The sequence below is a fragment of the Neoarius graeffei genome, chromosome 20 (assembly GCF_027579695.1).
Source record: "Neoarius graeffei isolate fNeoGra1 chromosome 20, fNeoGra1.pri, whole genome shotgun sequence".
NCBI lineage: Eukaryota > Metazoa > Chordata > Actinopteri > Siluriformes > Ariidae > Neoarius > Neoarius graeffei.
In genome coordinates, this window is record NC_083588.1 from 8,527,385 (window position 1) to 8,581,205 (window position 53,821).

At 46.5% G+C, this 53,821-nt stretch overlaps 5 gene segments (V, D, J or C); all 5 read right to left on the reverse strand.

Annotated features, from left to right (window-relative positions):
- Window positions 1-225: 225 nt before the first annotated feature.
- On the reverse strand, window positions 226-662 carry LOC132868346 (immunoglobulin heavy variable 4-39-like; the record flags this gene model as incomplete). The annotated part of the segment is given in 2 exon segments: window positions 226-536; window positions 620-662. Coding segments are annotated over 2 exon segments (354 nt in total), but the record flags the coding sequence as incomplete, so codon positions are not given.
- A 6,051-nt stretch (window positions 663-6,713) lies between these two features.
- On the reverse strand, window positions 6,714-7,274 carry LOC132869425 (Ig heavy chain V region 914-like). The segment is given in 2 exon segments: window positions 6,714-7,099; window positions 7,187-7,274. Coding segments are annotated over 2 exon segments (429 nt in total).
- A 22,403-nt stretch (window positions 7,275-29,677) lies between these two features.
- On the reverse strand, window positions 29,678-30,115 carry LOC132868347 (immunoglobulin heavy variable 2-70-like; the record flags this gene model as incomplete). The annotated part of the segment is given in 2 exon segments: window positions 29,678-29,979; window positions 30,070-30,115. Coding segments are annotated over 2 exon segments (348 nt in total), but the record flags the coding sequence as incomplete, so codon positions are not given.
- Window positions 30,116-34,847: 4,732 nt separating this feature from the next.
- LOC132869427 (Ig heavy chain V region 914-like) lies at window positions 34,848-35,344 on the reverse strand. The segment is given in 2 exon segments: window positions 34,848-35,167; window positions 35,277-35,344. Coding segments are annotated over 2 exon segments (366 nt in total).
- A 17,603-nt stretch (window positions 35,345-52,947) lies between these two features.
- The window catches only part of LOC132869428 (immunoglobulin heavy variable 3-30-like), a 4,092-nt gene continuing 3,218 nt past the window's right edge, over window positions 52,948-53,821 (reverse strand). The window contains 1 exon segment of the V gene segment in view: window positions 52,948-53,003. Within this exon segment, the coding sequence occupies window positions 52,948-53,003 (56 nt within the window).

A 53,821-nucleotide genomic window follows, 5' to 3' on the forward strand; every position in this document is an offset into this window, starting at 1 on the left:
ACCGCCACTGGTGTTAGAGCTGTAGCACTGTGGATTCAAATCTACACCACAAACGAATAAAAAAAATTAACATGAAACCCTGGTGTAATTTGTGGGATTATTTTTTTTTTTAGTTCGATGCGGATGGATAAGTTTTGTATCTTGTGGACATTCTGTTATACTGTACACTGTATGAGGTGTTTTTGTACAGGGATGTTGTTGATTTGTCTCACTGTGTGGTTCACGAGCGCAGTAATACACAGCTGTGTCTTCACTTTGCATGTTCTGTCCCTGTAAGGTCACAGTGTTACTGGAAGTGTCTCGAGAAACAACAAACTTGTCTTTCAGTGAATCTTTCTTTTCAATGTTCCCATTATAATAAATGGCGTTGATCCATTCCAAAGGTTTTCCTTCAGGTTGTCGAATCCAAGCTGTTCCATAGTGGCTGCTGCTGTCAGTGATCGAAGCTCCAGACACTCTACAGGTGAGGGTTAAAGTCTCTCCTGGCTTTATCACCACTGAGTCTGGCTGGATGAGCTCAGTAGCACAGAACACATCTATGAAAAGAGAAAAAGAAAAGGTTGACATGTTGAACTGAAAGGATCAGATGAACTCATAAAGCTTCGATCCAAACACTCACAGGGGGCGAGAGCCAGCAGCAGCAGTGGAGCTGAAGCAAACATGTTCGTGTTGAAGGAGGACGAATGAGAACCGCTTCCTCTCGAGATAAGCACGGTGCTAATATTACAAGAGGAGATGGAGATTTGCATAAACATGACAGAGGAGCTGTGTTGAGTGCAGCTCTGCAGATGTTCATCACAGTCAAATCACATGTCTCAATTTAACATCAATTTAATGTGGGAAATAATTAATTTATGATTATTATGAGTAAGATTTTTTTTTGTTTAAAATAATGGTTCATAAATAAATAAATGATGCAATTCTCCCTTCTTATTTTGGTTGTCATGAAAAATAAACTGAATTTTTGCCATAATACATCAAAATAATAATAATAATAATAATAATAATAATGAGAAAAACAAGCTTTTATATCATTATCAGCCCTGTTCAGAATTGCATGAAGACAGAGATCAATCTCATGTGTATGAAGATCCTAGTTTATGATTTTTAATGTTTATGATGGTGTAGCGCGGACAATGCGTGGGTGGAGCACAGAGGACGGCAGGACAACGTTTGGAGGGAGTAACAGCGTGTTTTATTCATAAACTTTTCAGTCTAAACGAACTCGCAGCACACAGACACACTCTCAGCCTCCACTCCCGGGTCGCGCTCCCTCTGCTCTCTCTCAGCCTCTTAAAATAGGGAGCGGTTTACTGGGAAAACACACACAAAACACAGGTTAATTACCGTCAGGTGTAGCGAATCTGCCACTCACCTTCCCCGGCTCCACCCTCCTGTCACAGACCGATGCTTGACCACGCCCCCGCTGCCACATACCCCCACCGCCCGACTCAGGCCGGGCGCCCGTCCGGCCCGCAGCCGACTCCCCCCCCCCCTTGACGGGAGAGGAAGTCCGCCACGACCATCTGCGCCCCCGGCCTGTGGACCACCTTGAAGTTGAAGGGTTGGAGTGCCAGATACCAACGGGTGATCCGCGCGTTGGCATCCTTCATGCGGTGGAGCCACTGGAGGGGCGCGTGGTCCGAACAGAGGGTGAAAGAGCGCCCCAGCAGGTAGTAACGGAGGGCGAGGACCGCCCACTTGATCGCCAGGCACTCCTTCTCAATGGTGCTGTAGCGCCCCTCACGCACTGACAGCTTGCGGCTGATGTATAGGACTGGGCGGTCCTCCCCCTCCACCTGCTGGGACAAAACGGCCCCCAGCCCCCTGTCCGACGCATCCGTCTGCAACAAAAAAGGGAGAGAGAAGTCAGGGGAGTGTAAGAGTGGCCCCCCACACAGTGCAGCCTTTACCTCAGAGAAAGCCCGCTGGCACTGCTCCGTCCACTGGACCGGATCTGGTGCCCCCTTTTTAGTGAGGTCAGTCAGCGGGCTGGTGACGTCCGAATAATTAGGTATAAACCTACGATAGTAGCCAGCCAGCCCCAGGAACTGTCTCACCCCCTTTTTGGTCTTGGGCCTCGGGCAGGCCGCAATCGCTGCAGTCTTATTAATTTGGGGACGCACCTGCCCGTTGCCCAAGTGGAAGCCCAGATACCGTACTTCCACCCGCCCAATCGCACACTTCTTCGGGTTGGCAGTGAGTCCCGCCCGCCTCAGCGACCTAAGGACGGCCCTCAGGTGTTGCAGGTGCCGCTGCCAGTCATTGCTATAAATGATGATGTCGTCTAGGTACGCGGCCGCATAGGTGGCGTGCGGCCGGAGGACTCGGTCCATCAGCCGCTGAAACGTAGCGGGCGCCCCAAACAGCCCAAACGGAAGTGTGACGAACTGGTGTAAGCCGAACGGTGTGGAAAAGGCCGTTTTCTCTCGGGATAATGGAGTCAAGGGGATCTGCCAATATCCCTTCGTCAAATCCAGTGTCGAGTAAAAGCGAGCCGTGCCTAGTCGATCGAGCAGCTCATCAATACGAGGCATTGGGTATGCGTCGAATTTAGACACCGCGTTGACTTTTCTATAGTCCACACAGAACCGGACCGACCCGTCGGCCTTGGGAACCAAGACCACTGGGCTGCTCCAGTCACTGTGGGACTCCTCGACGATGCCCATTTCGAGCATGGCCTGAAGTTCTTCCCGAACCACCTTTTTTTTGTGTTCGGGTAGTCTATAAGGGCGGCTACGCACTACCACCCCCGGGGGCGTCTCTATGTGGTGTTCTATGAGGTTCGTGCGACCGGGCAGGGGCGAGAACACATCCGAAAACTCGGCCTGCAACTGGGCGACCTCCGCGAGTTGGGTCGGGGAGAGGTGGTCTCCACAGGGGACCGGAGAGGTACGTGATGCCAATGACCCTTTGGGGACCTCCGGCCCCAGCTCCGCCTTCTCCGGAACTACCGACACCAACGCCACGGGGACCTCCTCATTCCAGAGTTTCAGCAGATTGAGGTGGTAGATCTGTAGCGCCCCCTCCCTGTCCGTTCGCCTAACCTCGTAGTCGACGTCCCCGACTCGCCGTGTGACCTCAAAGGGTCCTTGCCACTTGGCGATTAATTTGGAGCTCGATGTGGGCAACAGGACGAGTACCTTCTCTCCCGGAGTGAACTCTCTAAGGCGCGTGCCCTTGTTGTACAGGCGGACTTGCCGTTCCTGGGCCTGCCGCAAATTCTCCTGAGTTAGGTGGGTGAGCGTGTGGAGTTTTGCGCGCAGATCCATAACGTACTGAATTTCGTTTTTGCTCTGTGAAGGTCCCTCCTCCCAATTTTCCCGCAGTACATCTAAGATGCCGCGCGGCTTACGCCCGTATAATAATTCAAACGGGGAAAACCCCGTGGAGGCTTGGGGAACCTCTCGCACTGCAAACAACAAGGGTTCGAGCCACTTATCCCAGTTACGTGCGTCCTCACTTACGAATTTTTTAATAATATTCTTGAGGGTGCGATTGAACCGTTCAACTAAACCGTCCGTCTGTGGGTGATAAACGCTGGTGCGGATCGGCTTAATACCTAGTAGCCCATACAGTTCGCTCAGTGTTCGTGACATAAACGAGGTGCCTTGGTCAGTCAGAATCTCTTTCGGGATTCCAACCCGGGAGATGACGTGGAAGAGGGCCTCTGCAATACTGCGTGCTGAGATATTGCGAAGAGGCACCGCTTCCGGGTATCGCGTTGCATAGTCCACCAGGACTAATATAAAGCGGTACCCTCGTGTTGACCGATCTAATGGCCCAACGAGATCCATCCCAATTCTTTCGAACGGGGTCTCGATTAATGGTAGGGGGCGCAAGGGCGCTTTTGGAATGGCCGCTGGATTTACTAACTGGCATTCGCGGCACGCCGTACACCACTTACGGACGTCGCCGCGAATCCCCGGCCAATAGAATCGGGCCATTATCCGGGCGAGTGTCTTATCCTGCCCGAGGTGTCCAGCCATGGGATTAAAGTGGGCCGCCTGGAATACCAATTCCCGGCGGCTCTTTGGAATTAATAACTGGGTGACTCGCTCTTTCGTCTGAGTGTCCTGCGTCACTCGATATAATCTATCCTTCAAAATGGAAAAATAGGGGAAGGACGGGGTGGCGTTCGGCTGGAGCGTTTGACCATCGATTACTCTCACTTGGTCAAACGCGTGTCGCAGAGTCTCGTCTCGCGATTGTTCCAGTGGGAAATCCACGAGGGATTCCCCAATAGAAAGAGGAGGGGCCGGCGGCTCCTCCCCCTGTCGCGGAGGTGACGTAGATGGCTCTGCGACCGCCGCTCCAGCCAAAGCGACACCGGGACCCCCCCCCGTCAACCGGCAGGACCCACTCTTTACTAGGCGTGCCATTAAACCCCGAAATCCCGGCCAATCGGTCCCCAAGATCAAAGAGTGGGTAAGGCGAGGATTAACCGCCGCCTTCACTATGGATTTTTCCCCTCTAAAATATATGTGGACTGACACCAACGGGTAGCTGTGAATATCCCCGTGCACACACAACACCTTCACCCCTTGTGCTCCCCCCAATGCCTCGTCTTGCACCAGGCTTTGGCGGATTGAGGTCTGATTGCAGCCTGAATCCACCAACGCCTGATATGTAGCCCCTTGTACACTTACCGGTATGCGATACGCTCCGGCCCGATCGAGGGCAGCCTCTGGCGCGTCGGGGATCCGCACCACCGCCCCCACCTCCATCGCTGCACATTGTTGCTGCAGGTGGCCCGGTTCCCCGCAGCGCCAGCAAACCGGCCCGGGCCTCCCCTCTGCAACTGTGTTCTGGGGCTCACTCACCTGAGGGGGGGGAGAGACAGACACAGAAGGGAGAAACGGGAGGGCACCACGGGTGCGGCGGGCCGGCTGGGGTGGGGCCGGCCCCCGCCTCCGTGGTGGGGGAATGGGGCGAGGACGGGACACGGGAGGAGGGGGGGAAGACAGAGAGAGAGGGGGGGAAGACAGAGAGAGAGAAGAGGAGACAGAAGACGATGTCATCCGTTGTCCTGCCGCCGGTACAGCCGCCAGATGATCCTCCGCCAGTCCTACGGCCTGATCCAGCGACGCCGGGCGGTGGCACTGGACCCACTCCGCGGTTCCGGCTGGTAAGCGGGCAACGAACTGTTCCAGCGCCACCTGGTCGATGATTCCCTCGGCGTCGCGATCTTCGGCCCTCAGCCACCGCCAGCAGGCGTCCCGGAGCTGCTGGCGAAACGCGAACGGGCTGCCGGCTTCCTCCATCCGCAGCGCGCGGAAGCGCTGGCGCTGCTGCTCCGGCGTGCGCCCCACGCGCTGGAGGACGGCCCGGCGAAGGTCAGCGTAGGCCAGCCGGCGGTCGGCGGGGAGCTGTAATGCGGCCAGCTGCGCCTCTCCAGTCAGGAGGGGGAGGAGGCGCGCCGCGCGCTGCTCCATCGGCCACCCCGAGGCTTCGGCGACCTGCTCGAACAAGGTGATGAAAGCCTCGGGGTCGTCCTGCGGGCCCATCTTGGTCACAGTGAGGGGAGACGGGCCCGCGGCCGGGGCGCTGGTGGATCCCGCCGACGCGAGGAGCCGCCGGAACGCCTCTCGATCTTCCTGTTGAGCCAGCACCAGGGCTTCGAAGCGGCGCTCCTGCTCCGTTCGGAGCGTGACGAGTGCCTGGTGCTGGCTCTGCTGAGCCGTGGCGAGGGCGTGGACCAAGTCCGCGAACGGGGAGGATTCCATGGAGCTGTAGCACTGGTGCTCCACCTTTTCCCGGGTTTCGGCACCACTGTAGCGCGGACAATGCGTGGGTGGAGCACAGAGGACGGCAGGACAACGTTTGGAGGGAGTAACAGCGTGTTTTATTCATAAACTTTTCAGTCTAAACGAACTCGCAGCACACAGACACACTCTCAGCCTCCACTCCCGGGTCGCGCTCCCTCTGCTCTCTCTCAGCCTCTTAAAATAGGGAGCGGTTTACTGGGAAAACACACACAAAACACAGGTTAATTACCGTCAGGTGTAGCGAATCTGCCACTCACCTTCCCCGGCTCCACCCTCCTGTCACAGACCGATGCTTGACCACGCCCCCGCTGCCACAGATGGCAATGTCAAATCTTGAAGTTTCATTTATCGATCCAGAAGAGCAGTACATCACTGAACCTCTCATTCTAATGGTGCTGGTTCTCAACTAATGAGTAACGTTATTTGTTGTCTTGTGGACTCCTGAACCCAAATCATTCTGGTGTTGATCAGAGCATGAATTTAAAGAGCTAAATTTGTGAGATTATTTTGTCTTTGTGCACTGTGTGAAGTGAACATACTTTCCAGGCAACAAGAGGCACAATTCTCAGCTCCATCATATCTGTAGACAAGGAGATTTACCTCCAACTGATCAGAGCAGTTTAGAGAACTGGAATATGATCATCATTAAAGCTGTTAAAGTCAAACTTTCAATGTACAAAAACAGACATTATGTTTAAATCATAAACTGTGATGTTCATATCACCTGGCCTTTGGAGAGTCTGAATGCTGCAGTTACACTTCACCTCCTTCACATTAACTATGGAATGGAATGGAATGGATTGACAGATTATTCATGATGAATTAACTGTATATCCCGCTCAGGACAAGAAATAATTTCATGTTGAGGCCAAAGATGAAACATGAGGTTGATTTCCCTTTTTCTTTGAAATACAGAGGGGTCTGAACCCTCGGAGCTCATTTATATCAGGCGTCCCTGGGGACAAGTGGACTGCAGGGAGATGAAAATGAACAGGGATGTTTTTGTACAGGACTGCAGGGAGTCTGTAGTGCTGTGTGTCTGGTGCAGTAATACACAGTCGTGTCCTCAGTCTGAGAGTTTTGTCCTCTTAAATAAACTGTTCTGCTGGATGTGTCCTGGCTGAAACTGATCTTGCTCTTCACTGTATCTTTGAGATTAGTGCTACCACCACTACACAGATATCCGAGCCATTCCAGAGCTTTCCCAGCAGGTTGTCGTATCCAGTGAATACAATAGCTCGACTCTGAGGTCTTACAAGAGATGGAGAACGACTCTCCAGGTTTCACGAGCACAGAGGCTGACTGAGTGAGCTCCACAGCACCAACACCACCTGAGAATAACAACAATAAAACATCATCAAATCATTTGCCCAACCAGGTATGAAATCTAAACTCATTCAGCCAACATGGAGACTTACAGAATGCAGCTGTGAGCAGCAGCAGCACTGATGAGAGCATCATTGTTCGGGATAAAACTGAAGTGAATGAAACTGTTCAGCTGCTCTCCTCCTCACCACACACACACACACTCACACTCACCAACCTCATATAAGAGACATCAGTGAAGGATTTGCATCAAATGCATCACATGACCTTGAAGACTTGGGTTTTAAAACTAAACACTTGTGTATCTCTGTGACCAACTGATTCAAGTTTCAAAGTGTTTCAAAGTGTTTATTGTCATATGCACAGTCAGGAACATGTCCTCTTGCACAGTGAAATTCTTAGTTTGCCGTCCACCATGAGTGCCAAATTACAACAATATATAGATGGAAGTAATCATAGAAAGTAAAGGCAATATAGTGCAAAATAAAAACAAAAAACAGTATATTACAAAATAAAGGTAATGTATTTACCTTTTTTTCCCCTTATTTACCTCAGAGCCAGTCACTGAGGGTGGGGTGCAAACCAAGTGTGGACAGTTTATGGGTGAGTTTGTGGGGGATGACCCTGTTGAAGGCAGAGCTGTAGTCAACAAAGAGTCTTCTGATGTAGGAGTCTTTGTTTTCCAGGTGGGAGAGAGTATAATGGAGGGCAGCAGCGATGGCATCGGAGCTAGACCTGTTGGGCCTGTAGGCATACTGCAGGGGGTCCGGTATACTGGTTTGAATGTGGGCCAGTACCACTCTCTCAAAGCACTTTGAGATGAATAGAGTGAGTGCAATCAGCCTGAAATCATTCAGGCAGGTGGGTGGGCTCTTCTTGGGAAGAGGGACAGTGGTTGTGGTCTGGAAGCAGGAGGGAACAGTGCTCTGGCTGAGGGAAAGGTTGAAGATAGCAGTGAAAACATCAGCCAGCTCATTGGCACATACTCTGAGGGACCGCCCAGGGATGTTGTCTGGTCCTGCTGCCTTCCTGAGGTTGATCTTCCTCAGAGCTTTGTGTACCTGGCCTGATGAGACTGTTGATGGGAGACTGTTGATGGTGGTGGTGGTGGGGCGTTGGTTGGTGCAGGTGTGTGTGCCTCCTCTCTGTGCTGTAGCTGGAGGTCTCAAAGCGGGTGTAGAAAGTGTTGAGGTCATCTGGCAGGCTTTTTGTGTAGCTGATGGTGCTGGTCCTGAAATCTGTGAAGTGCTGCAGGCCTTGCCACATCCGCCCAGGGTCGGCAGTAGAATAGAAGCTGTCCAGCTTCTCTCTGTACTGCTTCTTGGCCACTGTAATGGCTTTCCTCAGTCCATACTTTGCCGCTTTGTACTCCATTTCATTGCCTGATCTAAATGCAAGAGAGTGAGCATGCAACATGCATCATACCTGACTGTTTATCCAGGGCTTTTGCTTGTGGAACTTCCTGATCTGTATGGTGGGCACGATGTTGCAGACCCTTATATTTCTAGAACACCGGCTCTGACAGTAGTTTCAGCTTCAAGGTTTACAGAACAGTGCTTGTTCTAATATGTTTTCATTTCTAAATAATTTACACAGACACTTATATCATGGATGCTCCACATAAATTGATTTAAAACACGGGGAGGAGATTCATCTGATGGAGAATGTGTGGCTTTTAATGGAACAGAAGCCTCTATATCATGTACTATAATTTTCAATCAAATATTCAAGGATCAGTGAAATAGGCAATCAGGATTAAATGCTGAATTTAAAATGATCATGATTATCAATGCTTGAGGATATTGGGATCATGATTGTGGAAAAATTCTACTACTCTTCAAAGTCATGACAAAATGCTCTCACACTTTCTCACACATGATATACAAACTCTAATTGGTTGAGGTGATTATTGCTGCTGAATGATACTACAGTACAACAAGTTCTTGTTAGTGATGTGATTATAATAGTGTGCAGAATGTGAAGCAATAATGGAGATGTCACACAGGGGTTTAAAATCTATGCTCCAAACTACTGGAAAAATAATTAACATGGAACTTTGTTGTAATTTGTGGGATTATTTATTTTTTAGTTTGACTTAGATCTACAAGACATTTTCAACAGAAGAAGAAGAAGCCTTTATTTGTCACATGCACACTCAAGCACAGTGAAATTCATCCTCTCCATTTAACCCATCTGAAGCACTGAACACATGCACACACACCCAGAGCAGTGGGCAGCCATCCTACAGTGCATGGGGAGCAGTTAGGGGTTAGGCACCTTGCTCAAGGGGAATTCAGCCCAAGGCAACCCCATGAAGACATTCTGTTACACTGGACACTGCATGAGGTGTTTTTGTACAGGGATGTTGTTTATTTGTCTCACTGTGGAGAGCGAGCACAATAATACACAGCTGTGTCTTCAGTCTGCAGATTCTGTCCTCGAATTGTTATTGTCTTAGTCGCAGTGTCTCTGGAGATGCTGAACTTAGTTTTTAGTTTCTCATTGGAATGTGTACTCCCACCACTATAGATGTGTCCAATCCACTCCAGAGTTTTTCCTGCAGGTTGTCGCATCCATGACATACCTTTGCTCGTGACTGACTATGAAACCTTGCTGTGGATGGAGAGACTCTGGCCTGGCTGGACTGTCATGGAAGCAGGCTGAGTCAGTTCCTCACCATGCACATCTGTGGAGGAAAACACATGGTGATATCTCACACAATATACGCTGCACATTTATTGTTATTGTAGTCAATGAATGAATTTGATAAAGCATTCACAGGAAGCAGCTGCCAGCAGTAGCAGTAGAGATGGAGAGAACATGGTGTGTGTTGTTTGTACTGGGGTCTTCTCTGTTCTTCAAAGTTTAACAGAGATCATCACACCACATAAATAGAGCAATATCCAGTCCTGATGCTTGTATTTGCTTATCTGCCGATGATGGGAGGAGAACGGATTTCAAATTTATTAAAATCATGAGGAGGAGATTCATCTTTTGGAAAATGTGTGGCTTTTAAATGGAACAAATCTTTTCAAAGACAGAAAGCTCTTTACCAACTTCGATTATTTATAAATCAATAATAGAGGGAATTATACATATAGAGAAACTCACAACAAGGATTAGATACTACATTTAGGGCGATAATTATTTTCTGTGCTTGAGGACATAAATTCCTGTCCTGCCCACATCTGCATTTATTTTTGTTTTATCATATTTTCTCACAAACACCGTTGGTTCTTTTTCCCACAGTATAAGCACATTATTCATTTAAACCACAGTGATGTGAACAAGGATGAAGCAGAAAAGTGTCACGCAGCATCACATTAGCTCCCAATACACTGCCATATTCATGTTTCTGGTCTTTTGTAGCTCCCACAAGCTTCATGTCTGACCACATGCTCCTGTGACTTTATTAGAGCTGATTCCCCTCCTGATGCACACCTCAAGTAATGAAGCAAAACGACATCAGAAGTAATGATGTTAACAATGTGAAGGTTGTGATAAGTGAAATGAAAAAAACTCTACTTGTAAATCAAAGTGATCTTGTCCTCCTTATGGTAGAGATGATCAATTGATCAGCCCAGGCACAGAGCTGAACTGAGAGGATTAAAATAATTGTGAATTCTCTCATCTCATCTCATTATCTCTAGCCACTTTATCCTGTTCTACAGGGTCGCAGGCAAGCTGGAGCCTATCCCAGCTGACTACGGGCGAAAGGCGGGGAACACCCTGGACATGTCGCCAGGTCATAACAGGGCTTAATAGTGAAGTCAGCTGAGAAATATCAAGGTGTAAAAGGACTGCTTTGGGAGACAGAGAGAATCTAAGTGAAGATGCATACTCTTTTCAGACAAGGTCTGGATCCAATTAATGGTGCTAATTGTACTGTAAACAAATGCAAGATGCTTGATTGCAAATGTTCAAGAGTTTAAGAAATATATTGACAACTTCAGAAAGAAACCAAACATAATTTGTAGACGGGAGACATGGTTGAAAATCAGCAAGTCAGATTGATCACTTTGATATCAAGTATTTAAAAGAAAGAGAAATCGCGAAAAAGAATACAGGTTTTTTTTTTCTTTTCCCCAAAATCTCTTGTTCCACACTCCAGTCCAGTCAGTGGCGGGATTGCACCTTAAAGTTGGTTTGCCAACCACCAAAAAACTAAAAAGAAGAAGACGACGCAGTGGCAGCACCAAGAGAGTGTAAGAGGCTCGTCAACCAAACTTATCGATCCTAGATATAAAAAACTTCCTGTTTTTCATGTGACCTGCCTCATGTGATTACCTGTGTTGTGTGACTGCCTGTGTTGCAAATTACAGAGATCCACACATTTAAAACATTGAAAATGCATTGATGAATAACACACTTGAGGACATGCTGTTCCTGGAAATCAACTTTGAACAGTTTGAACAGTAACTCCCTGTGGCAGTGGGGGCGTGGCCAAACAGCAGTCTGTGAATGGAGGGCAGGGTCGGGGAAGGTAAGTGTCTAAGTCATTCCACCTGCTGTTAATTAGTGTGTGTGTGTGGTTACAGGGAGGGAGCATAAAAGGAGAGAGAGAGCAGAGAAAAGGGGCTCTCTCCCCGACCACAACGCATGTGTGAGTGAGTGAGTGAGTGAGTGAGTGAGTGAGTGAGTGAGTGAGTGAGTGAGTGGGTGAAAACAAGCTGAAAAGCTAAAATAAAGTGTTTGTGTAAACATCAACTCTTGCCCGCCGTGCTTCTGTGCTCCACCCACATCAGGAACTGTTACAGTGGTGCCAAAATCTGGGCGCACAGAAGGGAACCACCCCATGGAGTCCTCCCCATTCGAAGAGCTCATCCTTGGCCTCACTACTGCCCAGCGGAACCAGCATCAAGCGCTGATCACCCACTGAAAGGAACAGGAGCAACGCTTCGATGCTGGCCCAGCAGGGAAGATCGCCAGGCGTTCCAGAACCTGCTCGTGTCAGCAGGGGCATCGGCCACTGCTGCCTGCATCCTCATGAAGATGGGACCGCAGGATGATCCAGAAGCGTTTCTCGCCCTCTTCGAGCAAGCAGCCGAGGCATGGGGGTGGCCGCTGGAGTAGTGCACCTCCTCCCACTCCTGACTGGCGAGGCACAGCTTGCAGTGCAGCAGCTCCCTGCTGATAGCTGACTGGTGCATGCTGACCTGAGGAAAGCCATCCTGCAGCGGCTCGGCCACTCCCCAGAGCAACATCGCCAGCACTCCCGGACATTGGCATTGGAGGAGGTCGGCCGGCCGTTTGCATTCGGCCAGCAACTCCAGGATGCCTACCGGCGGTGGCTGAGGGTGGAAGACCGCAACACAGACGAGATCATCAATCTGGTGGCACTGGAACAGTTTATTTCTTGACTTCCGGAAGGAACGGTGGAATGGGTCCAGTGTCATCGCCCGGTGTCGCTGGAATGAGCCATCCAGCTGGCGACGGACCATCTGGAGGCGGCTCCAACGGCAGGCAGACGAGGCATCTCCCCTCGCTTCTTTTCTCTCTCTCTCTCTCTCTCTCTCTCTCTCTCTCTCACATCCCCTCTCCATCCCGTTCCTCTGCTACGGAGGTGGTGGCTAGCTCCTCCCCAGCTGGCCCATCGCACTTGTGGTGTCCTCCCATCTCCCTTGTCCGTGTCTGTGTTGTCTCCCCCTCAGGTGAGTGACACCCATAACACCAGTGCAGAAGGAAAGCCTGGGCCGGTGTGCTGGTGCGGTGGGGAATCGGAGCATCTCCAGAGTCAGAGCTCCGCAAGGGAGGTGGGAGCTGTAATCCAGATCCCTGCCATGCAAGAAACTGCCCCCGATCGGGCCGGAACGCATCGCATACTGGTAAGTATTCAAGGGGATACATATCACGCTTTGGTGGATTCCGGTTGTAATCAGACCTCAATTCACCAACGCCTGGTGCAAGGTGAGGCATTGGGGAGAGCACAAGCAATGAAATTGTTGTGTGTGCACGGGGATGTTCACAATTATCCCTGAGTGTCTGTCCATATTCTATTCCGGGGCCAAATGCATCGAGTAAAGGCAGCAGTTCGTCCTCGTCTCACCCACTCATTGAATTTGGGTACTGATTGGCAGGGGTTTACAAAACTGATGAAATATTTAACACGTAGTGGGTCCTGCACAAGTAGGTCACGGGAAGATCCCGGTGTGGCATTGACTGGAGAAGCTGTCACAGAGCTGTCTATGTCAACACCACATCAGAGTGAGGAGCAGCCCACTCCTCCGCCCTCTCTCGGGGATTCCCTTGGGGATTTCCCGTTAGAGCAGTCGTGAGACGAGACTCTGCAGCATGCGTTTGACCAAGTGAGAGTAATCGATGGTCAAACTCTTCAGCCAAGAGCAGCACTGACCTTCCCCTATTTTTCTATTATTAAAGATAGATTGTACCGAATGATGCAGGACACTCAAATGAATGAATGAATAACCCAGTTGTTAATCCCAAAGAGCCATAGGGAACTGGTATTCCATATGGCTCACTTTAATCCCATGTCTGGACACTTGGGGCAAGATAAAACACTAGCCTGAATAATGGCCCGGTTCTACTGGCCAGGGATTTGCGGGGATGTCCGTCTGTGGTGTGCGGCATGCCGTGAATGCTAATTAGTAAATCCCGTGGCCGCTCCAAAAGCGCCATTGCGCCCTCTTCCTCTAATTGAGACCCCGTTTGAGTGAATTGGGATGGATCTCATTGGGCCATTAGATCGGTCAGCACAGGGATATCACTTTATTTTAGTTCTAGTGGACTGCAATGCGATATCCAGAAGCAGTGCTTCTCTGCAATATCTCAGCACGCAGTATTGCGGAAGCGCTCTTCTACTTTATCTCCCGGGTCGGGATTCTGAAAGAAATCCTGACAGACCAAGGCACCTCGTTTATGTCAAGCACACTGTGCGAACTGTATGGGTTACTGGGAATTAAGTCTATCCACACCAGTGTCTATCACCCACAAACAGATGGCTTAGTGGAGCAATTTAACCAAACACTCAAGAACATAATCTGTAAATTCTTAAGTGAAGATGCGCGTAATTGGGATAAGTGGCTCGAGCCCCTGTTATTCGCAGTACAAGAGGTCCCGCAAGCCTCCACACAGCTTTCTCCTGTGAATTATTATATGGGCGTAAGCCGTGTGGCATTCTGGATGTGCTACAGGAAAATTGGGAGGAGGGACCTTCACCTAGTAAAAATGAAATCCAGTATGTTCTTGACCTGCACGCAAAACTCCACACCCTCATGCACCTAACCCAGGAGAATTTGCGGCAGGCACAAGAATGTCAAAGCCAGCTGTATGACAGGGGCATGTGCCTTAGAGAGTTCATGCCGGGAGACAAAGTGCTCATATTATTGCCCACGTCGAGTTCTAAATTAGTCGCCAAATGGCAAGGGCCCTTCGAGATCACATGGCGAGTCGGGGATGTCGACTATGAGGTGAAGCGAACGGATAGGGGTGGGGCACTGCAAATCTACCACCTCAACCTTTTAAAATGCTGGAATGAGGGGGTCCCCATGGCATTGGCATCAGTAGTCCCAGAGAAGGTGGAGCTGGGGCCGGAGGTGAAAAAGATAACATCTCGGACCACTCCGTTCCCTTGTGGAGACCACCTCTCACCGGCCCAATTCACGGAGGTAGCCAAGTTGCAAAAGGAATTTTCCAATGTGTTCTCGCCCCTTCCTGGTCATACCCACCTCATTGAACACCACATCGAAATGCCCCCGGGGGTGGTAGTGCATAGCCGTCCTTACCGCTTGCCTGAACACAAGAAAAAGGTGGTTCGGGACGAACTCAAGGCCATGCTCAAAATGGGCAGACTCGAGGAGTCCCACAGCGACTGGAGCAGTCCAGTGGTCCTGGTTCCCAAGACCGATGGGTCTGTCCGGTTCTGTGTGGACTATAGAAAGGTCAATGCGGTGTGTAAATTTGACACATACCCAATGCCTCACATTGATGAGTTGCTTGATCGGTTAGGCGCTGCTCACTTTTATTCAACACTGGATCTAACAAAGGGATATTGGCAGATCCCCTTGACTCCTCTATCCCGAGAGAAAATGGCCTTATCCACACTGTTTGGTTTACACCAATTTGTCATGCTCCCTTTTAGGTTGTTTGGGGTAACCACTACATTCCAGCGGCTTATGGACAGGGTCCTCCGCCCTCACGCTGCCTACATGGCCGCCTATCTGGACGACATGATAATCTACAGGCACGATTGGCCGTGGCACTTAGAACACCTGAGGGCCATTCTAAAGTCACTGAGGTGAGCGGGCCTCACAGCTAACCCGAAAAAGTGTGCGATTGGGCAGGTGGAAGTACGGTATCTGGGGTTCCACTTGGGCCATGGGCAGGTGGGTCCCCAAATTAACAAGACCGCAGCGATTGTGGCCTGCCCGAGGCCCAAGACCAAAAAGGAGGTGTAGGTTGAATTGGGATTAATTAAATTATAAATTATGTAATAATTGATAATTAAATTAATCAATTTATAAATAAAGATCAGTCTCATAAAATCTTAAATTATTAATCTTAATACTCACCGTGAATGGTTACATTCAAGATTAATGGTAGCTCTGTATTAGATGGGAAACCCAGTTGTATACAAAAGCTAAATTCTGAAGGAAAAAGGAGTTCTAAATAGTTGACCTTGTGAATAAACAACAGGAACAAGTAAAATGCAATTCAATTTTATTAGCTTTTATTTGTCTACTACTCACTAATAATAATAATCTCAAAATACATTCAATGTCGGCAAAGGTAATAACAAGACAAAACAATGGAACAATTACACCTGGACTATAAAGTTGAGGGAAAGAGAGAGAAGAAGAGAATCCCTTGTGTGTGCGCGTGTGTGTGGAGGTGTGTGTGTGTGTGTGTGTGTGTGACCTAGCTTGTCGTTAGCTAAAACAAAGGAATGTTAGCTAAAACAAAGGAATGTTAGCTAAATAGAACAAAGGATTAGCTCTGTGGCTAATGTGTGCTTTGTGTAGGTATCTGTGGGCAGATGCTAATGACTAGCCACTTTGGCAATGCTTAAACAAAATGGCGGTCAGTGCCTAGGTGTCGTATCACAGGTAACTCAATGAGGGAGGTAACAAAATGGCGTCGGGAAATATGGCGCCGGCAGGCCTAGTCGAGAACACAAGCCTACGAGCTAGCGTATCACCCTGAGGTAGCTAGCAATAAGTTGCTAAGGAGAATCTGACCACGCTACAGCTGGATCCAAACACTGCACTTAACAACAATTTCCAACAGACTATCTAGGCAAAGAACTCAACGCGAGAGAGAGAGAGAGAGAGAGAGTGAGAGAGTGTGTATATGTGTTGGATGGAGAGAACTAGGCCTTGTAGCGGTCTAGCCTCGGAGCTTAAAATAACAAACTTGTCGCTGCGCTGCTAATCAGATAGGGAAGCTAGCAATGGAGTTAAGGAAAGATATCATGCAAGATACCCTGTCTAACAAGTTCAAAGAAAAAAAAAAAGAACCAAAACAAACAATAAAAACAAACAAACACCTTCCGTGTCTGAGCGGGTATGCTAAATAGCTCAAAGCTTAAACATGACCCTAACAACCATCTGAATAAGCTACAAATTAAAAATTTGCCCAAGTGCCTACTCAATGCGATGGAAGTTCTTTCTCCGATGTCCGCGCTGAGGGTCGCAGTCCGAGGAGAGGAGGTTAGCGGCGCGTTGCGTCCAACCGCGGCTAACGAAGCAGGGAGATGGAGGCCTAGCCGGCCCACGGTGCTTCAGGAGAAACCTCCGGTGATGCGTCGACGAGAAAAAGCTGAGAGGAGCGAAGCTGTCCGCGAATGCCTCTTAGCGTGGAAAACTACTTAACTGTAGTTAAACTTTGCAAAGGTTTAGAATCAAAACCACTATATCGCTGAAACTTAGCGGGTCGTTCAAAAGTTCGGCCGAAACTAATTTGAACAGGCTGTTCTCAGACAATAGCGGTTAGTCTCAACACTGTAGGCGAGCGTGCCTACAGTCCGTCCGACCACTCCAGTAGTCAGAACACGAGAGGACGAATCGAGGCGCTCTCGATACAGTTAAAGCAGTTCCACTTCACGTCACATCCGGGTGGAGCGCGCAAGGAAATTGTGGGATCGTTATAGGGGCGCTGGCGAGTTACCAACATTCCCCCCTTGGCCATAGGCGCTGAAAGGAGTGATACCCTATGGGCACATGGTGTTTAGTCTGCGGCCCACGGTCCCTAGTAATCCACAATGAGGTAGTTCCACAATGAGGTAGTTCCACAATGAGGTAGTTCCAAGGGTCCTTTCTGTGAAAAGTCTTTCAGACACAGTTCAACAGTTCAATTCATTTCATACAGTCCATAAGATGCATAGGCACTTGGGCATGAAAGCATAGGCACTTGGACATGAAAACAATTACACTATGGCTACTTAACTACCTTCTACATACAATATTTCACACAGCAAACAAAAATAATCAAAACTCCATAAAGGAAAATGGAAAAGAGGGGTTAGTTAGCGTGTTAGCAAGCCTACTCTTCAAGAAAGTTAGTGGAGGCCTTAGGCCTGATGGAGAATCGGACAATGCCACGATCTAATTTCTCAGGTGCGTAGATCGTTTTGTCCAGTTTGCGGTGTAGTGTCAGTATGTACCTATGTAGAGTGATGGCTATGAAGACTGTGATAACCCAACCGCTAGCTAGAAATCCCAGCGCAATTCGGCTTATTAAAGATCCTTGATCGGACGAAGGGTTTGCGCGGTTATTCAAGAAAGTGGTAGCAATGCCAGTGGGCTTAAGATCGAATTGCACGGTTTTGGTCCCTTCCAGCAGTAGTTGTGCTTGGAGGGTGGAGTTTATCTCAAGTTCGTGACCTGGGAAGGCATCGGGCATTTCTATCTCGGTCTCATACTGGTCAGCGCTAAGGTGATGGAGGGTGATGTCACCCACGTGAACAGTGGCTCCTAGTGGGACACTTAGGAGAGAGGTTTCGTTAGGGATCTTCATTCTAGTGGCAGTGTTATGTTGATCATATGATACCAGAATCTCAGTTTGGGGAGTGTTGATTAGCCACCGATTACCAGCTCTTTCTACTCTAGTTCCTATTCCTTCATCTTTAATAGACAATTTGCCTGCACACTTCTGCTCGGGGACTTTTGTCAATCCACAGAGACGGTCTGTGGTGTCTCGGATAAAGGGATTGCTGGGGCAGACCCAGTGGATATCTTTGGTAGAGGTGCACATGTCTAAGTTAGGGACGAGATAGATAGAGGGGTTGTCATCATGATAGGCTATGGTGGGAGGTGTCTGCAAACGTACGTGTACGTCGTTGTTCCAGAAACCTACATTAAGGACAGATTTGATTCTGTATATGTTTTGCCGTTCAATAACGGGGAGATTGAGGATGAAGCCTATTTCTAGGTTTTGAGGGTTCACAAAAATGGGGATAGCACTGCCAAGACTATAAGCCAGATGAATCTGTGATGAGTAAACGTTAGTCGTGGTAGTAGATCGGAGTATGCTGTCAACCATGCTGAGGGGTATCAAATATGGTGGGATTTTACCTCCACTCAGGGTGCTGAGAGAGCTACTTACTTCTCTCATCAGGTCCTGCATTAGGTCTCGGATTACTCGGACATACTTGACTTCGCTTCTCATGATTGTCGCTAGCCTGTCTACGGCATGTACTGTGTTCTTGATTAATGTAGAATGCATGTTAACGGTTAGTATGGTTCCCTGCAGGGTTTTACCTAGGCCCTGCAGCTCCTCCTGTTGAGTTAGTAGTCTACCCTGGATTTCTGGCATTTCTTCCTTAAGAATGTTCATTTCTCGTTTGACCGCGGTCAGGCTAACGGTGTTAATGGCAGAGAGGCCCATTGAGAACAGAGAGCCAATGGCGGATGCAGCAGTAAGTAGTCCTCCGAGGAACCGTTTAGGGCGTGTTTTGCCGCTGAGTTCCTCCTCAGTGACTATGAACTTCTGTAACTGTTCGAGCATGTGAACTGTGGTACGCTTGGCGTGTTCGATGTTGGACCCAATCTCGGAGTCAGGCCCGGTTTCGAGGTTTGTTTGTGTGGGCGATCTAAAATGCTTACGGTACACGTCCCAAGGATCGAGGCGGGTGTACACGCGCTGGGTATGGACGCGGCAATTGGTGAGGAGCAGTCCTGGGGCATCTTGGAGAACAATGCCACTCGGCGGACCTGGTTCCACTATGTTACCGGCCAATGTGGTCTGCAGGACTAGGAAGATGCCGAGGATCCAGAGAGGGGCCATTCTGCAACATACAGGAGTTTGTTATTCCGATTTGAGTGGTAATAAGGGTGGTTACTTATAGATGCACGCTTATGGATTGAGAGGCATGCAACTAAGTTGGGCAGGCTATAACTTATTGTTTGTCCACCCCCCTATGGAGTGTGGACTGCTCAAAAAGCTTTATTTGGTTGCTATGGACCCATCTATACGAAGGCGCCTGGCTGGGCTTCGAAGTTTTGATGCGGTAGGCGACGGGGGACAGTTTACCGACGATTTCGAAAGGACCGGACCAACGGGGTAAGAATTTTCTGGCTACTCCTACCGGTTTGGTGAAATTGAAGTATAGGACTCTGTCGCCTACTTCGTACTCACGGTGTGTCGCCTTTCTGTCGTAGTAAGCTTTCTGTCCTTTTGCACTCTTTTCGAGGTGTTCCTGGGCCCACGCAAATGTGGCCTGCAAGTGGTGTTGCAAGTCGGTGACGTACTGGTGTGCGGTGTACGCAGTGGCAACGCTTAGGTCCTCTGGTCGGTAGAGGAGGTGTAAGGGAAGAACCATTTCACGGCCAGTCATCATTTCGAACGGGGTGACTCCGGTGGTGCGGTGAGGAGTGGACCGAATGGCCATCAGCACCAGAGGGAGTTTGATGTCCCAATCTTTGCCATGGTGACTCACATACTTGCGAAGCATGCTCACGATGGTTTGGTTGGCGCGTTCGACCTGACCGGAAGACTGAGGATGATACGCGATGTGGAATTTTGCCTCGACTCCGAGCATCTCCCACAACACTCTCATGACCTCTGCGGTGAAATGAGTACCTCGGTCGGAATCAATGGATAGGGGCAAACCCCAACGGCTGAACACATGGTTCATAAGAAGGAGAGCGGTGGTCTCTGCGGTTTCGTTTGGGGCGGGCAAGCATTCCACCCACTTCGTGAACGCGCAAGTGACGGTCAGGAGGTACTTATTACCTCGAGCCGATTTCGGCACTGGTCCGACCCAGTCTATCTGGAGATTAGACCAGGGGAATGAGATGCCTCTGCTTTGCAGTGGGGCGCGGTTCAACGGTTGGGCTGGTCGGAATTGGCAGCAAATCAAGCACCCTTTGACATACTCGGTAACGTCCTGAATCATGAAGGGCCAATAGACAATCTGTTGGAGTGTCTGGTAGGTCGCCTGAGCGTTCCTATGGCCCCCGCACGGGCTGTCGTGAGCGTACTGCAACATGACCCCCCTATGATCTGTGGGCACGACCCACCGGGGAGGTCCCTGGTTGCGTGGTGTGTACACCAGGAGTCCTTTCTCAAGTTTTAAGCAGTTTTTGAGATTGTGAAGGTGATTTAAGTCTCGGGACTGTTGCAACTCTTGTGGGGAAATTGGGGACGCCACGGGGTCCGCAAGGAACTCACAGATTTGGTGGATCACGGGATCCCTTTCCTGCATAGACACCAGGTCGGCATCCTGAGGCAGTCGGCCGAGTTGCACTGTTCCTGCTTGGGGTACTGCGTCAGTTTGACCTGCTCTAGCCTGTCGGCGAGTAATCACGGTTACGTTATGGTGTGGCGTCTCGGGAAGCCATGACGGCTGGAATTCCCAAAGGGGGCCGTCTACGGCTCCCGCTTTGGCGAGGCCATCTGCCTCATCGTTACCGACTTTGTCAGGTCCTGGGACTTGAGAATGTCCCTTCACCTTCTTCCAATAGACGCACATTCCCTGTTCGGTTACGAGTCGATCGCATGCTAGGAAGAGTTCGGAGTGTTTCACTTCCTTGCCCCTTGCGTTTTTCATGTCCTTCACCTTCCACAAGGGAAAGTGTGAGACGAAGCTATGCCTGGCATAATTTGAATCAGAGCAGAGGACTAACCGCTTGAGGTTCTCACGGGCAGCTTGTTGCAGGACGATGAGCACGGCTGCTACCTCCGCATATTGGCTAGTCTTAGCCCCGAGTCGGTGTTGGTATTTCCCTTGTATAGGGCCGTTCGCCCATACGATACCGACACCGGCTTGGACTTTGCGTTCATGATGGAATGAGCATCCATCTATGTAAGCGGTGGGGAGGTCTTTGCAGACGTTCTCGTCATAGTAGTGGTGGTCGGAGGGGAGAGCAGGTACGGTTGTTAGTTCGGTTTGATCCGGACTATTCTCGCAGTCGCAATGCTGGCATTCCGCCAGGCCTCGGCCAAGCGCCATCTTGTGGTTCTGGGCGTACTTCACCTCGACGTCGTAGCCCTGTAATGCCATCATCCAAGCTGCGATGCGACTGTTCGAAACTCTTCCCTCTCTCAGCCTCTGGTGGTTCAAGAACGAGACCGGTTGATGATTGGTCTCTATCACCACCTTCTGGCCACCAATGTAACTGCGAAAGTGTTCAACGGCCCAGACCGTGGCCAGCAGGGCTTTTTCGCAGTCTGAAAATTTAAACTCCACAGCACTGAGGGGCCGACTGGCGTATGCTACGACACGGCGATCTTTGTCATGCTGCTGTGACAGTGCAGCGCTCAGGCAGTGGGTGGAGAAACTAGCCTCCAAGAAGAACGGTTTGTCTTTGTCGGGATACGCGAGGCAGGGAGCAGCGCAGAGCTTCTGCTTCATGCTCTTGAACGCGAGTTCTTGAGGCTCACTCCACTGGAAGGGTTTATCCTTTCGGAGGAGCTCGGTGAGCGGTCGTGCTATCTCCGCGTAGTCCTCGATGAACTGTCGGGAGTAGTTGCAGACCCCTAAGAAGCTCCTGAGTTCGGGTACGTTGGATGGGGCTTCGATGTCTTGGATAGCCCGCACCCTCCCCGACTGGGGTTCAATGCCCTCTGGCCCGACGCACAGTCCAACGTATTCGACTTTGGTGCGACACCACTGCCCTTTGGTGACAGAGAGCTTCGCTCCTGCTCTGGACAGCTGAGACAGAACATGGCGTATCTCTTCGAGGTGTGCATCAAAAGTCTGTGACCTAATGAGGATGTCATCGACATAGATCAAGTTGCCACGAGCTGCGGCATCGCTCATTGCCTTATGCAAGAAGATGTTGAATTCAGCGGGGGAGTTCACGTAGCCGAACGGACATCGGTTGAAAGTTAGCTGGCGGTTCCCAAAGGAAAAGGCCAGCTTGTGCTGGTCAGCTGGATCCACGCGCATGGTCCAGAATCCACTCGCCACGTCGGCGGTGGAGAAGAACTTTGCACCCTACACCTTGGCAAGTTCTTGATCCAGATGGATCATGGGCCATCTTGACAAGGGCACTTGCTTGTTCAGCTGCCTATAGTCAATGGTGAGACGCCACTTGCCGTTCGGTTTCAGCACCGGCCACAAGGGGGAGTTGTAAGTCGAGTTACACTCGCGAATGATCTGCTTTTCCAGCAGAGTGTCCAGTGTTTCTTGTATTGAGTCGTATGCGGCTAACGGGATTTTGTATTGCCGCACGAACGTCGGTGGAGCGTTCGGATCTGTTGGGATTTGGACGGTGTGGATGTCTGTGACTCCGCAGTCATTAGAATCTCGCGCCCAGATCGCCTTGAAGTCGTAGAACAGTTCACGGAGCTGTCGTCTCTGGGCGTCCGTGGTCAGGCTGTCAGCTTTCACCAGCTGTTGTTGAACTTCTCGTTCGAAGCCTGGGTACGGTTCACCTAGAGCTGAATCGATGACCTCAGTTGCAGGGGTGTTGTTGCTCGATTGCGTGGCAAGAGCGTACACCAGCATGTGTTTCGGGGTGTTAGTTTTGGTCATGACTATGCGCTCGTCGCGAAGCATGTCGTGAGGTTCGACGCGGATCATGTGGAAAGGAAGAGTGATCCAGGGAGGTTCCACTGGATCGGAATGAGTGTCCGGCGTTCGCAGCTCACCGATGACTGGAATGGTGAGTTCAAAGTCATGGAATGCCTGGTCTATCAGAAGGCCTAAAGGCCGACGGGCGGGGATCGTGATGGCGTCCCGCGTGGAGTTTTGAACCAGGAGGTAAGCGGAACGATGACTCACTTCAAGCAGCGGAATCCCACACACGGCTAAATCGAGCTCCATGAAGAATCTGAGAGGCTGGAAGAACGCCTGGGAGCTACGAAACTGTTGGTCTTTCATGATGACCAGCTTAAGAGGGGAACCAGCAGTCCTAGCGGGAATGACAACGTCAAATTCGCTAGCGACATGGCAGGCTTGGGGAATCGTTTGTCCTGACCGCATTTGTTCCGGGTCAGCTTGGAACGGGTGCTTAGCAGCATCGGCTTGGGTCCAGATGACCCGGTTGACTAGGTCCAGGTGGGCTCCCAGTCTGACCAAGATGTCTGCCCCAATGACCAGTGGGTCAGGAAGTCCGGGGACGACACTCAAGAAATGAAGGAATTCTCTCTGACCGATGGCGAGCGACACGGCGCAGACGCCCGTGGCTTTGATGGGGCTCTGGGGTTGTTCGGCTGACAGTAGCTGGTGGCTCTTCTGCACAAAGACAGGGGAAGGAGTGCTCTGACGCACTATGTCAAACCACATTTGGCTGATGGCTGACTTCTCTGACCAAAGCGCTAACCTGACCACAGGTGCCGTGACGCCGTTGACAGTAATGTTGCCAGATATCCAGGGGTAGTACCTGGTTGGGGCAGATTCGCCAAGAAAGCAAAGGAAAGACGGGTGGCCATCAAGCGCGTTGTGGTTGAGAAGAGTGTCGGTTGAGTTTGGTACGTCTTGACTCGGCTCAGGGTGGAGCGGAGTGGTCTCGAGGTTCTCGGGGACCTGCCCTGACTCAGCTATCGGTGGAGTAGCCTCCACGCTAACTTCATCGCAACAGGCTCGATCGTGACGACGAGGATCTGGGGTCTGTGGGGACGCGACCTGGGCCCACAGTTGCCCACGACGACAGTCAATGAGGGGCGCTAGCCTATCCAGTAGGTCTTGGCCAATGAGGAACGGTTCTACCCCAACAGAGCAGATGTAAGTGGGGTGAGTGATGGACATGCCCTGGAAGGTGAGTTCTAACCATGCAATGGTTGTTACTGGTGCTTGATTCTGGGTGAAGCTAACCAAGTTGACGTCACAACGTTCGGTTCTGATGGGTCTACCTTGCGCGCGCCGCGCATCAGAAACCTCTGTGAAGACTTTGGAACACATCAGGGTGATTTCTGACCCGGTATCCAAGAGAGCTTGGAGGGAAATGTTGCCTTCTACCATCACTGGGGTATAGATACGCTTGGCGTTGCCTTTCCTAACCAAATCTCCAAGAAACTGCGTCAGGGGTGCATCCTGCGGGTCAGGCTTCACTAACGGAGGGGGTGGTTTCAACTCATCGCTGCCTATTGGGCAGGGGTCCTTTCCCCACCCCACGAGGTAGACACGCGGTGGTGGTGGGGATGGGTCCCGGCCTAGTCATGCTGACGGTTCGTCCCTGTCCTTGCTCGGCTTACCCTTCCTGTTCTTATTGCTCAGCAGTTGTTTAACCCGTGCTAATTCGGTCCTCAGTTCTGCCATCCCAAGCGGCTCTTGGTTGGCTTGTTTAGCGGTAGCTAGCTTAGGGCTCCGCTCCCTTCGAGAGGAGTTGCGATGGGGCCTTGACTGTCCGCTATTCTGAGATTTAGGGCCGTGACTGCCAGGTTTGCGGTTACCTTGCCCGTGGGCTTTGGGGCCCTGTTCCCCCTTGGCTCCAGCTTGTCGAACTTTCCAGTTACCTTTGGGTTGACTCGACGTCTGGTGGCCGGGGTTTGGGTTCGCCCAAGGGGGCCCGCGGTTTGGGGCTTCACCCCCTTCTAGGCCTAAGGACTGACCTTCCTGCTCATATAGACGGAGGACTCTGGGATCGTCCTCGTGGCGGTCTGTGGGTCGGACGAACGTCTCCCACGTTAGTTGTGCGGTGCGACGCATTTCTCTCATAGTATGGGGGTGCTGGCGACACGCGAGTGTTACTTGGTTACGGATGCACGGGTGAAGGTTATGGAGGAAGAGGGACTTGAAGTTGCGATCTTCCTCTAGCCCGGGCTCGCTTCTGCCCTGAAAGTACGCTGCGCGGAGCCGACGGTAGTACTCGCGAGGGTGTTCGCTTCGTTTCTGTCTGATCAGAATAGCACCCATCGTCGCAGCAGTCTCATCCTCGTACAACGAGTATTCCTCTTTCAAGTACTTATGTATTTTCTTGTAGTCGTCGAGGACTGACTGCGGTAGGGTCTCAACGAATGCTCGTACGCCACTACCTAAAGTTTTCCAGGCTAGTCTGGCCTTTTCATGCGACGTAGCCTCTGGCAGGTCCAGGAGGCTACGCTCGATTTCCCGGAAATAATCATTAACGCTTCGGTGTCTATGATTTTCCGGCTCAAAACGCTCTATGTCTTTCGCAAGGACGTCGATTTGGCGGATCCTAGTTTTGCGTTCTGCGACAAGGCGTTTTGATTTTGACCCGTAGGGGTCCTCGCTGTCTTCGCTATTTGAGCTGCTCTCATATCGCCTATGTCTGCGTTTCGGCTTGTAGGCGGCCTCTCCGTCAGAGGAGTCTGAGGGTACGTAGCGCGGCGTTTTCTGCGGGCTAGAGGCTGCAGCGATATTGAAGCGCGAGGGGGTGTAGTGGGGAGTAAAGTAAAAACTCCCAGCGCCACGAGGTGGCGATCGCGCGACTTTCACGCGAGTTGAGCTTGAGTGCGGTGTCTGATCTACCGTTCTAAGCTCAGGTTCTTCCTCCTCCAGAGCGGAACTCTGTTCTTGGGAGGGTTTGGCCGATCCCTCATCTGAGCGACGTGCTTGCGTCACTTCTTCTCTGAGGTATTCTATTTTGCGCTTTAGTTCATCTTGTGTGGCTCTCAGGCCCACGAGGCTACTCTCCGCGCTTTCTGCTCTCCTTTGAGCTTCGGCCAGTTGTCGTTTTAGTGTTCTTTTCTCTTGTTCGAGGGTCATACACACATGTTCCATTTCCTTATAGTAGATCATGAACAATTTGGGTAGCCCTTCTGGGAGAGTCATAGTACGCTCCTTAAGTTCCCTAACGGCTATGTGTATTTCATCAAAGCGAGCCTTTTGGTCCAGATCACAGAAGTAATTTCTCCTATCCTCCGGGACTTGGCCTAAATCGCCTACAACGTCGAAGAGAGAGAGGAGGGGCCCTTCTGACTCCCTTGATGGGGAACGCGACATTTTGTTCGAAATGTATTAATTAACTTAAAGGAAATTAATACTAGGTGTTGATTAGGTTAGAATTTAATTCAATCCAAGTTGCTAAATAATTGATGTGGTTTCTTAGCTACTTTGTTTTCACTAATGTTTCACTTGTATTAATCAGCTCAACTAATAATATTAGTTAACAATAATGATTATTATTATTAATAATATTAAGTACTTGGATAAGATATTACTCTAATGTACTAATCAATTAAACCAGTTTATCAGCTAACTGTGGTTGGCAGCTGAATTTCAGTTCTGTGATTAACACACTGTTAATGATTCACCATTAAAGTCATCTGTGTTATACCTTGGCAGTTGATTTAAAGTCATCTGTGTTATACCTTGGCAGTTGATTTTGGGTATACAGCAGTTTACAAGTTATTGTTGAGAAATTCACAAGGTCATTAAACTATTCCTCACACGGGGCACCACTTTAATGTAGGTTGAATTGGGATTAATTAAATTATAAATTATGTAATAATTGATAATTAAATTAATCAATTTATAAATAAAGATCAGTCTCATAAAATCTTAAATTATTAATCTTAATACTCACCGTGAATGGTTACATTCAAGATTAATGGTAGCTCTGTATTAGATGGGAAACCCAGTTGTATACAAAAGCTAAATTCTGAAGGAAAAAGGAGTTCTAAATAGTTGACCTTGTGAATAAACAACAGGAACAAGTAAAATGCAATTCAATTTTATTAGCTTTTATTTGTCTACTACTCACTAATAATAATAATCTCAAAATACATTCAATGTCGGCAAAGGTAATAACAAGACAAAACAATGGAACAATTACACCTGGACTATAAAGTTGAGGGAAAGAGAGAGAAGAAGAGAATCCCTTGTGTGTGCGCGTGTGTGTGGAGGTGTGTGTGTGTGTGTGTGTGTGACCTAGCTTGTCGTTAGCTAAAACAAAGGAATGTTAGCTAAAACAAAGGAATGTTAGCTAAATAGAACAAAGGATTAGCTCTGTGGCTAATGTGTGCTTTGTGTAGGTATCTGTGGGCAGATGCTAATGACTAGCCACTTTGGCAATGCTTAAACAAAATGGCGGTCAGTGCCTAGGTGTCGTATCACAGGTAACTCAATGAGGGAGGTAACAAAATGGCGTCGGGAAATATGGCGCCGGCAGGCCTAGTCGAGAACACAAGCCTACGAGCTAGCGTATCACCCTGAGGTAGCTAGCAATAAGTTGCTAAGGAGAATCTGACCACGCTACAGCTGGATCCAAACACTGCACTTAACAACAATTTCCAACAGACTATCTAGGCAAAGAACTCAACGCGAGAGAGAGAGAGAGAGTGAGAGAGTGTGTATATGTGTTGGATGGAGAGAACTAGGCCTTGTAGCAGTCTAGCCTCGGAGCTTAAAATAACAAACTTGTCGCTGCGCTGCTAATCAGATAGGGAAGCTAGCAATGGAGTTAAGGAAAGATATCATGCAAGATACCCTGTCTAACAAGTTCAAAGAAAAAAAAAAAAGAACCAAAACAAACAATAAAAACAAACAAACACCTTCCGTGTCTGAGCGGGTATGCTAAATAGCTCAAAGCTTAAACATGACCCTAACAACCATCTGAATAAGCTACAAATTAAAAATTTGCCCAAGTGCCTACTCAATGCGATGGAAGTTCTTTCTCCGATGTCCGCGCTGAGGGTCGCAGTCCGAGGAGAGGAGGTTAGCGGCGCGTTGCGTCCAACCGCGGCTAACGAAGCAGGGAGATGGAGGCCTAGCCGGCCCATGGTGCTTCAGGAGAAACCTCCGGTGATGCGTCGACGAGAAAAAGCTGAGAGGAGCGAAGCTGTCCGCGAATGCCTCTTAGCGTGGAAAACTACTTAACTGTAGTTAAACTTTGCAAAGGTTTAGAATCAAAACCACTATATCGCTGAAACTTAGCGGGTCGTTCAAAAGTTCGGCCGAAACTAATTTGAACAGGCTGTTCTCAGACAATAGCGGTTAGTCTCAACACTGTAGGCGAGCGTGCCTACAGTCCGTCCGACCACTCCAGTAGTCAGAACACGAGAGGACGAATCGAGGCGCTCTCGATACAGTTAAAGCAGTTCCACTTCACGTCACATCCGGGTGGAGCGCGCAAGGAAATTGTGGGATCGTTATAGGGGCGCTGGCGAGTTACCAACAGGAGGTGAGACAGTTCTTGGGGCTGGCTGGCTATTATCATAGGTTTATACCTAATTATTCGGACATCACCAGCCCGCTAACCAATCTCACTAAAAAGGGGGCTCCAGATCCGGTCCAGTGGACGGAGCAGTGCCAACAGGTCTTCTCTGAGGTAAAAGCTGCACTGTGTGGGCGGCCACTTTTACACTCCCCTGACTTCTCTCTCCCCTTTATTTTGCAGACTGATGCATCGGACAGAGGGCTGGGGGCTGTTTTGTCCCAGGAGGTGGAGGGCGAGAAGCCCCGTGCTGTACATCAGCCGGAAACTGTCGATGCGTGAAAGCAAGTACAGCACAATCGAGAAGGAGTGTCTCACCATCAAGTGGGTGGTCCTCACCCTCTGATACTACCTGCTGGGGCACCCTTTCACTCTCTGTTTGGGGGTATGTGGCAGCGGGGGCATGGCCAAGCAGCAGTCTGTGAATGGAGGGCGGGGTCGGGGAATGTAAGTGGCTAAGTCATTCCACCTGCTGTTAGTTAATGTGTGTGTGTGTGTGTGTGTGTGTGTGTGTGTGTGTGTGTGTGTGTGTGTGTGTGTGTGTGTGTGTTTGGTTACAGGGAGGGAGCATAAAAGGAGAGAGAGAGCAGAGAAAAGGGGCTCTCTCCCCGACCACAACACACGTGTGAGTGAGTGACTGAGTGAAAGAGTGAGTGAGTGAAAGGAAGCTGAAAAGCAAGCTGAAAAGCTAAAATAAAGTGTTTGTGTAAACATCAACTCTCGCGTGCCGTGCTTCTGTGCTCCACCCACATCAGGAACTGTTACACTCCTCTTCATGTCAGTCTGCATCACATCAACACAATGTTGATGATTTTCCTCCAACAGCACACCACTGTCATGTATGTTAATGTGTGGCAGGACACAAACGCCTCAATTCACTGTTGCTTTATTAGAGCAAACCCAGAATCATATTCAGAGTCCAGTCAGGGTTCTCAAACACGTCTGAGAAAAATAAAGGTTTCAACATAATATTGTGAGTGTTTTACTTTTGCTCATACATTGATTTTTTAAGTCCTGGGTGTTTTTGCACAGGGATGTTGTTGATTTGTCTCACTGTGGATCACGAGCGCAGTAATACACAGCTGTGTCTTCAGTCTGCATGTTCTGCCCTGTTAATGTTACTGTGCTGCTGGACGTATCTCTGGAAACCTGAAACCTGCTTTTCAGTTTCTCACTATAGTAAGTGTTACCGCTACCACATGCAAGCGTGATCCACTCCAGAGTTTTTCCTGCAGGTTGTTGGATCCAGCCTGTACAGTAGCTGCTATCAGTTAATGAATATCCAGACACTTTACAGGTCAGAGTCAGTGACTGACCAGGGGTTAATACTGTGGATCTGGTCTGGATCAGATCAACACAGTGAACACCTGGGAAAGTAAAGTTATTTTAAATGTTGGAAAAAAAAACAGCTCTCAGGAAGAAAAACTGTATTAAATGTCAAATGTAAAAATACTTACAGTGTACGGCTGCCAGCAGCAGCAGCAGGAGGGATGTAAAGATCATGGTGTGTGTTAAAGCAGAAGAAGTAAAAGCTCATGGTCTTCAGTGCTTAAATATATAACAGGGAAGGACATTTGCATCGAGACACTCCTTATCTAAGACAGAGAGCTGAAAAAGTTGATCCTAGAATCTGCAATATTACCAGTCTCATGTCCTCACCTCAAGATGACAGAGAAATTCCTAGAAGAATAGACACTCCTCAGACAAAAGACAAACGTGGAGCTCGATGTCTATGATTTAGTGTCTGATAATCAAAGTTCGCTGCCCCACCTGGAGAGAAGTTTGTACACGAGACAATGTTGAAATCTGATCATGTGATGTGTTTTCCCAGTCCAACACAGATTTATTCAAAGAGAACAAAGAAACTGCTTGAACTTAAATTTAGTTGAATGCCTTTGAGTTCAGTCGCATGTTATGTAGCGATCACCTGTGCAGGCCTATATATGCTTGAATATACAGTATTTCAGAGACTTTATAGATTTATTTCTTTTTCTGTTAAATAAAGCAACCACACAAAGTGTTCAAAGATGACTACTAATGTTCAGTCAGGTCTTTGTCCAATGTTCATGGAACGAAATGAAACCCACACTCCAGTGAAGTAAACTGTGTTAGCGCTGTCGCCTCACAGCAAGAAGGTCCGGGTTCGAGCCCCGTGGCCGGCGAGGGCCTTTCTGTGCGGAGTTTGCATGTTCTCCCCGTGTCCGCGTGGGTTTCCTCCGGGTGCTCCGGTTTCCCCCACAGTCCAAAGACATGCAGGTTAGGTTAACTGGTGAGTCTAAATTGACCGTAGGTGTGAATGTGAGTGTGAATGGTTGTCTGTGTCTATGTGTCAGCCCTGTGATGACCTGGTGACTTGTCCAGGGTGTACCCCGCCTTTCGCCCGTAGTCAGCTGGGATAGGCTCCAGCTTGCCTGCGACCCTGTGGAAGGATAAAGCGGCTAGAGATAATGAGATGAGATGAGAAGTACAAAGAAAAGATTTTCAACAGTTTGACTGACCAACTTAATTATATTTTGTGAATATGAACAAAGTTAGAATTTGATGCCTGCAACACACAAACTCGTTGGGACAGAAGCAAAATAAGACTAAAATGTTGATACGGTATTCAAGTACCACTGTTTTGGAAGATTCCACAATAAGCAGGTGAATTGGAGAGATGTGACACGGACAGAGCTGCAGGATGACCAAGTTCAGGGCCAACGCTCTGTGAAGCCTGGAAGCAAACAAACTGCAATCCTTCTAAATTTTGTCTGTTTTCTTGCCACTCAGTTTTTTTGACCAGTTTCTGTGTCCTGTTTCACAGCAGAGTTTTCTTCCCTCATGTCCTTCATTCAATAAAAATACCAAAATTGTTTTCAAATCTTGTGCTTTCCATTTCATTCCAGTTGTGTTCTGTGCCATCATACACACTGAATGAGTTGTTGATTAAAGTCTCTGATACCATGGTGCTGTTGAATTCTCAGTACTGATTGGTCAGAAGGCGCTGATTAATTTGCTATAACAGCAGCTCTGGCAGTTGTCCTGGCTGCAAGGTTGATATCTGTATGGCACTCCATATCAACGGATATAAAATGTGTGTGATTGACATGGTCAGGTTTTCTCTGCTGAGATGTTTATTTAGCCTTCAGAGAAGGAGTCTCCAGTGTCAGCACTTTGTAACAGTCAGAGGTAAAAGTGTAACTCAGCTTTTCAGAAAGTCTTCAGAATGGAAGGGTTTGTAGTTTCTCAGTGACAGAACAAGCTGCAACTTCATGAGAGAGAAACAAGAGAGAGGTTGGTGAGGGACCAACTGCTGATACTGCTCTAACGGAAGTGATAAAAGGAAATAACTTGTTTTGTGGATGTTTCATCAGATTATTTGTCACTGTCACAAATAAAAAAGTACATAATGTCTGGAATTCATAAAAAAAGCAATTATTCCCAAACTGCTGTGATATCACAGGAATAAAACACTGTTCATTGTGGATCCAATGACAGAGTGATAAAGTCCTGCTTTACTGGTAAATAAACAGACAAGCAGGGTTTATAGATACAGTCGGGAAGATGAAGGTCTCAGGAAGGGTTTGGGTGTGTTTTATGCACTTTGGAAAAATTTTCACTTGTGTTTAATATCTATATGTTAATTTATTTCTCTTTTTCATAACATGCCTGAAATCTCTCTCTTTCTGATGTTTTAATTTGTTTCTTTTCTAATTCTTTATTTCTATCTTCCTTTTCCTTTCTAATTTGCTCAGGTAAAGCCCTGACATACCGTTCCGGTCTCCCCTCTACAAAGCTGAGACAAAGGGCTGCATCCAAAGTTGGCCTGAAGTAACCTTCCTGGCAGGTGCAGGCAGTTCAGGTTAATCAGCCTGGAGAATTCTGGGTAACGGAGTTCTCCTGCTTGGCTGCTCTCACTGTGCACCGCTGCCCCCTCTGCTGGCTGCTGGCAGTGTAGTGCGACCTCTTCCAATTCCAGGAGCATCATCAACTTCAGCAACACTTCGTAACTCCACCCTGTTGATGATTATGTTCAGCATGTTTCCAAGTATTTTATTGTTTCCTCAGGCAGAATATTTAATTTTTGGGAGAAAAAAAAATCCCTGATATGATCTGAAGTGATCAGGACAGAAAAAAGACAAACTTCCATATTATGAAGAATTTGATGTCCAGCTCTTAAACCTCATGCAGCTCTGTGCTTCTCTCGCACCATAATATACTGCAGTGTCTTCTGTCCTCATGCTGTTCATGTGCACATACACCTGTTGTCTCTGGAGATGATGAAGTGGCCATTAACTGCACTGGAGTAATATTTGTTACTTCTGCCCTGTGAGACAGTTGCAACCCATTCCAGCCCTTTTTCCATTTCCAGGTGTGAGGGAAATTTAGTGGATCTCATCTTATTATCTCTAGCCGCTTTATCCTTCTACAGGGTCGCAGGCAAGCTGGAGCCTATCCCAGCTGACTACGGGCGAAAGGCGGGGTACACCCTGGACAAGTCGCCAGGTCATCACAGGGCTGACACATAGACACAGACAACCATTCACACTCACATTCACACCTACGGTCAATTTAGAGTCACCAGTTAACCTAACCTGCATGTCTTTGGACTGTGGGGGAAACCGGAGTACCCAGAGGAAACCCACGCGGACACGGGGAGAACATGCAAACTCCACACAGAAAGGCCCTCGCCAGCCACGGGGCTCGAACCCGGACCTTCTTGTTGTGAGGCGACAGCGCTAACCACTACACCACCGTGCCGCCCCGCTTTAACAAAGTTTCATAGAAAATCTTGAGCCAATCACGTGAAGATGCGAGCAGTAAGCGAATGCCTTTAGAGTATAATAGATAACAGCCACTAAAACACAACTCAGATTGCGCATACTCTTGGCATCATCAGAAGTGGTGTCTTCTCTTCTTCTTCCTTTCCTATTTTATATATCTGTTTTATATGATCTACTATTATAAATAACTGAAAAGTCAACTGCTAAGCATTCTGAAGTGTTTATTAGAAGTTTCCATTACACAGGCGCCTGTCTGATCCAAGCCATGTAACAGCTCCTAAAATCAGTTTCTGAGACTGATCAGGTTTGATGATCACTGAATCAGACTTGATTGGTTTCTGAAAAACCAACTTGAGTTCAGTGACATTTAATTGTAGTTTATCTTGTATGTACTATGTATTCTTTGTGTTATGTATTAAATGTACTGACTCCCAGTCACCATCATTTTCTCAGACTTGTAATTGCAACATGGAGAGTTGAAGGTTAAAAAAAGTAAATTTTTACTCATGATCCTCAGCAGTAGTCTTCCTGTCACATTAACCACAACAGTAAATGTTATGATATCCTGCAGCCCCTTCATCCTGTCGACCAACAGAAAAACTGCCATTTTACACTTCCATACATTCTGCAAACTCAGTCCCCACCTTTCCTTCAATAAAGCTGGACCGTCAAAGAGCAGATCCGACCAGTACAGCCTCATCTGCAACCATGTGGCTCCTTTATTCCCTGGTGCTGCTCGTCACTGCATCCTGGAAGTTCACACGTCTGTTGTAGTATCCATTGTTGGACTTTGTATTTGTTGTTGAGATATTTTTAAGAAATTAAATGACTGTTTATTTATTTATTTATTTATTTATTTTTATTGCAGTTGCATTTGGTGCAATTGATTTTGCTCAGCCAGGTCATGTGATTGTCCAGCCTGGACAGGCTTTGACCATTGGATGTAAAGTGTCTGGATATAGCTTGAATGATAGCAGCTATTGTACAAACTGGATCCGACATGCTTCAGGGAAAAAGATGCAGTGGACTGGATACATTTGTCGCAGTGGAAGCACAGGGTGCACAAATTATTATCAATGCTTGAGGATACTGGAATCATGAGAATGGAAAAATTCTACTTCTCTTCAAAGTCATGACAAAATGCTCTCACACTTTCTCACACATGATACACAAACTGATTTGTTGAGGTGATTATTGTTTGCAAATGAGACTACAGTATAAAAAGTTCTTGTCAGTGATGTGATTATAATAGTGTGTATAATGTGCAGCAGTGTTAGAGATGTAGCACTGTAGTTTCAAATCTACACGACAAACTGAAAAAAAAACCTCACATGAAACACTGTTGTAATTTGTGGGTTTATTTATTTTTTTAGTGAGACCTGGATAGATTTTTGTATCTTGTGGACATTCTACAGAGTACAATACTGTACACTGTATGAGGTCTTTTTGTACAGGGATGTTGTTGATTTGGCTCACTGTGGATAACGAGCGCAGTAATACACAGCTGTGTCTTCAGTCTGCAGATTCTGTCCTCTCAGAGTCACCGTGCTGCTGGAGCCGTCTTTAGAAATACTGAACTTGCTTTTGAGAGAATCTTTATGATAACTATTTCCACCTCCCCAAATGTTGTTTATCCATTCCAGTGTTTTCCCTGCAGGTTGTCGGATCCAAGCCGTGGCATAGCTGTTATCAGTAACAGAGTAGCCGGATACTTTACAGCTGAGGGTTAAAGAATCTCCTGGCTTTAACATCACTGAGGTGACCTGAGTGAGTTCTACTGCACAGTCCACATCTGAAAAAAATAAGAGACGTCACAATTTCAGTCAGAAATGTCTGTACAGTATGTTATAACTGCAATAATTTGTTCTCAGCTCTGAGTTCATGATTGAAGTAAAACTCACAGGATGAAGCTGCCAGCAGCACCAGCAAAAATGGAAGGAACATCATTGAACTAAAAGCAGAGCAAAATTCTCCAGAGCCCACAGTGACTGAGGCTGATATTTCTCTATATGTAGTTGGAAGGGGGAAAATTTTGCATCAACATTTGCATATTGTGATGCTGGTCCATTCAAAACAGCCTGCTGGTTTCTGTCCTCGACAGGTTTTAATCATCAGAATGAAAAATGTTCTTTGGTGCTGAATTTGGTTTGTTTTTATGAAAGACTGATTGTAAGAATGATAATTATTCTCAGTGCTTGAGGATACTGGGATCATGATCATGGAAAAATTCTACTTTTCTTCAAAGTCATGACAAAATGTTCTCACACTTTCTCACACATGATACACAAACTCTGATTTGTTGGGGTGATTATTGTTATTTAATGATATCACAGTAGAACAAATTCTTGTCAGTGATGTGATTATAATAGTGTATAAATGTGCAGCAGTGTGAGAGATGTAGCACTGTCGTTTCAAATCTACGCCACAAACGAATAAAAAAATTAACATGAAACTCCATTGTAATTTGTGGGATTATTTATTTTTTAGTTTGCTATGGATGGACAAGTTTTGTATCTTGTGGACATTCTGTTATACTGTACACTGTATGAGGTGTTTTTGTACAGGGATGTTGTTGATTTGTTTCACTGTCTGGTCTTCGAGCGCAGTAATACACAGTGTCTTCAGTCTGCATGTTCTGTCCCTGTAAGGTCACAGTGTTACTGGAAGTGTCGCGAGAGACGACAAATTTGTCTTTCAGTGAATCTTTCTTCTGCAATATCCCCATCATAATAAATGATATTGATCCATTCCAAAGGTTTTCCTGCAGGGTGTGAAATCCAAGCTGTTCCAAAGTGGCTGATGCCATCAGTGATCGAAGCTCCAGACACTCTACAGGTAATGGTTCAAGTCTCTCCTGGCTTTATCACCACTGAGTCTGGCTGCATGAGCTCAGTAGTGTTGCAGGTCCCAGGCATGTGACCATACAAACAGATATGCTGTTGAGAGAAGGTTGAATGAGCAGACAGGACAATTTTATGCTGTTGCTGCATTGACTCCTCGTAGCAGAATTTATTTGTATCTTTATACATGAGACAGCCAGTTATTTACCATTTTTCCTTCTCTTTCTTTTTTTTTGCAATAACCATGTGAAAGTACATTAAATTCTGCTCAATTTGGTTTTCCTATACATTTTCATTCACATAATAGCAAACAATTACAGCAAAAACAACAATCTCAACAATGAACTTAGTGCATCACATTTCTGGTTACAGGAGCTCTAGAGTTTTCAGTCGGATCAGTAAGGAGCAGATATAGATAGTTTTCACATGACGTCACAGAGTCGGGGATTCCCTAGTGGCAGCCATCTTGCGGGTCAAGCTTACCGTACGGGTCACTGAGCACACATTGTAACACGCGAGTACAAAGTCTTCAAAAGAACCAGAGCAGGCTATTTAAAGCTAGCAATGGGGCACACCTGTTGTATTCACGGCTGTCGTAATAGGTCAAATGACGACATCAAGCAGAGCTTTTATGGAATTCCCACTGTACGGGAGCACGAAGGTGAGCAAACAAACTCAGAATACAAAGGAGAAATCTATGGCTTGCAAGAATCAACCGCAAGGATTATCAGCCTTCCAAACACAGCAAAGTCTGCTCCGATCATTTTATAAGTGGTAAGTTGTTTAAATAAACAATCAATTGTGTTTAAGTATGTTTTTGGAAACCAAAACATCATGTGAACAATCTCTGGAGAATGACTAACTGGAACCGCTGAGTGTACGTTTACATTGTAATGTACACTTAATATCGTTCGTTTGTCACGTTTCTATTTGAAACTTGTCACTTCACTCACGCAAGGGTCATTTTTGAAAAACATTTTAGGTCTATTCTGTATGATTTGATTTGTGTTTGGGATACAAACAACGTGCCTTTTGGCGGATGCCGCCTGAATCGCGCAGATCCGATTTTTTTTTAGGGGGGGCGTTGGAGTGTCTGATTATAATTTCAAAGTAAATTCTGTATTAAAATTACTAAATAAGCAAATCTGTTACAGTCCATGAAACAGGAAGTATAAGGATGAGAAAAAAGCAGTTTAAATCGGAAAGCTGCGCACATTTGCGCAGCCCGAGCGGTGTGCAGGACTGCGCATATGTGCGCAGCTTTCCGATTTAAACTGTTTTTTTCCTCATCCTTATACTTCCTGTTTCATGGACTGTAACGGATTTGCTTATTTAGTAATTTTAATACAGAATTTACTTTGAAATTATAATCAGACACTCCAACGCCCCCCCTAAAAAGAAAAAAATCGGATCTGCGCGATTCAGGCGGCATCCGCCAAAAGGCATGCTGTGAATATATAAAGTTGTATATATCAGACAGCCTTTAAAGTTTGATGAAGTCAGTTTCAGGCTTTGGAGCAGGCTTTGGCAGTTTCAGGCTTTGGCAGCCCTGCATAGTCACTTGAAAATGCATCTTTGTCCACTTCATAGGGGTCAATTCCCCCAATCAAGGCCAGTTTGGCTGCATATCATTGTCGTGAGATGTTGTCTAATGTATCTATATGCTTCTGTTTGCTTGATTTTGCCGACATTGATCTTTATTTTAGAAAGCTGACTATATAACTTCATAAATTCGTCCGAGATAACGTAGCCGGTAGTGGCGATGGTCCGTTTTGTTTGCCCCCCAAGATGGCGGCTGGGGGGCATTCCCCGGAATGCTGTGATGTCAGTGAAAACTATCTATACTGCAGGGGCGATTTCTCAGAGACAACAAGGGAAGCCGAACTTCCCCTAAAATTCTCTCCCCAAACTGCGGCGTCTACGACGTTGAATTCTCATTAAAACAATAACTTGCATAACATAATATATGCCCAAGATTGTATTTATGTTCATAACTATCCCTATGTCATCCTGTAACATATTTGAGTGATGTCTGACGAACTTGCAGTTCGCTACGAGAATCACCTTTCTTATTTCAATGGGCTCTATGGACTGGCAGCCTGGTATCCATTGCAGTCTACGAGACGGCTCTGAACAGCCAATTTCGGCTAGCTGTTATTGGTTAAAATCGACAAAATCGTCACTTCCGGGGAAGCCGGGTATCTCTGGGGGTAAACAAGACATTGGGAGGGCCAGAAGCCGGCCAGAAGCCGGGCTGATAAAGGATTATTGGAGGTGGTGTTTGAAAGACATAAGGAGGGCGGTCGCTGTACTTCGGCGTCGGCGAGGAACACGGTAAGCATGATCAGTCAGTCCCTAGCGGATGTCAAGAAAGTGTAGTCGTGTGCCAAAGTGCTGTCCGAATTTCTTTTCATATAAACGTTTCTTCTCATTGATGTCTCTGTACATTACTCTGTAAATAAATGTAAATATTACTCGTTGTGCTCCGTTAACTTTCATCCATTCTATCAGTTTGATCATTCGTGAATTCACTCATTTATTTCATTTGTAGTTCAATTAATGTGGTTGTAGGCTAGCTTGAGCCTTATTGGGATCTGCAGTGCTAGCTGCTAACAGCTGGTATCTATCTGCTATAATGGCAAACATCGTGGACATGCTTTTGTCAAAACGTTTTGACACTCTGCCATATGAGGAGAAAGTGAGAATTAAAGAGCAAGGCAGACCAAAGCCCAAGCTTAATCTCATTCAAAAATCAGCAGGTCATAACAGGTCTTTTCAGGTGTCTCATCTCATCTCATCTCATTATCTCTAGCCGCTTTATCCTTCTTCAGGGTCGCAGGCAAGCTGGAGCCTATCCCAGCTGACTACGGGCGAAAGGCGGGGTACACCCTGGACAAGTCGCCAGGTCATCACAGGGCTGACACATAGACACAGACAACCATTCACACTCACATTCACACCTACAGTCAATTTAGAGTCACCAGTTAACCTAACCTGCATGTCTTTGGACTGTGGGGGAAACCGGAGCACCCGGAGGAAACCCACGCGGACACGGGGAGAACATGCAAACTCCACACAGAAAGGCCCTCGCCGGACCCGGGGTTCGAACCCAGGACCTTCTTGCTGTGAGGCGACAGCGCTAACCACTACACCACCGTGATGGGTGGCACCATATACACCACCATCGCCTACCGGATCCGCATTTAATTAAAGAGTGGACGGATGATGTTAGTAGGTTCCCTGGTATACAATGGCCAGATATATACTCATACCTTATTGACAAGACTTCAGTGTACACCCACGAAAAACTTCGTGCCTACAAGTCTTTAGACGCATATGATTATGTTATGTGCGGGCATGTACAACCTGATTAACAATGGGACATTTCATATTCGTTTTGTCTTAATCAAATTATGCCAGTGATGTGATGGCAATGTGGCTTTAGCTACAACAGCAAATACCAACACTAAACAGCAATTTGCAGGAGGTAATGGCATGAAAGGAATGATAGTGTAAAGAGTGCAGCTAAGAGAAATCAGAGCTGCGTAAAAAGCGAGAGGCAGAGACCAGAAATGAAACTGAACGGGGCGGGAGCTAGGTTAGAGCAGTCAGCGTAAGTTGGCATTTAGAGTGAGGGCACACAATTTTACCTTTCCATCCTTGCTTTAAAATTGTGATTTTCGGCATACACAAATAATGATGGCACAAAATCTGGACTGCTTGAGTCAAGCGAGACTTCTCCTACAAACAAAATTGCATGCAAAGCTAAGTTAACATGCTAACAATATTCATTACATTGTGTAACTATGACCCAGCTAATCAGACAAACGTGACCAAAGTATTTTGCTACATCAATAAACGAAGACTAGAAAGAATAAAAAAGAAAGATTTAATAAATAGCCTGATCTTACCTGTGATGAAGTGGGTGCTGCAAACCCGCACATTTTTGATAGTGCTTTCATCCCAGTCTACACGTTTGATGGCTTGTAGTCATAGTCGTCAGCGATTTTTTTGGAATGGGTGAGATCCTGCTGGAATTCTGTACATTTTAACCCCATCACTGCTACGATTCTGACACCCGACAACACAACAACTAGGCATTTCTGAGTCTTTTTTGGGTCCAGGCTGCGCGCGCAATTTCCGCTTTCGTATGAATGACGTTTACTGCGAAGGGGTCTATTAGAGGGGTTTTTTTTCTTGGGGGGGCGCCAAAACTCAATCTCGCCTAGGGCAGCCAAAGACCTAGAGCCGGCCCTGCAGAAGAGCATGAAGTTTTCTGATCACTGATCATCACTGAACAACACAAACTTTCCAGATTTCATTTTTCAGCTCTGTCTCTCATCCAGATTATCCGAGAGAAACTGAATGGAGTTCCAGAAATAATTCAGCTCACAAATCATCACTGACTCATTCAGTCAGGAGCTCATGCCAACTTGTCTGTTGTTAAAGCTTTGTCAGGTCTATAATATGAAGATCCACGGGCTGATTTTGCATGTGCCGAGGATGAGAGCGAGGACACATTTTACAGTTTGTCAGTTCAGTTTAGTGGTTGTTTTTAAGCATCGGTGCAAGTGACCTTCAAAGTTCTTGTAATTTAGTAATTTCCTTCACGTTAGAGATGGTTGTAAATTGTTCATGAACATATTTTATAGAATGAATCAATGTTTTTAGTCACTGTCGATATCAGTGTTTATAATATACATGTTGAAGGTGTCTGAATTGATGTGTTGAGTGTGTTACTGTTGTTATTGAGACGATGTCTCTGCTCCTAATTCTGAGAGATAATACTTGTGTCTCTTCTCATTTCAGAAAAAAAGTAAGTTTCATGAGTTTAACCTCAGGAGAAGTGAGATACTGCCCTCTATAGGTGCAGAAACATTTAGACATTTATTTTTATTTGAAATTAAGAAATGAAAAATGGTTCAATGTGACTAATCTTGGAAGAATGTCATTTTAATGCAATTCTTTGATCAAAACTATTTTTATATGTTTGAAATGACAATCAATTAAAACTTCATTGCAGTGAAATTTATTTAAAAGATGGGGAGGAGATTCATCTGATGGAGAATGCATGTCTTTTCATGGAACAGAAGCCTCTTTATCAAATACTATAATTTTCAATCAAATATGAAAGTGTCAGAGAAATAGGATTGATAAGTTTTGTATCTTGTGGACATTCTGTTATACTGTAAACTGTGTGAGGTGTTTTTGTACAGGGATGTTGTTGATTTGTCTCACTGTGGATTACGAGCGCAGTAATACACAGCTGTGTCTTCAGTCTGAAAGTTTTGCCCGTGTAAAATCACAGTGTTGCTGGAGGCCTCGGCTGAGAAACGGATCTTGCTCTTGAGTGAATCTTTGCTGCCGGTACTACTGGAGCTGCAGTACCAGCCGATCCATTCCAGCGCGTGTCCTGATGCCTGTCGTATCCAGTTAGTACAGGAACTTGTGGCTGAGTATCCAGTGATCTTACAGGGGACTGAAAATGATTCTCCAGGTTTAACCACCATGACTGCAGGCTGAACCAGTTCAATACAATTAATTCCTGTAAACAACAAACAATTATTCAGGTGCCTTCTTTCGAAAGCAAATATGTCCACAATTATTTGTTTCTCTCCAAAATTCTACACATACTTACCAGATGCAGCTGTTAACAGCAGGAGTAGAAATGTTGAGACCATGGTTTGAGTGGAACCTGAACCTGGAACCTCACTTCTCTTGAGTGCACCTCAAATATTTTATAGGTGGTTTGATTTGCATGACAGTGTTGAGGCTTTCATAAAGGCACAGCAGGCTTAAAGACATGAGGCATTTCCTGCAAATGGAAAAACACGTACACATTCACAAAATATGAGTTCCTGACGATTTACTGACTAATTCACCAAACAGTGTGGATTCTGCAGCCTGGTTCAATGAAACACTGATATAATCGATCTGTAAGGTCTTAGCTTCATAACAATGTTATAGTTAGAGTTTATGACTCTAATGTAAATCCCAGGAGAACATGTTCTCATATTTATTCCACTCTCTCAGTCCTTTGAAGCTCAGCATGTTGGGTAGATGTTGTGTGAATAGAGAAAGAGCGCCCCTCACAGGCCTTAAAGCTGAAAGAAAAACATCATGTTCAGACATTTCTCATGTGGCTGCAGGATAAATATACAGGAGACACTACAAGACCAAAGGTGGAGGAAACTTTCTAAATTTGACTGTTTGTCAAAAAAGGAAAATAATTTTCACTTCTACTGGTGAGAAACAGTTGCATTATTTTTCTCTTGCTGTTCAATAGCTTCTTGATGGCAGAGAATAGATTTATGGATGAGTTACTCAACCTTCCTTTTTCTCCAGAATGCCTTTGGAGGAGAAACTAAAAGTCAGTGGACTAATTACACATTTTCTGATCAAATACAAATTACACAAAAGGACAGACAACAAAACTGCACTTTTAGTGTTTTGTTGTAATAATTTACTCCACATTATTCCCCTTACAGAAAAAAACACATGAACTTCACATGTGATTTCTCACATGTGAAATATGTGGAAAATGTGTTTTGCACATGGGAAACATGTTATTTGCACTAGGGAAACGTGGTTTTGGCCCAATTTTATGTGAATCACATGTGGGAATGTTTTACACATGTGGTAACATGTTTTCCACATGTGCTCTACATGGTAACACATTACAAAATCTGACACCATGTATTCCACATGTGGTAACATGTGATCACGTGAAATACATGGGAAATTCATGTTTTTTCTGTAAGGGTCGGATGATGCCAGGGATCTAAAAATAGCACAAACTATTCAAACTTACTTTCTTGCAATGGAAAGAAAATTATGACTGAGAGGGCGTGGCGGGGGGGGGGGGGGGCGTGGTCAAGCCCCAGTTTGTGATTGGAGGACGAGGCCGGGGAAGGTCATTGGCAAAATGATCACACCTGTGTCAAATTACTGGTCCGTATATATGTGTGTTCTGTGGTTGGTCGAAGAGAGCAACTGGACCTGCTTGACGATTCTTGAAAACGTTTCGCCTCACCTCCAAAAGGCATTCTCAGTTCTGTCTGACTACTAGGGAGTATCCAGTATGTATCCTCTCATGGATCATCATAGAATCCGAATCAGAATGCTGATGGCTGCATTGTGGGTGGCTGATAAGATGTCATAGACACCCACCTCTGTTCAATGATGGTCGTTCCAGGTTGACAAAAATGAACGATCCACTCTGGCTAAGATGTCTGCCAGTTTTCTGGAAGTCCTCTCATACTCCCGCACCAGTCGAAGGGATCCCATCCCAAAGTGCACAGAAACACATCTGTGAAGAAACTCAGTCGTCCAGGTACATAGCAATCTGTGGTTGGTCGAAGAGAGCAACTGGACCTGCTTGACGATTCTTGAAAACGTTTCGCCTCTCCTCCGAAAGGCATCCTCAGTTCTGTCTGACTACTAGGGAGTATCCAGTATTTATCCTCTCATGGATCATCATAGAATCCGAATCAGAATGCTGATGGCTGCATTGTGGGCGGCTGATAATCCCTTCGACTGGTGAGGGAGTATGAGAGGACTTCCAGAAAACTGGCAGACATCTTAGCCAGAGTGGATCGTTCATTTTTGTCAACCTGGAACGACCATCATTGAACAGAGGTCGGTGTCTATGACATCTTATCAGCCGCCCACAATGCAGCCATCAGCATTCTGATTCGGATTCTATGATGATCCATGAGAGGATAAATACTGGATACTCCCTAGTAGTCAGACAGAACTGAGGATGCCTTTCGGAGGAGAGGCGAAACGTTTTCAAGAATCGTCAAGCAGGTCCAGTTGCTCTCTTCGACCAACCACAGATTGCTATGTACCTGGACGACTGAGTTTCTTCACAGATGTATATATGTGTGTGTGTGTGTGTGTGTGTGTGTGTGTGTGTGTGTGTGTGTGTGTTTTTGTCTTTCAGTGCCAGCTGAGGGCTGATGTGGAGGGAGAAAGCGCCTCCCTGTGTGCTGTGTTTGGATGTGAAATCAGCATAAAAGCTGAAAAGCTGAAATAAAAATTGCCCTGCAGTGAATCCGCCTGTCCCAGTGCTTCAATGTTTCACCACCACCCCAAAAAAGTGTTACAGATGGTTTACAGAGCTATAAGCACCGAGTTCATGATTGAAGTGAAACTCACAGGATGAAGCTGCCAGCAGCAGCAAAAATGGAAGGAACATCGTTGAACTCAAAGCAGTGCAAAATTCTCCAGAGCCCACAGTGACTGAGGCTGATATTTCTCTATATGTAGTTGGAAGGGGGAATTTTGCATCAACATTTGCATATTGTGATGCTGATCCATTCAAAACAGCCTGCTAGTTTCTGTCCTTGACAGGTTTTAATCATCAGAATGAAAAATGTTCTTTGGTGCTGAATTTGGTTTGTTTTTTTATGAAAGACAATGTAAGAATGATAATTATTCTCAATGCTTGAGGATATTGGGATCATGAGAATGGAAAAATTCTACTTTTCTTCAAAGTCATGATAAAATGCTCTCACACTTTCTCACAGATGATACACAAATTCTGATTTGTTGGGGGTGATTATTCTTATTTAATGATATAACAGTAGAACAAGTTCTTGACAGAGATGTGATTATAATAGCGTGTATAAATGTGCAGCAGTGTTAGAGCTGTAGCACTGTGGTTTCAATGCCACAAAAGAATAAAAAAAAATAACATGAAACTCTGTTGTAATTTGTGGGATTATTTATTTTTTAGTTCGATGTGGATGGATAATTTTTGTCTCTTGTGGTCATTCTGTTATACTGTACACTGTCTGAGGTGTTTTTGTACAGGGATGTTGTTGATTTGTCTCACTTTGTGGTTGACGAGCGCAGTAATACACAGCTGTGTCTTCAGTCTGCATGTTCTGTCCCCGTAAGGTCACAGTGTTACTGGAAGTGTCTCGAGAAATGAAAAATTTGTCTTTCAGTGAATCTTTCTTTGCAATATCCCCATCCTAATAAATGATATCTCGTCTCATTATCTCTAGCCGCTTTATCCTGTTCTACAGGGTCACGGGCAAGCTGGAGCCTATCCCAGCTGACTACGGGCGAAAGGCGGGGTACACCCTGGACAAGTCGCCAGGTCATCACAGGGCTGACCCATAGACACAGGCAACCATTCACACTCACATTCACACCTACGGTCAATTTAGAGTCACCAGTTAACCTAACCTGCATGTCTTTGGACTGTGGGGGAAACCGGAGCACCCAGAGGAAACCCACGCGGACACGGGGAGAGCATGCAAACTCCACACAGAAAGGCCCTCGTCGGCCACGGGGCTCGAACCCTGACCTTCTTGCTTTGAGGCAACAGCGCTAACCACTACACCACTGAGCCACCCAATAATAATAATAATAATAATGAGAAAAACAAGCTTTTATATCATTATCAGCCCTGTTCAGACTGCACTGTTGAGAACTGCATGAAGACAGAGATCAATCTCATGTGTATGAAGATCCTATTTTATGTTTTTTAATGTTTATGATGGCAATGTTAAATCTTGAAGTTTCATTTACTGATCCAGAAGAGCAGTACATCACTGAACCTCTCATTCTAATGGTGCTGGTTCTCAACTAATGAGCAGCGTTATTTGTTGTCTTGTGGACTCCTGAACACAAATCATTCTGGTGTTGCTCGGAGCATGAATTTAAACAGCTAAATTTGTGAGATTATTTTGTCATTGTGCACTGAGTGAAGTGAACATACTTTCCAGGAAACAAGAGGCACAACTTCTGAGCTCCGTCACATCTGTAGATGAGGAGATTTACCTCCAACTGATCAGAGCAGTTTAGAGAACTGGGGGGGCGTCGTGGCTCGGGTGGATGGGGTGCCGTGCCGGGGGCCCGGGTTCGGTTCCGACCCGGGGTCGTTTCCCAGTCCCTCCCCGTCTCTCTCCTGCTTGTTTTCCTGTCTCTGCACTGTCCTATTCAGTGAAGGTGGAAAAGGCCCCCCCAAAAAAATCTTTAAAATAAAAAGTTTAGAGAACTGGAATATGATCATCATTAAAGCTGTTAAAGCCAAACTTTCAATGTCCAAAGACAGACATTATCTTAAAATTATAAACTGTAATGTTCATATCACCTGGCCTTTGGAGAGTCTGAATGCTGCAGTAACACTTCACCTCATTCACATTAACTATGGATTGGAATGGAATGGATTGACAGATTATTCATGATGGATTAACTGTATATCCAGCTCAGGACAAGAAATAATTTCATGTTGAGGCCAAAGATGAAACACGATGTTGATTTCCCTTTCTCTTTTAAATACAGAGGGGTCTGAGCCCTGCGAGCTCATTTATACCAGGCGTCCCTGGGGACAAGTGGACTGCAGGGAGATGAAAATGAACAGGGATGTTTTTGTACAGGGCTGCAGGGAGTCTGTAGTGCTGTGTGTCTCTGGCGCAGTAATACACAGCCATGTCCTCGGTCTGAGAGTTTTGTCCTCTTAAATAAACTGTTCTGCTGGATGTGTCCTGGCTGAAACTGATCTTGCTCTTCACTGTATCTTTGAGATTAGTGCTACCACCATTACACAGATATCCGAGCCATTCCAGAGCTTTCCCAGCAGGTTGTCGTATCCAGTGAAACAATAGCTCGACTCTGAGGTCTTACAAGAGATGGAGAACGACTCTCCAGGTTTCACGAGCACAGAGGCTGACTGAGTGAGCTCCACAGCACCAACACGAAATGAGAACAACAACAATAAAACATCATCAAATCATTTGCCCAACCAGGTATGAAATCTAAACTCATTCAGCCAACATGGAGACTTACAGAATGCAGCTGTGAGCAGCAGCAGCACTGATGAGAGCATCGTTGTTTGGGATAAAACTGAAGTGAATTAAACTGTTCAGCTGCTCTCCTCCTCACCACACACACACACACACTCACACTCACCAACCTCATATAAGAGACATCAGTGAAGGATTTACATCAAATGCATCACATGACCTTGAAGACTCGACTTTTAAAACTAAACACTTGCGTATCTCTGTGACCAACTGATTCAAGTTTCAAAGTGTCTCAAAGTGTTTATTGTCATATGCACAGTATGACATGTCCTCTTGCACAATGAAATTCTTAGTTTGCCATCCACCATGAGTGCCAAATTACAACAATAAATAGGTGGAAGAAATAATACAACGTAATGCCAATATAGTGCAAAATAAAAAGCAAAAAACAAAACAGTATTTTACAAAATAAAGGTAATGTAGTGCACAATAGGCAGTATAATACAAAAATAAGGCAATGATAGAACGTACTGTAGCAGCAAAAAAGGGCAGTAGTGTGCAAACATGGGCAAACAGATGTAAACAGTCGACAGTTTACAGGGAGGTAGTCCCTGGTTATCGACTCCTGTCAGCTGTTCAGGAGTCTGATGGTGGTGGGAAAGAAAGAGTTCTTTAACCTGACAGTCCTGCATTTCACACTTCTGTACCTCCGGGCTGAGGGTAGAAGTGTGAACAGTCCATGCTGGGGGTGGGTGGGGTCTTTGAGGATGGAGGCAGATCTCCTGTGGACTCTGTGGTGGTAAATGTTCTGCAGAGAGGGCAGTGGAGTTCTGGTGACTCTCTCAGCAGTCTTTGCCACTCTCTGCAGGAGTTTGCAGTCCATAGCCGTAGTGCTGCCAGACCACACAGTGAAGCAGTTGGTCAGAATGTTCTCAATTGCGCAGCTGTAGAAGTTGCTCAGGATCTTGGGAGACATAACAAACTTCCTCAGCCTCCTCAGAAAGTACAGCCACTGTTGAGCCTTCCTAACCAGCTGTGTGGCGTTAGGTGTCCATGTGAGGTCCTCACTGATGTGAACATCCAGGTATTTGAAGTTGCTCACCCTCTCTACCTCAAGCTCCGGGATGAACAGTGGCAGATGAGGTCTCCTCTCCTTCCTCATGTCCACTATCATCTCCTTCATCTTGTCTATGTTGAGGGTGAGGTTGTTGTCCTCACACCATGACACCAGACTAGCCACCTCCCTCATGTAGGCTGTTTTGTCTCCGCCAGTGATGCGTCCTATCACTGCGGTGTCGTCTGCAAACTTCAGGATGATGTTGTCCTTGTGGGAGGCAACACAGTCATGGGTGAAAGGGGTGTATAAGATGGGGACATCCTATTACCAATTCTGACAGTCTGAGGCCTGCCAGTCAGGAAGTCAAGGAGCCAGTCACTGAGGGTGGGGTGCAAACCATGTGTGGACAGTTTATGGTTGAGTTTGTGGGGGATGACCCTGTTGAAGGCAGAGCTGTAGTCAACAAAGTGTCTTCTGATGTAGGAGTATTTTTTTTCCAGGTGGGAGAGGGTATAATGGAGGGCAGCAGTGATGGCATCTGAGGTGGACCTGTTGGGCCTGTAGGCATAGTGCAGGGGGTCCAGTATACTGCTTTGAATGTGGGCCACTCTCTGAAAGCACTTTGAGATGATTGGAGTGAGTGCTATCGGCCTGTAATCATTCAGGCAGGTGGGTGGGGTCTTCTTGGGAAGAGGGACGATGGTTGTGGTCTTGAAGCAGGAGGGAACGGTGCTCTGGCTGAGGGAAAGGTTGAAGATAGCAGTGAAAACATCAGCCAGCTCATTGGCACATACTCTGAGGGACCGCCCAGGGATGTTGTCTGGTCCTGCTGCTTTCCTGGGGTTGATCTTCCTCAGAGTTTTGTGTACCTGGCCTGATGAGACTGTGGATGTCAGTGGTGGGTTGTGTGTGTGTGTGTGTGTGTGTGTGGGGGGGGGGGGGGGGTTGGGTGGTGCAGGTGTGTGTGCCTCCTCTCTGTGCTGTAGCTGGAGGTCTCAAAGTGGGTGTAGAAAGTATTGAGGTCATCCGGCAGGATGTCTGTGGAGTTGATGGTGCTGGTGGTGGTCCTGAAGTCTGTGAAGTGCTGCAGGCCTTGCCACATCCGCCCGGGGTCAGCAGTAGAATAGAAGCTGTCCAGCTTCTCTCTGTACTCCATCTTGGCCGCTGTAATGGCTTTCCTCAGTCCATACTTTGCCGCTTTGTACTCCATTTCATTGCCTGATCTAAATGCAAGAGATCGAGCATGCAGCATGCGTCATACCTGACTGTTTATCCAGGGCTTTTGGTTGGGGAACTTCCTGATCTGTATGGTGGGCACGATGTTGCAGACCCTCACATTTTCAGAACAGCGGCTCTGACAATAGATTAGGCGACAAGGTTGACAGAACAACGCTTGTTCTAAGATGTTTTCATTTCTAAATAATTTACACAGACACATATCATGGATGCTCCACATAAATTTCTTTAAAACATGGGGAGGAGATTCATCTGATGGAGAATGTGTGGCTTTTCATGGAACAGAAGCCTCTTAATCAAATACTATAATTTTCAATCAAATATTCAAGGATCAGTGATATAGGCAATAAGGATTAAATACTGAATTTAGAATGATAATTATTATCAATGCTTGAGGATATAGGGATTATGATTGTGGAAAAATTCTACTTCTCTTCAAAGTCATGACAAAATGCTCTCACACTTTCTCACACATGATACACAAACTCTAATTGGTCGAGGTGATTATTGTTCCTGAATGATACGACAGTATAACAAGTTCTTGTTAGTGATGTGATTATAATAGTGTGCAGTATGTGAAGCAATAATGGAGATGTCACACAGGGGTTTAAAATCTATGCTACAAGCTATTTAAAAAATAATTCACATGGAACTTTGTTGTAATTTGTGGGATTGTTTATTTTTTAGTTTGACTTGGATCTACAAGACATTTTCAACAGAAGAAGAAGAATAAGGGGCGGCACGGTGGTGTAGTGGTTAGCGCTGTCGCCTCACAGCAAGAAGGTCCTGGGTTTGAGCCCCGGGGCCGGCGAGGGCCTTTCTGTGTGGAGTTTGCATGTTGTCCGCGTGGGTTTCCTCCGGGTGCTCCGGTTTCCCCCACAGTCCAAAGACATGCAGGTTAGGTTAACTGGTGACTCTAAATTGACCGTAAGTGTGAATGGTTGTCTGTGTCTATGTGTCAGCCCTGTGATGACCTGGCGACTTGTCCAGGGTGTACCCCGCCTTTTGCCCGTAGTCAGCTGGGATAGGCTCCAGCTTGCCTGCGACCCTGTAGAACAGGATAAAGCGGCTAGAGATGAGATGAGATGAGAAGAAGAATAAGCCTTTATTTGTCACATGCACACTCAAGCACAGTGAAATTCATCCTCTGCATTTAACCCATCTGAAGCAGTGAACACACGCGGACACACTCACAGTAGTGGGCAGCCATAGTACAATGCCCAGGGAGCAGTTAGGGGTTAGGTACCTTGCTCAAGGGCACTTCAGCCAAAGGCAACCCCATGAAGACAATCTGTTATACTGGACACTGGATGAGATGTTTTTGTACAGGGATGTTGCTGATTTGTTTCACTGAGGAGAGCGAGCGCAATAATACACAGCTGTGTCTTCAGTCTGCAGATTCTGTCCTCGAATTGTGATTGTGTTAGTAGCAGTGTCTCTGGAGATGCTGAACTTGGTTTTTAGTTTCTCATTGGAAGACAGACTCCCACCACTATAGATGTGTCCAATCCACTCCAGACTTTTTCCTGCAGGTTGTCAGATCCAAGATGTACCTTCGCTCGTAACTGAATATGAAACCTTGCAGTGGATAAAGAGACTCTGGCCTGGCTGGACTGTCATGGAAGCAGGCTGAGTCAGTTCCTCACCATGTGCATCTGTGGAGGAAAACACATGGTGATTTCTCACACAATATACGCTGCACATTTATTGATATTGTTGTATATGAATGAATCTGATAAAGCACTCACAGGAAGCAGCTGCCAGCAGGAGTAGTAGAGATGGAGAGAACATGGTGTGTGTTGTTTGTACTGGGGTCTTCTCTGCTCTCCAAAGTTGAACAGAGACCATCACAGCACATAAATTGAGTGATATCCAGCCCTGATGCTTGTATTTGCTTCTCTGCTGATGATGGGAGGAGAACGGATTTCAAATTGATTTAAATCATGAGGAGGAGATTCATCTTATGGAGAATGTGTGGCTTTTTAACGGAACAAATCTTTGCCATGACAGAAAGCTCTTTCGAAACTTCCATTATTTATAAATCAATAATAGAGGGAATTAAACATTTAAAGAAACTCATAACAAGAATTAGAGACTAAATTTCAGGCAATAATTATTATCTGTCTTTGAGGACATAAATCCCCTCCTGCCCACTTCTGCATTTATTTTTCTTTGCAATATTTTCTCACAAACTCTGTTGGTTCTTTTCCCCACAATATAAACGCATTAGTTATTTAAACCACAGTGACCTGAAGAAGGATGAAGCAGAAAACGTGTCACGCAACATCACATGAGCTCCCAATACACTGCCATGTTCATGTTTCTGGTCTTTTGTTGCTCCCACAAGTTTCATATCTGACCACATGCTCCTGTGACTTTATTAGAGCTGATTCCCCTCCTGAAGCACACCTCAAGTTTGGACTTTTCTCACAACTTTTTTTTTTTTTTCAGAATGAAACATAATTCCAGCCACATTGTTGGACATCAGTCCTCTCTCAGTCCCTATTAATCTCTCAGTCAATTTAACCTCAATATGTTGGGCAGATGTTGTCAAAGTAGAGAAAGAGGGCCTCTCAGAGGACCTGAAGCAAAATGAAAAGCAGAATGTTCATGATGACTAACACACTCCATAATTCTGTTTTCCAGGTTGGTACACGGTGAAACTTACACAAACTGCTTCCTCCTGAAGTGTACCGTGATGTATTGTAGGTGTAATGAGTCCGTTGTGGAGTTTTTCATGTGTGTATCCGAGCTAACGAGCCGCGTTTATAATCGCGAGGTACGAGGGTTTTTTTAACAATGGCGCTAGTGGCCATTTAGCATATTAGCACTGTGACTGTGCATGTGTGATTCTGTGTGCTGGTGTTCTCACTCCCTGCCATGTTTTATTTCAGTTTCTGAGGCATTCTGACATTTTAGAAAAATACAGTTAATGTGAAATGAAGGAAAGTTTACTCTTTATAACTTAAATGGAGAGTTCTCTGAAGTTATATAGGAGCCGTTAGGTGTCTGGTCTGTGGTTAGAGACACCCTATAAGCTAAATGATTATCCCTGTGTGTGTGTGTGTGTGTGTGTTGTTTCATGTTTTGACTCGAAAGTCATTTGAATATTAATTTAAGGCCAACAATGGTTTATGATTTACATTATTACATTAATAAGAAGATGGATTTCTTGAGTTGAAGACAGATATACATCCAGATAGATTAAAACATGATTTAATGTTCTGATAATATTGCACTTGAGAGAAAGTGATTTTTTTTTGTAAAGACATATTTCTGTGAATGTGTGTGTGAGTGAGATGTTGCTTATGAGGTAAAGAGTAGAGACATCGGTATTGGTGTATTCAAACTGAAACATAACTACACAGGGGAATGTTTATTGTTTTATACTGTGATTTGTGTAATAAACAGAAAGAGATTTGGAGAAGAAATGGCGGTTCGCTCCTTCACTAACACACTCCATAATTCTGTTTTCCAGGATCCCGTCCAAGACAGTGAAGAGCAGTGAACCCAAGTTAAAAATTCATTTGTTACTCCAGTTACTTAGCTTTTTGAAACTCGTAACACACACACACTCAGAGCAGTGGGCAGCCATAGTACAGCACGCAGGGAGCAGTTAGGGGTCAGGTACCTTGCTCAAGGGGAATTCAGCCCAAGGCCACCCCATGATGGCATTCTGTTACACTGGACACTGTATGAGGTGTTTTTGTACAGGGATGTTGTTAATTTGTCTCACTGTGGAGAGCAAGCACAAGAATACACAGCTGTGTCTTCAGTCTGCAGATTCTGTCCTCGAATTGTTATTGTGTTAGTAGCAGTGTCTCTGGAGATGCTGAACTAAGTTTTTGGTATCTCATTGGAATATAGACGCCCACCACTATAGATGTGTCCAATCCACTCCAGACTTTTTCCTGCAGGTTGTCAGATCCAGGGGCGATTTCTCAGAGACAACAAGGGAAGCTGAGCTTCCCCTAAAATTCTCTCCCCAAACTGCGGCATCTACGACGTTGAATTCTCATTAAAACAATAACTTGCATAACATAATATATGCCCAAGATTGTATTTACGTTCATAACTATCCTGTAACTTATTTGAGTGATGTCTGACGAACTTGCAGTTCGCTACGAGAATCACCTTTGCTGCCAGGCTGTAACCAGCATTGCCAGATACTGCTGACATTTTCCAGCCAAAATATGTTCAAAACCCGCCAAAATGCACTTAAAACCGCCCAATCTGGCAACACTGGCTGTAACCTTTCTTATTTCAATGGGCTCTATGGCTGGCAGCCGGGTATCCGTTGCAGTCTATGAGAGGGCTCTGAACAGCCAATTTCGGCTAGTTGTTATTGGTTAAAATCGACAAAATTGTCACTTCCAGGGAAGCCGGGCTTCTCTGGGACTAAACGAGACAGTGGGAGGGACAAGAAGCCGGGCTGATGAAGGATTATTGGAGGTAGTGTTTGAAAGACATGAGGAGGGCGGGCTCTGTACTTCGGCGTCGGCGAGGAACACGGAAGTATGATCAGTCAGTCCCCAGTGGATGTCGAGAAAGTG